This window comes from Bubalus kerabau, chromosome 2 (assembly GCF_029407905.1).
Source record: "Bubalus kerabau isolate K-KA32 ecotype Philippines breed swamp buffalo chromosome 2, PCC_UOA_SB_1v2, whole genome shotgun sequence".
Classification (NCBI taxonomy): Eukaryota; Metazoa; Chordata; class Mammalia; order Artiodactyla; family Bovidae; genus Bubalus; species Bubalus kerabau.
In genome coordinates this window covers 191108505-191162342 of record NC_073625.1, presented here as the reverse complement: position 1 = coordinate 191162342, position 53838 = coordinate 191108505, and the positions used below count along the sequence as shown (strand labels likewise).

The 53838-nt window shown below is 53.5% G+C and overlaps 1 protein-coding gene across 2 annotated transcripts; it reads left to right on the top strand.

Annotated features, from left to right (window-relative positions):
• The first annotated feature begins 20174 nt into the window (after nucleotides 1–20174).
• Nucleotides 20175–50874, top strand: ITGB2 (integrin subunit beta 2). Of its 2 annotated transcripts, XM_055569828.1 has the most exons (16): nucleotides 20175–20305; nucleotides 32856–32919; nucleotides 33256–33344; nucleotides 38137–38317; nucleotides 39310–39480; nucleotides 39640–39881; nucleotides 40742–40897; nucleotides 41850–41945; nucleotides 43764–43853; nucleotides 44563–44703; nucleotides 46139–46326; nucleotides 46413–46657; nucleotides 46834–47053; nucleotides 47237–47439; nucleotides 49344–49510; nucleotides 49697–50874. In XM_055569828.1, the coding sequence occupies exons 2-16, from the start codon at nucleotides 32859–32861 to the stop codon at nucleotides 49757–49759; spliced, it is 2313 nt and encodes a 770-aa protein (XP_055425803.1). In that variant the 5' UTR covers nucleotides 20175–20305; nucleotides 32856–32858; the 3' UTR covers nucleotides 49760–50874. The 2 variants fall into 2 exon arrangements, with proteins under 2 accessions (XP_055425803.1, XP_055425802.1); XM_055569827.1 differs by lacking the exon at nucleotides 20175–20305 and having other exon boundaries at nucleotides 31964–32919.
• The last annotated feature ends 2964 nt before the right edge of the window (nucleotides 50875–53838 follow it).

The window sequence follows — 53838 nt, the reverse complement described above, 5'->3', positions numbered from 1 at the left end:
TAAGGAGTGAAAGTGAAAAAGTGTTAGTTGCTCAGTCATGTCCAACTCTTTACGATTCCATGGACTGCAGCCCGCCAGGCTCCTCTGTCCATGGAATTCTCCAGGCAAGAATACTGGGCTGAGTAGCCGTTCCCTCCTCCAGGGGATCTTTCTGACCCAGAGGTCTGAGCCAGGGATCGAACCCAAATCTCCCACATTACAAGCAGATTCTTTACCATCTGAGCCACCAGGGAAGCCCTGATCTAAGGAAGACACAGAGTAATGACTGTTGGGTACACTTAGGGCCATGGTGCATGCAGACACCACGCTAATCCAGCTGGCATCCAGGAATGACCTCCTGGCAGCTAGTGCCAAGACACTGGGAGACGCATTCCAGGAGCAGCTCTGTTCTATGGGTCCCAGCATCACTGGACCTGATCATCAACACTTGGATCCTCTGCATCCAATCAGGCTTGTTTCCTGAGCCATCTAGGCAGGGAGGCCCGGGCTTGGCCCCTGGACTAGAGGCCTGCTCCTTTGCCTGACTCCCAGTGGCTGGGCCCCTGGCCAGCTCCAGAGGCCCGCAAGGCAGCCTGCACTTCAGGTTTGCTTTTTGCGCTTTCTGTGCAGTCCGTGCTTACTCAATTAAAGAAAAAGACTGTCCAGCTGCTGCAAAATGGATATGTTAGTTTTTAATCCTGGGGCCCCTTCCCTCTCTGCCTTCATCTTCCTGGGTAACGAGGTCACATCCCAATACCCTGACACTTTCATTGCAGCCTCCACCTCTCTCTGGGTCTCCACCTGAAACTGAGGGAATCTTAAAGCGGACTTCTTGGTTCCCATCCCAACCTGCCCCACCACCCTGCAGTGCATCCCCCTTCAGAAGAAATGGCACTGGCACTCACAAAGCCACCCAAACCCCAAACCAGGGTGCCACCTTGGCTTACATGTCGCCTTGCTTGCATGCAGTCCCCCTGTCACATCCAACCCAGCAGCCCCCTTATTAACCCCCCAGGCTCCACCCCCACTGGGCTTCTGCCCTGGCCGCCTCACTGGAGCCTCTTGCCCTCTCCCTCCACCCCTGGCCAGGATGGAGCCCCTTCAGCTTTACAGCAGCCCCTGCCTCCCCAGGGGTCGCAGCCATAGTCACCCTAGAGAGCCTACCCCCGGCTTTGCCCTTCCCGGGCCGCTCCCCTCTCTCAGCAGCTCCTCTGTTCCCTCTGAGGGCCTCCCAGCGGGACCTCGCGGTCTTGATGGTCCCTCGACAGACCCTGCGCCTCGTGCTGGCGGCGCTAGTTAATTCTTCTGTCGCGCGAGGGCGCCCACGGCCCGCGTGGGTTTCTGCAGAGGAGTTGGGGCGCGGAGGGCGCAGATGCGGAGATGCTGGGGGTGGGGGGATGGATGGATCCCAGCGCGGGCCCTTCCTCGGCCCCAGAACGCCTTTAGCCTCCGCAGGACGCGGTCCTCCGAGCGGGTCCAGGGGTCCCACGCAGTCGTGGAAGGATGGCTTCCGGGAAAGCCTCGGGGCAAACACCCCGCAGTCCATCCTTGTCCACCCAGTCCTTCGGGGCCCGCCGCAAGGACTTCCTGATGATCTCCAGCCCCTAGCTCTGCCCTCGGGTTTCCCAAACCCCACCGGGCTGCGCGTGAGAGCGGACGGCGACCTGCGAACAGTCGGGCTGCAGATGCCAGGCTCTGACCCGCTGCCCCTCCCAGCGCCCAGCTCCCTGCGGCGTGGGCGCCGCCCTGGCCAGCGATCTTGCTGGGATGTGGAGCCCGAGGGCCCAATACATCCGGACGCTGCCTGGCCAGTGCCCTGTCCCTACGCGTCTCCACATGCCCCGTGTCAGGACCCCCGTCCTGGGTGGTCCTGCTGCACCAGCTCCCCGAGTGAATCCAGATAAGCCTGTCTTAGCCCTGCTCAGCCCCGGGATACGTCCTCTCTGCCCCCTCCCCGGCCACACTGCTCTCCGCTCAGCCCCCGCCTGGCCTCTCCTCCTCCGAGAGGAGGCCCGGTTCACGCGCCCCCGGGGAGTTGGCCAGTTTCGGAGGTGACCTGAGCAAGCTAGGAGCCTGTCTCCCCATCACTACACTGAGTTGCTGTAGGGGTTCTTTGAGGCCGACAGGTAAAGCACCAGGAAGCACCTGCGGGCGGCCTGGGCTCAGATTTCAGAGGCCGCGAGCCGGTGCGCAGTGCACGCGGTGGAGCGTGAGGCTCAGGGTCTGATTGTCCGCACCCGGCAGGTCGCCCCGCGGCAGGTGGAGGCTCCGCGTGCGAGCCTGGGGACGCCTGAGCCAGGCGGGGGCAAAGAAAAGAAAAGTCGCGACTGCAGACCTTCCTGCAGACCTTCCAGTCCCGCCCCGAGGACCCCCTAAGGAAGGGGTTCCGGAAGGAGGCTCCAGGGTCCCGGGGCTTGCGGCTGAGACCCGCCCAGGCTGCGGAGGAGTGGCTTCCCCCACTGGCTACAGACTGCTAGACTGAGGCCGGCATTGGAGTTGAAAACGGTCGGTTTGGGTCTTTGTGGGGCCATTTGTCGTCTGAGCGTCCCTGAAAGAGGACGAATCCCTCTTGGCCGGGGCCCCACCGGTGCGCCTCCGCGGGCGGCCACCGCGGGGCTAGAGGGTTCCGCCCGTCCACGCCCAGCAACGCGACAGGAAGGTCTAATGCAAACTATGGGGGTGGTGGAGTTGCTGCACTGAGAAACTCTTGGGGTAAAATAGTGCGCCCTAAATGTAGTCGCCGGGGTGATCGGAAGGAAGTGGAGAGGGAGGGGCGAGAGGATGAGGCGGGCAGTAGGTTTCCCACCTGACTCCGCGGGGGCCCTGGCCCGTCGCATTCCTGGCCGGTCGCCCGCCAGCCCCTGCTTCCAGCTAGGCTCATTTTCCTGCTTCCAGCCCTCCCGCAGCTAGGAAGAGAGCCCGCTGATGGGGGAGCGGGTGGGTCCCTTGTTTCTGTTTTTACGTTTCATTATCTTGATTTATAGTTGCATGCTTTTCTGATTATAAAATTAATACATGGCTCTCATAGACAATTTGGAGAATACAGAAATCCATTTCTAAGGTGAAAACCCCTTTAATCCCATTTCCCAGAGGTGCCCCATAGTGTCCAGGCACCTGCAGCCTCTTTCCTCTCCTGCCCCCACCCACGCAGGTAATGCAGCCTTAGTCAATAGGAATTTTAATAATGGCTGTATGGCATCACCGACTCGATGGATGTGAGTTTGAGTGAGGGAGTTGGTGATGGACAGGGAGGCCTGGCGTGCTGCAATTCATGGGTCACAAAGAGTTGGACACGACTGAGCGACTGAACTGAACTGAAGGGATTATATCTCCCTGGTACCCAGCCAGCACGTAGCCCAGGGTCGGCTGGCTGGCGTCAGCCAGGCCGGCCTCCCACCCACGTGATTCCTAGGGTCACTCCCTGCGGGGCGGTGCCACACCCAGATCTAGGCAAATGTTCCTTCCCTGCTTGCCCTCTGCCTCACCCCAGCAGTGGCCGCCTTCTGGGTGTCACGCTCTCCCCTCCTCCTCTCTGCCCTACCTCCCTCAGCAGCCTGGCTGGGCTGCAACTTAGCCTTGGCCCTGACCTCGACCTGGCCTTGGTCCTGACCTTGCCCAGCCTCCATGTTACTAGGTTCTGCTGAGAGCCTCCTGCACTTCATCCCTGCTTCCTGAGAGGGGGACCCCCACCCTCATTTTACAGATAGAAAAGGGCACCTTCGAGGAACTGGCCTAAGACCCTGGAGCTACTTGCCCTGGGAGGGAGAGGTATACCTAGTCCTCCACCCCAGCCCCCCACCCTGAGCCCCCCACTGCTCAGTCACCCTGCGCCTCTGGGTGCCAGCAGCAAGGCTGACCCATGGAGCCCATGCAGCTAGTTCCTTGAGCAAGAAAACATAAGCGGGAGAAGTCAGAACGCAGACTCCGCCCTCCCCCCACCACCACCCTGAGCTGCAGGGGCTTCCCAGTGATGGAGGATGTGAGATCTTTCTGGAGAGGTCCTGCTGGGCCAAGAGGCTGCCACTGGGCTGGCACCTAGAACCAGAGGGGAGGGAGGAGGAGGGAGAGAGGAGGAGGAGGGAGCAGGTGTGCAGAGGGAGCACATGGCCACTTCATGGAAGATGCCCGCAAGGGTGCCAGGGGAGCCCAATGGGCCAGGCACAGCAACACCCACCTTCGGGGTTCAGTGGGAACTGGGGAGCCAGTGAGGTGCTGCAGTGGAGAAAGAGCTGTGTGTGTACTCAGTCATGTCCGACTCCTTGTGACCCCATGGACAGTAGCCCGCCAGGCTCCTCTGTCCGTGGAATTCTACAGGCAAGAAGAATACTGGAGAGGGTTGCTGATTCCTCCTCCAGGGTATCTTCCTGACCCAGGGATCAAACCCTTGTTTCCTGTGACTCCTGCATTGGCGGGTGGATTCTTTACCACTAGTGCACCCTGGGAGGCTCTGGGTGGAAGAGGAGGAGTCTTGAAATGACAAGGAAAGCCAAGAGAGGTTTCCAAGACAGAAATGACCCTTAGGGTCTGCTTCAGCATTGGGTGGTCTCAGGCTCTGTTCCCACCTCTCCTTCCTCCCCAGTGCCTAGCACCTTCCCAAGCAGGCCAGCATGGCATGGGGCTCAGGGTCCCATTTGGGCTTGTCCCTCCTGCTGATGACCTGCCACTTGTGTTACACAGACACCCGGCCCCACACTGAGTCTGATCCAGTGGATTGGACATGCACCCACTGCATTTCCAACAGGCACCCAGGTGCTCCTTCCCCCGCCCCTCGCCCCGGTGTCCTCACTCCCAGAGAACTGCTGGTCTCTAGTGAGTTCTGGGAACCCCAATCCAAAGACTGGCCCTCTGCCCATTTTTAAACCCAGTTGCTTCTTCACAGCATGATGGGCTGTGGCTGTCACACCACAGGTCACATGGCCAGCCAGGCCAAAAATAGGTGCTATATGCTCTTCCCCAGGAAAGTTTGCCCCTTGCCACCCTCCAGACCCACTGCACTTCCTCTGTGACCATGTGGCTCGCAGCCCCACGCTGGGTGACAGCACTGTGATCAGTGTTCTCATTGGTGGGCAAGGGTCTGGCTTCAAGTCCGAGTCCCAGGCCACACACCCAAGCCATTGCCCTTCACCTCTGCACAACCAATGCGACACCTGCCTCTAAAGTGCCACCTGGGGCCAGAGGAAGGGACAGCTCCTGACCAGTTAGGAACACAGCAAGGACAAGGGGTCCACAGGCCAGCAGGGTTTAGGTGGGACCCTTCAGGATGGAATGTGTGGGTGGGCGGGGCGGTGGACTCATAGCCAACCATGCAGGTGCGACAATATAGATGACTACAAGGATGTGGCAGGTAATCGGATGTGGCTGAAGCCTGGGATCCCCGCGGTGGAGAATGGGTTGAAAGTGGGCTTTTACGAACCTTCCCAGGGATCCTGGCAGGGAGCAGGGAGAGAATTCTTCAGATGTTCCCCCGAAATCTCACAAACCCACCATCTCCTGGGGGTGGGCAGGAACCAGTGGTGCCATATTCCCGCACCGCCCCCCGCACCCCAGGAAGGCCTCCGTTGCCACGCTTTCCTCTGCCTCCTCCTTAATACATTCTCTCAGCTCATGGAGCCAGGTTCACCTTTGCACCGCATTTCTGGGAGGGAAGGAGTAGAGAATCTGATTCCTTTTATTACATGAAAAGAAACCAACGCAAAGAAGTTAAATTGTTCTCCCAAGCTCAACATTAGGAAGTAGAAGCAGGAAATTTAATGAGAAATTGCTCTGTAAATCTAGATATAGACCCTCCCCTCAAAAAAAATCTGTAATGTTTTCAAAAGCTCCATGAGTGGGACATCCCTGGTGGTCCAGTGGTTAAGAATCCACTTGCCATTGCAGCGGATGCAAGTTCAAGCCTTGGTCCTCGAAGATTCCACACATGCTGCAGGACAACTAAGTCTGCATGCCACAACTCCTGACCCTGCGTGCTGCAACTCCTGAAGCCCCTGCAACCGAGAGCCCGTGCTCTGCAACAAGAGAAGCCACCTCAAGGAGAAGCCCAAGTACCGCAGTAACAAAGAGGATCCCCCACTTGTGGCAACTAGAGAAAGCCCACGCATAGCAACAAAGACCCAGCACAGCCAAAAATAAATTAACTAACTTAAAAAATAATAATTAATTAATTAATTAAAAAAAAAAAAAGAAGAATCTGCCTGCAAGTGCAGGGGACACGGGTTTGATTCCTGGTCCGGGAAGATCTCCCATACCAAGGGGCAACTAAGCCTGTGCAGCACAGCTACTGAAGCCCATGTGCCTAGAGCTCGGGAGCCGCAATTAAAGAAGCTCACATGCCCTACAGCCCGTGCTCTACAGCAAGAGAAGGCACTGCACTGAGAAGCCCAAGTACAGCAACTAGAGAGTAGCCTCTGCTCGTGGCGACTAGAGAAAAGCCCACACAGCAACAAAGACCCAGCACAGCCAGAAGTTATTTAATTAAGATTTTATTTGGGGTGCCTCCAAAATCACTGCAGATGGTGACTGCAGCCATGAAATTAAAAGACGCTTACTCCTTGGAAGCAAAGTTATGACCAACCTAGATAGCATATTGAAAAGCAGAGACATTACTCTGCCAACAAAGGTCCATCTAGTCAAGGCTATGGTTTTTCCTGTGGTCATGTATGGATGTGAGAGTTGGACTGTGAAGAAAGCTGAGCACCAAAGAATTGATGCTTTTGAACTGTGGTGTTGGAGAAGACTCTTGAGAGTCCCTTGGACTGCAAGGAGATCCAACCAGTCCATTCTGAAGGAGATCAGCCCTGGGATTTCTTTGGAAGGAATGATGCTAAAGCTGAAACTCCAGTACTTTGGCTACCTCATGCGAAGAATTGACTCATTGGAAAAGATGCTGGGAGGGATTGGGGGCAAGAGGAGAAGGGGACGACAAAGGATGAGATGGCTGGATGGCATCACTGACTCGATGGACGTGAGTCTGAGTGAACTCTGGGAGTTGGTGATGGACAGGGAGGCCTGGCTTGCTGCAATTCATGGGGTCGCAAAGAGTCGGACACAATTGAGTAACTGAACTGAACTGAAGTTTCAAAAAAAAAAAAAAAAGCTACATGAGGGCTGGGACCTCGTCTCATTCTTCTCTTTATGATTTAATCTTTACATTTACTGGGCACCTGCTGTGTTCCAGGCCCACTGAAGGACTCTTTCCCATGTCCTCACTTATGCTCACAACCTGGGGCAGAGGGAGATTGTAGGAAACCAAGGCCCAGAGAAAAAACATGGCGAGGGGCCTGAGCTTCCATCACTAATGGCCCAGCTGTTAGACCCCAAGCACAAGGGCTGCCCTAGCCTCGGCCTCCAGGCCCGCAGCTGGGCCCCCAGGACAGGAGGAGCCCAAACAACGAATGTGGGAACTGAGCTGCTCCATCCAGGATGGAAGACACAAAACCTGCTTAGATGGAGGCAACCCAGACTTTCCATGGGCATGCATCCACAAAGATGTTCTCAAATGAAAACACAAACTGAACAGGAAACGGCGATGTGACAAGTCCCAGGATGGAGAGGAATGACCCAGGGGACTGGGTTAGGATTTGATGCCCTCCCCCGACCCGTGGGTGCCCCACAGATCAGCCCGGCCTTTGTGCTGAGGGGAGCGGTGTGGGAAAGCACTGTGCCCTTCCTGTTCTGGTAGAGGAGGTGATAGTGCCTCACACCCCCGCCCACCCCTCGCCTCTGGCTGGAGCTGTTATCACAGTTTTATTTTTAACCTGGCTCAGGGCTTCCCTTCTTCTGACTGTGTAAATGTGCACTGCTGAGCCAAGTGCACTCATGATAATTGCATTTTCATCTTGGCACAGCTTTCTGGTTTTCCCTCAAGTTGATAGTTGCTTACGTTTCTGCTGGCTCAGTCTCCTCTGAACTTGGAGCCAAGTCTTCCTCTGTCCACCAGGGACTCTTCTCAGTGTGACCTTCCACACCGTCAAACCTGTCAGTTCATCTCTGTGCTTTGAGGAGGGTCCAGCAACCCCTGCCCAGGCCAGCCCCCACCCCAGCCTCCCTGGGGTGCTCAGACACCCTCCTTTCAGGCATGCCAGGGAAAGAGAGAGTCACCTCTTCAACTTCCTCCCATGAACAGAGAAAGCTACAAGGAGGAAGGCAAGGAGAAAGGGCCCTCTGTTTAGATATGGGAAGTAGGGCCTGCGGTGCTGTGGCCAGTGTTCAAGTCCCCGCCTCTCAGACCTCTTCTCCTTTCTAGGTTCACTTGGCTATCCTACCGCACACACATGGCCTGGATTAGGCTGGGCATCTCCATCACTCTGGCTGGGTGACGTCTGCCTGTTGGTGTGGATTTGTGGGGATTCAAAGGAGCAGGAATTGTTTAGAGCACCTGCATGGCCAGTTCTATTTCCTGCTCTGCTCCCCCAACCCCCAGTGGCGTGTGCCTGCTCCACCCGCCCCTCCACAGCTGCCTCTGCCAGTGCCTCCCACCCCCGCCTCCCCACAAAAGAGCAGCAGCTGAGTCAACACTCAGTAGGAAGTTACTGGTGGGAAGAAATTAAAAAAGAAAAAAAGCAAAGATGGGGGGAAGGGTTGGAGAAGACGATTTGGAGTGGAGGAGGAGGTGGGGGAACTTGCAGGCCAGTTGGGAGGGGGTTGGCAGAGGGAGGCAAGATGGTGGCCCTGCCTGCCAGGAGCTGGGGACCAGGGAGGGCTGGGGAAGAGCTGCCGGCAGCCTCACTGTTCACTTAAATGCCCACTCGTCACATGGGGCGAGTTCTCAAGGGACTATATTCTGCCTTCTGGGTGCTGGGTGCAGGCTCTTTCTTTCTCCAGGTCTCATGCCTCCTCGTCCACCCCACGGGCACAGCCTCATGGGCTGCAGTGTCTGACGCCAGCTGCCCCGCCACGGGAACCTCTGCACAGTGAGCCAGGAGCCCTTCTCATGGTGCTCCATCATTGAATATTTCTTAACCTGCACACTGTCTCAAAGGAGCCCGCTTCTCGTGCTCTCGGGGAGTGTGTTGTGGGGACGTGAGTGGGTGGGAAGGAGGCTGGGGCACCCAGGCTGATGTTCAGGACCTCAAGGGGAAGGCATCTCTCCCTTCTTTCTATACTCACCTGGCTGCCTCCTGCCCGCCCACCTCCAGGCCTGGAACACTGGGGGTCCCCTCATCCTGCTTTATGTCACCATGACGTGCTTGCCTTCTCACAGGCCCTGATGTTCTGAGCGCACGGCCATGCACCTTCTGTGCTTAGAGTCCGGCCCCAGCCCTGGAGTCCTCAATGAGCACCTGATAAAATAAAGTCAACTATCTGGAAGGTGAAGGCGAAAATGCCTGCAGATGGGCTTTCTTAGCTGACCTAGGGGAGAAGATTATTCTCAGACTCCTGCTGCAGAAGCTTACTTGTCCGTGGCTTCGGTTTTCCTTGCGGTGCAAAGCCCTGTCCCTCTTGGTTGCTCCCCACCAAAGCCAGTGATGTCCTCTGCTCCACGTTGTCAGAGCTCCCTGTCTGCCTTCTTGCTGCCAGCCGTTCAACCACTTCAATCCCCTGGCACGGATGTGCCCAGGGTTTGCTAAGGCCACATCCCTGGAAGATGGGATTTCATGACACTTCATACGAATGCTGCTGCATGAAGACACAGACCCTCCAGTCACCCTGTGGGCGTCAGGCTGGGGTGCTACACACCAAACCGGGTGCGTGTTATACACCTAGACACAGGATGCTGCACCCCATTTCCTCTTTGTCTTTCAGATCCTTCCCTGTGATGGTTGGAGAGCGGTTCTCACTGCAGTTTTGATGTTAACCTCCCCTGCGCACACTGAGTCTCTATCTGGCCTTATGTGTTTCCTCCTGGCTTTCTTCACTTGGCACGATGCTTGTGAATCATTCATGCCATTGGGTCTCTAATGGATACGTTTACTGCTATGAATTTCCCTCTACACGTTGCTTTAGCTGCATCCTACAAACACAATATGTTGTGCCTCGTTTCATTCCATCCGAAATGTTTTCTAATTTCCCTTGAGGCTTCTGTTGATCCATGGATTATTTAGAAGTGCATCATTTCTTCCGAGAGTGCCCTGTGTCTTTCTGTTGCTTGCTTTCTGGTTCAATTCCAATTAGCAATGCCATACAGCTGGAGAACATACCCCACATGATTCCAGTTCTCTTAAATGTGTTCTGCTTTGCTCCGTGGCCCTGGACACAGCCTTCCTTGGTGGCCGTGTTGTGGACATCTCCTACTGCTCTGGATGAAATGTCCTTTGGGTCCTGATGGTCAGTGGTGTTTTTTAGGTCTTCTGCGTACTTGCTGATCTTGTGTCTACTTTTTAAAAAAATTGATTACTGGGAGAGGAGTAATGAAGCCTCCTCTTATAATCATCTATTTCTCCTTTTATTTCTTTCAAATTTTGCTTCCTGTATTAATATTTTGACATTCTGTCATTAGATGTACACACATTTTACAACTGTTGTAGTGTCTTGTTTAATAGACCCTTTCGTCAAGTCAGGACCCGCCATGCACCTGGTAATGTGGATTGATGTGAAGTGTACTTTGCTTGACATTCACACAGTCATTCTAATTTTCTTTTTATTAGTGCATGGTATATCTTCCCCATCCATCTTCTATTAACCTACCTATACTATCATATTTAAAGTGTGTTTCTCTATTAAATTTAGAATGGATAAAAAATAAGGTCCTAATGTATAGCACAGGGAACTATATGCAATATCCTATGATAAATCATAATGGTAAAGAATATATTAAAAAGAATATATGTGTGTATAACCGAGTCACTTTGCTGTACAGCAGACATTGGCACAACACTGTAAATCAACTATATACTTCAATAAAAAAAATTAATAAAGTGTGTTTCTTACAGGCAGCATATAGTTGGGCCACATTTTTAGAAACTCCATGTGCCAGTATCTGTCTTGCAACTGGTGTATTTAGACCGTTTACATGATGTAATTATTAACATCATTGGATTTAGGTGTTGTTCAAATCTTCATTTTCTGTTTGCTCTTTGGTTTTCACTTTTCTGTTCAACTTTGCTGCATTCCTTTATTGTATCAGGGTTTTGAGTATTACATTCTAATTTATTAGTTGGCTTTTAACTACATCTTTTTATATAGGTTTTTCAGCAGTTGCTCCGGGGATTACAATATATATACTAAACACCTCATTGTCTACTTGAAGTGGCCACTCTACCATTTCAAGTGAAATGAAATGTAATGTTAAAACTGTGTTCCTCACTGGTCTCCTTTTATGATGTAGTTGTGTCTATTTTTCATCTGCGTGCACACTCAGTCACTAATCAAGTCACAAGTCTTTGTGACCCCATGGACTGTAGCCCACCAGGCTCCTGTCCATGGAGTTCTCCAGGCAAGAATACTGGAGTAAGTTGCCATTTCCTTCTCCAGAGGGGATCTTCCCAACCCAGAGACTGAACCTGCGTCTCCTGCATTGCAGGCAGATTCTTTACCTCTGCACTTCCAGGGAAGTCCATTTTAACATCCATGTACATTGAAAACCCCACCAGACAATGTCATCATTATTACCATCAACATATTGTAAAGACATGAAGAGGGGAAATAGATTCAAGGGATTATATCTGATAGAGTGCCTGAAGAACTGTGGAAGGAAGTTCATAACATTGTACAGGAGGCAATGATCAAAACCATTCCCAAGATGAAGAAATGCAAAAAGGCAAAGTGGTTGTCTGAGGAGGCCTTACAAATAGCTGAGAAAAGAAGAGAAGTGAAAGGCAAAGGAGAAAAGGAAAGATACCCATCTGAATGCAGAGTTCCAAAGGCTAGCAAGGAAAGATAAGAAAGCCATCCTCAGTTATCAATGCAAGGAAACAGGAAAACAACAGAATGGGAAAGACTAGAGATCTCTTGAAGAAAATTAGAGATACCAAGGGAACATTTCATGCAAAGATGGGCTCAATAAAGGACAGAAACAGTATGGACCTAACAGAAGCAGAAGATATTAAGAAGAGGTGGCAAGAATACACAGAAGAACTATGCAAAAAAGCTCTTCATGACACAGATAACCACAACGGTATGATCACTCACCTGGAGCCAGACATCCTGGAGTGTGAAGTCAAGTGGGCCTTAGGAAGCATCACTACAAACAAAGCTAGTGGAGGTGATGGAAAGCCAGCTGAGCTATTTTAAATCCTAAAAGATGATGCTGTGAAAGTGCTACACTCAATATGCCAGCAAATTTGGAAAACTCAGCAGTGGCCACAGGACTAGAAAAGGTCAGTTTCATTCCAATCCAAAGAAAGGCAATGCCAAAGAATGATCAAACTACAGCACAACTGCATTCATCTCACACACTAGCAAAGTAATGCTCAAAATTCTCCAAGCTAGGCTTCAACAGTATGTGAACCGAGAACTTCCAGATGTTCAAGCTGGATTTTAAAAAGGCAGAGGAACCAGAGATCAAATTGCCAATATCCGTTGGATCATAGAAAACCAGTCCATTCTAAAGGAGATGAGTCCTGGGTGTTCATTGGAAGGACTGATGCTGAAGCTGAAGTTCCTTGGCCATTTGATGTGAAGAAATGACTCACTGGAAAAGACCCTGATGCTGGAAAAGATTGAGGGCCAGAGGGAAGGGGATGACAGAGGATGAGATGGTTGGATGGCAGCACCAACTCAATGGACATGAGTTTGAGGAAGCTCTGGGAGTTGGTGATGGACAGGGAAGCCTGGCATGCTGCTTCCCATGGGGTCGCAGAATCGGACGTGACTGAGTGACTGAACTGAACTGAAGAGGGGAAATACCGTACATGTTTACCAGCTATTTACTGGGTCTGTTGTTTTTTCCTTCATTTCTAGGTTTCCCAGTTTTCCTCTGATATCATTTCCTCCTGAAATCTTAAGGTTTCTCTTAGAGCTTGTCTGCTGAGCGCTAGTTTCCCTACTTTTATCAGAGGATGTGTTTGTTTCCCCTTCGCCGGTGGGAACAGAATTCAGAGCTGAGGGAAAGGACTTCTTTCCTTTCAGAGATTTGTACAGGTTGTTCCATTGTCTTCTGGCATCCATGGACTCTGGCGGGAAATCTGCTGTTATTCCAGTGATTGCTTCTCTACATGTGATGCGTCATTTCACTCTGGCTGCTTTCGGGACATTTTTCTCTGTCTTTGGTTTTCAGCAGTCTGAGTAGGGTGTGTGTAGGCTTGATTTTCTTCAGCTTTATCCTGTTAGGGGTTTGCTAAGTTTCTTTAATCTGTAAATGTATATTTTTTTGGAGAAGGCAATGGCACCCCACTCCAGTACTCTTGCCTGGAAAATCCCATGGGCGGAGGAGCCTGGTAGGCTGCAGTCCATGGGGTCGCTAAGAGTCGGACACGACTGAGTGACTTCACTTTCACTTTTCACTTTCATGCATTGGAGAAGGAAATGGCAACCCACTCAAGTGCTCTTGCCTGGAGAATCCCAGGGACGGGGGAGCCTGGTGGGCTGCCGTCTATGGGGTTGCGCAGAGTCGGACACGACTGAAGTGACTTAGCAGCAGCAGTAGCAGTAGTATATTTTTTCATCAAATTTGGGGCATTTTTCAGCCATTATTTTTTCAAATACTTTTTCTGGGCCAGCCCTTTACTCCTCTCACCCTGGGGCTTCAGTGACACAAGTGTTAGGTCTCTTGATATTATTCCACAGGTCCCCAGGCTCTCTTCATTTGTTGTCAATCTTTTCTTCTCTCTGTCATTAATATTGGATAATTTCTACTGGTCCCCAAGTTCACTCACTCTGCTGTCTTCACTACCCTCCTAATAAGCCCACTCAATGAATTGTTTAAAATCTATAATCATATTTTTAACACCATTTGTTTCTTTTATATTGCTGCTGAAGTTTTTATATTTCTGCATTTGTTTCAAGATGTGTTTTTTACATAATAGAGCATATTTTAAGTTATTGATTTAAATGCTTTACGTGATAATTTCAACATTTGGATCATCTCAGAGTTGGCACCTAGTATTTTTTTTTTTCCTCTTACAATTTGGTCAGATTGTCTTTGTTGTTATTGTTGTTTGGGAACTTTTGGATTATGTTTTAAACATTTTGGACATTGTTTAATGATCCTCTCAAAATCTTCTCCAGTGTTCTCCAACATTGCTCTTCCCTGAACCCTGCCCCCGCCCCACCCATCAGCCTGGTTGGGTTAGACCACAAGTTCAGATCTGCCTCCTGTGGGATGTGGTTCCAATGTGAGTTTACTTTTCAGACTCTCTGCAGTGCTGTTTGAATCCACTTCTCATCTGCACCCCCTGGTCCAGTTTTCAACCTTGACAGTGGTCTGTCTACACCATGATTCAACTCTCAAAGGCTTTGACTTGCTCTTTTGGGTCATTTCCATACATTCCCAGCCCAGAGTTGAGTCTGGAACTTCATGTGAAGCTTTATGTGTTCTCCTTCTTGATCTTCTTATTAATTTCTCCCAAGCTGTCCAGCTTCCTGAGGCTTCCTTTCCTGTCCTCTGGCTACAAAGCAAGAGCGTCAGCCTCCTGCACTGGTGTGCCTCCTGCTTTCTCTGACTGGGTCGCCTGTGGGTCAAAGTGACCAGAGCTTCCGCTGCTGTAGCTGCTGCTGCCACTACCACCGTGCTGGGACTGCAGCATTGGGACAGGAATCTGCCTCTAGGGCAAGACTAGGAGAATGAAACAGGGCACCTCTTTCACTCTGTCTGTCTTTCAAGGCATTGCTCCTCCCAGTCCACTGACCAGAAAGGAAGGGTTCTCTTGGCCATGCTTCCTGTCTCTCCTGGGGTTCAAGCTACCTTGAATCTCACCCGTGGGTGTAGGAGACATCTGCAATGAAAGCAGACTTTCATCAGGTTTTGATTTCTTCCCCTAGTCTGTCTGGAAAGTTGCTCCATTTTATTCTGTGTAATATTTTCAGCTGTGGTCACTGTAGAGATGGAGTGGGGTGGGCTTACTCTGTCTCAGCTGGGACTGGAAGCTACTGGCCCTTTTTTTCTTATTCTTAATCTAAATTCATTTTTTACAGCTGCATTAAGACAGAGCTTGCAAGCCAATACCACTCATATTAAGTGTACGATTTAATGATGATGAATTTTAGCCGGATTTTTAAATTTATTCGGTCACCACCACAGTCCATTTTTAAAGTATTTCCCTTACCCCCAAAAGATCTCCATGCCCATTTGCAGTCACTCCCTGTTAATTCCTTTTAAAAAAAAAAAAAAGAAAAATTATTTGGAAACTTCCCTGGTGGTCCAGTAGTTAAGATTCCATTTTTCAATGCAGGAGGGTGAGGATTCAATCCTGGTTGGGGAACAAAGGTCCCAGTATGGCCAAAACTATAAAAATAATAAATAAAATTTTTGTTTTAAAAATGCTCATTAAAAAAGAAAATAAATTATTTTGAACTATAGAAAAGTGTGGAGATCAGCATAAACAACACCCATATACCCACCATCCAACTTTATCAAATCTTAATATTTTGCTTTACTTTGCCCAGAAGTTTTCTTCTTCATAAAACTTTAAAACACAAAACTAAAGCCCTCTGCATCCATCTCCCAGGACCACTGCCTTCTCACCTGCAGAGGTAGCCGCTGCCCTGGATGTGGGTTCCTGAGTGTGTGGGTGCTTTTCCTGGGATCATATCAAATGTGCATGGTGTAGTAGGAAGCCTTCTTCTGCAGTTTGTTTTTAAATATAACCTCAGTGTTATGGTGTTGGGCATCTCGTTTGGACACAGACAGCTCCAGATCCATACTTTAATTGCTTCCTCTTGTGCATGAAAGGCCACCAGTTATCTTTTTATTCCATTTTGGGTTTGGCTCCAGTTTGGGAGTGCTGGGTTTTTCTTTACTGCTATTCTTCGCTTCGGGCTTCCCTAGTGGCTCAGACAGTAGAGAATCTGCCTGCAGGGCAAGAGACCAGGTCTCCATCTCTGGATCAGGAAGATCCCCTGGAAAAGGGAATGGCTACCCACTCCAGTATTCTTGCCTGGAGAATTCCACGGACAGAGTAGTCTAGGGTCACAAAGTGTCAGACACAACTGAGTAACTAATATACACACACCCTTCTTTGCTTGTCATCTACTTTTATTAGACTGAATTTGGCCTCCTTATGATTTCTGTGCTTTGGAACAAATGGAAATTTCCTTTGTGGCTTAATAAATGATCTGCTTGTTACTTCCCTCCCTTTTTAACTTTACTGCATACAAGTTAAAAATAAAGGGTTGTGCGCGTGTGCTAAGTTGCTTCAGTCATGTCCAACTCTTTGCAACAGTAGCCCACCACACTCCTCTGTCCGTGGGATTCTCCAGCAGTAATACTGGAGTGAGTTGCCATGCCTGCCTCTGGGGATTATATTCCTCAAGTTCTCCGTAGACCTAATTTTCTTTGGGATCTATTCATTTCTGAGAGAGGCATATTAAGATGTTTGCTATGTTTGTGGTTGTATCTGTTCACTTATGTATTTGTCAGTTTTTATTTTTCATGTATTGTGATTTTGTTTAGTATATATTTAGGATGGCTGAACTTTCTTTGTGGATTGGAACTTTCATTATGTACATCTTTATTCATTTAATGTGTTTTTTTTGCATTTAATTCTATCTTTTAATATTATCTCTATATTTATCTTTAGTATTTTGTTATGTGATATGTATGTTTTCCAATTCTTTATTTTCAGCCTTCAATGTCACTTTTAACAATTTAATAGGTAACATTTTTTCCTTCTAATTATGGTAAAATACATAACATCAATTTAGCCATCTTTACCATTTTTAAGTGTAAAGTTCACTATTATTAAGTATATTCACATTGTCATGCAACTAAACTCTGGAACTTTTTCATTTTGCAAAACTGAACCTCTACCCCCATTAGACAACTTTATGCTTCTTTTTAGAATCAAAAATTTTTACTACAGAAAATTTTACACATATACAAATAGACCAGACAGTTTAATGAACCCATGTGTCCTCAGCATCTGCTTCAACAACAATCAATTCCCGGCTAATCTTGTCTTATACATCTCTGCCCACTATCTCCCTGGTGGGCTTTCCTGGTGGCCCAGAGGTTAAAGCATCTGCCTCCAATGCAGGAGACCGGGGCTCGATCCCTGGGTCGGGAAGACCCCCTGGAGAAGGAAATGGCTACCCACTCCAGTATTCTTGCCTGGAGAATCCCATGGACAGAGAAGCCTGATAGGCTACAGTCCACGGGGTCACAAAGAGTCAGACACAACTGAGCAACTTCACTTTCACTTTCCACTCTCTCCCACCTACCCCACCCCTGATTGTTTGGAAGCAAACCCGAAACATCCTGTGCAAATATCTTAACTTGGGACTCTAAAAGGTGATGATTCTTTAAGATAATCACGGAACCTTTAACACGCCTAAAGCTGTTGACAGGAGTTTGTGAATGTCCTGCGGTCCAGGCGTGGTAAGCGGCTCCTGTCTCTCCAGTCTCCTGTCTTGGGGTTCCCACACCTACTCTTCTCTCATGCAACCTGCTCTTGGTCCTGGGGGCTTCTCTCCAGCCTCGATGGTGCTCACTCATCCCTGCCACGCCCACTAGCCCAGCCCTCTGTCCTCCTTGTTCCCAAGCAAAGGGATAAAGTGTTGATGAGATTGGGGTTCAAGAGTAAACATTGTTACTTTTATTTTATTTCAGTTCAGTTAAGTTCTGTCGCTCAGTTGTGTCCAACTCTTTGTGACCCTATGGACTGCAGCACGCCAGGCCTCCCTGTCCATCACCAACTCCCGGAGTTTACCCAAACTCATGTCCATTGAGTCAGTGATGCCATCCAACTATCTCATCCTCTGTCGTCCCCTTCTCCTCCTGTCTTCAATCTTTCCCAGCATCAGGGTCTTTTCCAATGAGTCAGTTCTTGGCATCAGGTGGCCAAAGTATTGGAGTTTCAGCTTCAACATCAATTATTTTATTTACTTTATGATTATCTTAATGTCTGTTGCTACATGTGCCAAGGCCTAGGGCAGCAGGTGACACGTCTGTGAGTGGCAGGGGTGTCTCTGTGACTGGCATGCCTCTGTGGGGTCACTGCCAGGGACAGTCACTGCTGCATCTCAATCTCTGCTTCCTTTTTTGTCGTATTTTCTGAAATAGTTCCATAAAGAGGAAGTTCCATTTATAGAAGACATCTAATTGGAACTTGTTCTTTTTTTCAAAAAAAGTCACCAAGACTTTATTTGAAGAGGGAGAGATTGGCGTGTTCACAGGTGCTGCAACCCTGGAACTCTGGGTTCTCTGGAATTTTTGAAACCATTCCTGAAGTCTTACTGTGTGCTTTTAGTTGACAATCCTTTCTTGTTGTTCTATTGCTCCTGCCTTAAAAAATTTTTTTTCTCATATTTCCTTCTTCTTCAGCTGTGTACTTCCTATTTCTGTTCTTTTTAAAAAATATTTACTTACTTATTTTATTGACTTTTGGCCACCCTGGGTCTTTGTTGCTGCTCATGGGCTTTCTCTGGTGGTGGCGTGCAGGCTTCCCACTGCAGTGGGTCCTCTTGTTGTGGAGCACAGGCTCCAGGGTGCACAGGCTCCGTAGTTGTGGCGCTCAGGCTTAATTGCTCCACAGCATATGGGATCTTAGTTCCCCAAGCAGGAATCGAACCCATGTCCCCTGCATTGGCAGGCAGGTTATTAAGCATTGGACCACCAGGGAAGACCTACCTATTTCTCTTCTTTAGAAGAGTTTTAATAGTTACCACATGTAAAATTAAATGTTTCCTATCTGAGCACCAAAAAATCGATGCTTTCAAATTGTGATGCTGGAGAAGAGTCTTGAAAGTCCCTTGGACAGCAAGGAGATCAAACCAGTCAATCCTAAAGGAAATCAACTCTGGATATTCATTGGAAGGACTGATGTTGAAGCTGAAGCTCCAGTACTTTGGCCACCTGATGTGAAGAGCTGACGCATTGGAAAAGACCCTGATGCTGGGAAAGACTGGGGGCAGGAGAAGTGGGTGACGGAGGATGAGACGGTTGGATGGCATCACTGACTCAATAGATGTGAGTTTGAGCAAACTCCAGGAGATGGTGAAGGACAGGGAAGCCTGTTGTGCTACAGTCCGTGGGGTCGCAAAGAGTCGGACATGACTTATCAACTGAACAACAAGTCACCATGTATTATTAAAATTAAATATTAAATTAAAATATTAAAATTTAATTTAACTATTAAATGTTTCCTATCATTAGTTTAAAATCAACAGTTACTTAGGCTTAACAATTTTTACTTATTTCTTTGGTTACTGTTGCCCCCACACCCATCCTTGGATTCCTCTTGGATTTCTTCATCTATCTGTCTTTGAGATTGCATCTTCCAAACAGAGTTAAGGGTAGTTTATGTATGTGAGACTGGGTTCATCTGAAGACTCTGCTTTCTGTTTCTTTGAGGATGTAATCAGTCTGTGTCTCCTCTTCTCCTCTCTTCCTCCTCATCCTCATCCTCCCCTTCCTCCTGTGTGCTGCCTCTGTCTCTCTGTCTCTCTCTATCTCTGTCTCTCAGTCTCTGTCTCTCTCCATCTCTGTCTCTCTGAATTTGTACTGTTTTCTGTCATTAATGTTCTGTGATAACATCATACGTTACCCAGTTTGGGGACCTTTTTCCTTCCTCCCAAGCCAAGCAGCAGCCCCTTCATCTGGATTCTCTCTCTCTCTCTCTTAGATCTGGAGCTTTTCCCCTGTTGGTTGAGTCTCTCCCCTCTTGTTCTCTCTTGGAGCTCCTCTGCCCTCTGCCCTGTTCCTTTGTCCCCCCAGTTGATCCCACAGCCTGCTCACTGATTTGCTCTCCACCTTCTCGTTCTGCCCTTCGGGCCCTATGATGCTTTTCCATTTCTGTGATACAAGTTTGGAACCTCTGTGCCTGTCTGCTTCTTCTTTGATGGGTGTGCTCGGTCTGCAGGCTGTCCCTTCCAGGGGTGCAAATTCCTGGGCACTGCCCTCCAGGTTTCCCCATCCCCTGAGGGCACAGGCGGTGCTGCCAGGGGCCCTGCTCCTGCTCCATCCGCTCCCACCCTGTTCTGCTTCCCGCCCTGAGCATGTGTAATGGATGGTGTGTCTGTGTGCATGTTGTTCCTCTGACAGCCCCCAGGCTGGAGCTGTGTAGGCAGAGGGGCCGGGGCTGGATGACGGGCCCCATGTGGTGCAATCAAGCACATGTAACTACTTCCTCCAAGTTGCTGACTTAGAACAGGAAGCACCGCGCCTTCACCCGTGGGGTCTCCAGTGGCCAGTGTCTTCCCAGACCCGCGAAGCACCAGCCTGGTGAAGAGCAGAGCTGAAGCCCCTTCCAGTCCAGCTGGGACACCCCTGCCGAGGTCTCCAGGGCATCCAGGGGTGAGTGGACAGAGGCTCCTCTGTGTCCGGGCTAGCTTCTCTGAAGGGGAACTGCTCAGTCTTGAGGCCCTGGCTGCTGTCTTTCCCGAGGGAAGCAGCTCCGAGGAGCCCAGGCTGCGAGGGCCCTGGTGGCCCTGGTCGTCCACTCCAGGCCCCTTGAGCTGAGACCCCGCAAGGGGAAGCGCTGAGCCCACTGCTGCAGAGCTACTGGCTGCTGGGAGGCATGTAACCAAGGAGATGGGACCAGCATGGCGGAAGGATGCGCTCAGACCTCAGCCTCGGTCCCGCTGTGGGAGTCTCTCAACAAGGCCCAGGCATTTGCTGAGCCCCTGATCTGGGGGCCACGAGGCCCCGCAGAGCCAGAAGGAGGCTGGAGGCAGGCCAGGCCCCTCTCGGGGGTACGGGGTCCGTGCGGCCGGGCTCTGCAAGAGGGTTCCCGGGCCTCCCCCTCCTCCCCCTGCCCCATGCCCTCCTCTTCCTGCCCTGGTCTGTCCCCATCCTCTCTTCATGCTTCCACAGTTGGCCGGGCAGGTCTGTCCTCCAGCGAGCCCCTGTGTGTGTGTGTGTGTGTGTGGTGCCTCTGAGTATGTATGTGTCTGTGTGTGTCTGTGTGTCCATGGTGCATTTTGTGTCTGTGTGTGTTTGTGTCTGTGTGTGTGTCTGTGTGCATGTGGTATCTCTGAGTGTATGTGTCTCTGTGCATATGTGTGTGTCCACAGTGCTTTGTGTGTGCCTGTCTGTGTGTGTATCCAGGTGCATTGTGTGTGTGTCTGTGTGTGTTTGTGTCTCTGTGTGTGTCTGTGTCTGTCTATGTGTGTGTGTCCGTGGTGCATTGTGTGTGTGTGTCTGTGTATGTTTGTATCTCTGTGTGTTTATATCTGTGTGTCTATGTGTGTATGTATGTCCACCATGCATTGTGTGTTTGTGTCTGGGTGTCCATGGTGCATTGCGTGTCTATGTGTTTGTCCATGGTACATTGTGTGTGTGTGTGTCTGTGTATGTTTGTATCTGTGTGTGTGTGTTTGTGTCTGTGTCTTTGTGTGTCTGTGTCTGTGTGACTGTGTGTCTGGGTGTCCATGGTACATTGTGTGTGTGTGTGTGTGTCTGTGTGTCTGTGTGTGTTTGTGTCCATGGTGCGTTGTGTTGAAGGCAGGTCTGCTTCTTCTCTCAGGGTCCAGAGGCTCATGAGTTCTGGTCTAATGATGTGAAAATGCGGGGAGACAGTTAAAGCTTTAGGCGGTCATTGGGTGTGTGACCTAAATCTCCCGCAACCAGGCCCTTGGAGGCCTGTCCCCCTGGGAGTAGGGGGACAAGGGTCCAAGGACCCAGATGAGTTCAGGGAGAGGGGACTCTTGGCTGCCCTGGGATTTGTCCCGACGGGAGTAAATTGAGATATTTCCTGGGGGCTCGGCTGGCCAGGCAGCCAGACTCAGCCCCGCCGGCCTTGGGTTTCTCAGCTGAAATCCGCATGGACGTGCCTGCCCACAGCTGTCAGCTTGGACCAAGCCAGTGCAGCCCTGGGGCAGATCACAGTCAGCTCCTGGAGGTTTCTGAGGGGAGATACCCCAGGTAGTCGGGGGCCCCTCAGAAGCTCAGCAGAGGGGGTGCCGCTGTCCAGGGGATGGGAGAGGCCCGCCCACACACTGGCCGAATGGGTGGGGCCAGGCTGGCTGCTCAGCCTCCGTCTGTGAAATGGGCTAGTAGTTTGCACTCCAGCTGATGGTCTAATCGACTTGTGATTCAAAAACCACTTCCCTGGGAGGTGGCGATGTGGGCCTGTGGGCAAGGCTGGCCTTGTGTCCATAGGGCCCCACAAGTTCAGCTCAGGCCACGCCTGGCTGGTTACTGGACTGTGGAGAGTTCTTCACCCCGTGGGTGGGGCAGCGTGGAGCCCGAGGCGGCCCCATGTGACTCTGGCCCCCTGGTCTGGAAGGCATGTGGGGGTGGGGCCCGGTAGCCTGCACACCTGTCACTGTGCGTGTGTCCCTCAGTCCCTCTGGAGCCGACATCACGGGGGCAGCTACCAGGCGCTAGTGACTAAGCCCCTGGGGGTGGTGGGGCCAGCTGAGAATGCCAGTTCTGGGAACAGTGAAGTCCCAGTGACACCGCAGGTAGGCGGGGCTGCGATGCTAATGTGGCCCCTGTCCATTTCCCTTTTCCCCAAACAAGACCTAAAATGGGCTGTGGGTTCTGTCGTCATCTCACCCAATCCCACCTGAGCCAGGAGCTGAGGTCTGAAGGAGGCGCCTCCCAAACCCCCTGCACCTACTGAGCAAGTGGCCGACAGGGTGGGGGGCCAAGCCCCATGGGCCCTGGGATGCCAAGACCCACCTGTCCCAGCCGTGCTGCCACCTGTCACCCCCCTGGCCTCTGGGGCCTGTCCCTGGACATGGGGTCATGGTCAGGCTGATGAAGTCCATGTCCAGCTACCGCAGTGGGCAGGGAAGCTGGGCTGTTCAGAAAGAGCCATGTCCCCCGCCTTCCCCTCCCCCACCTCCCCTACCTTCCCCCACTCACCCCCTGACCCTGGGCAGGCCAGACCATGCAGAGGGCAGCCCTAGGGCAGGCCTGGGGTTTCCAGTCGCTCCCACCACTGGTGAGTGGGCATCTTGGTGATGCAGCAGGTGCAGTTAAGTCCCCAAGCTGCCAATCTGTGACCCGGGCAGGCCTTCCTGCTTATTCCAGGGTCCCCCCCAATAGCTAGGGGTGTCCAAGCTGCTCACCATCCCAGCAGTTGAGCAGCAGGGCTAGGGGTGCCAGGGAGCCAGCAGATTCAAGCTTCCATGTGAGCCCTGGCACGATCCCTGTTTAGCATGGCACCCCATGAGGCCAGGCCTGCAGCTGTGCACATGGACTCGGGGCTGGGGTGCCACCACCGCAGGGCTCTGCTGGGGGCAGAGAGATGTGGGAGCCAGGCACCCTTGCCGCTTCTGAAACACACAGAGCAGGAAGGCACAGCTGTGCCCACCTACCTGGAGGTGCTGTCAAAAAATGCCAGCAGCTTTCCCTGAACCTGACGTGCTTCTCCTGGGAGCTATGAAGTGTGGGCTCCCCAGAGAGACAGAGCCAACAGGACATGTGCACGTGTGTGTGTGTGTGTGTGTGTGTGTAAACATGTGCACGTGTTTGCATGTGTTTGTACAGAGAGGTTGGTTTGGTGGAGCTGACCTGTGAAACTATGGAGGCTGGCAGACCGCAAGTCTGCAGGACAGGCTGGAGAACCTGCAGAGAACTGATGCTACAGCTGGAGTTCCAGGCTGTCCAGAGGCAGAGGTCTCTCCTCCTGGGGGACACCATCTTTCCTTTAAGGCCTTCAACTGATTGGATGAGGCCCAACCACAGCATTGAGGGCATTCTGCTTTACCCAGAGTCCACTGATTCAATGTTGACTCTGTCTAAGAGACATCTTTGCAGCACATTCAGGGAAGAGTTTGAGCAGACATCTGGGTCCCTTGGGCCTGTGTACTTGGCACATGAGACTCACGCTCACAGCACCCCTGGCTCTCTGTGACCGGGAGGAAACCGAGGTCCAGAAGGGGAAGTCACTGTGACCTGTCCACAGTCACTTGGCACTGGGCATAGACTTAAGCATATCAACCCTGGGGTCAGGTTGATGGGGGCCCCAGTCCTGGCCTCTGTCCTGGCTGTGGGGCTTAGGGACCCTCAGAGCCACCATCCCTACCCCTGGGAGAATTGGAGCAGGTCTGGCCCCCCACCCCTAGGAATGGGAGCAGGTCTGGTTCCCCACCCCTGGGAATGGGGAGCAGGTCTGGTCCCCTACCCCTGGGGAGCAGGTCTGGTTCCCCCACCTCTGGGAATGGGGAGCAGGTCTGGTCCCCTACCCCTGGGAATAGGGAGCAGGTCTGGCCCCCCACCCCCAGGAATGGGAGAAGGTCTGGTTCCCCTACCTCTGGGAATGGGGAGCAGGTCTGGTCCCCTACCCCTGGGAATGGGGAGCAGGTCTGGTTCCCCCACCTCTGAGAATGGGGAGCAGGTCTGGCCTCCCCACGCCAGGGAGCTGCTGACAAATTGAGGTTGTGGGTGTCAGAGGCAGCCAGGCCCACAGGGAGGCTGCTGTGGGCATCACCCAGCCCTGGTCCTCTGGGACCTGGGGTCCTGAGTGGCTGTCCAGGCAGGGACCACGCCTGCTGCCTGAGGCTCCCCGTGAAGACTGGCCGTGCCTGCCGTGGTCAGGTCGCTGTGGCCAGGCCTTCACAGCCTCCGCCCTCTGCCCAGGGGTCACCACAGAGCCCACAGTGTGGGGTCAGATTCCTGGGTGCTCAGATCTGGCCAGTCTGCAATGCAGAGACCTTCACACCCACGTGGCCTGATTCCACCACTCTGGAAGCTTCCAGGGGAGGGTCGTCCGGGGGAGTTGTGCCCTGGGCTATAGCTAGGAGTAGCTGGAAGTGTTCCCTGGCTGGATGAGGAGTAAGTCAGGGACTGAGGCCAGCTTCCTTGATGGGCGAGACCTCAGCAGGGCCAGGGCTCCTGCCTGAGGGGCCTCCCCAAGCATGGGGCACGCGTCCCGAGGGCGGGGACACACAGAACGGCAGCCCAGCAGGACCAGTGCTTCCACCCATCTGTGGTTTTACTTTGTAAACATGTTTATTCGTGTATGGTTACAAAAGACGAAAAGTAAATGCTTTATAATTAGTTGCAAGTTGGAACCATTCAACAGTGTTCTGGAGGCCCTTGTTGAATATCTAGTGACGAAAATCCACCAATTTATTTTTTTTTAACATTTATTTTTATTTTGCAGTGCCAGTTCTTAGTTGCGGCAAGCAAACTCTTAGTTGTGGCCTGTGGGATCTAGTTCGCTGACCAGGGATTGAACCCAGGCCCCCTGCACTGGGAGCACAGAGTCTTAGCCACTGGACCACCAGGGAAGTCCCCAGTTCATTTTATAAACAGCATGGATGTGGCTGTGTGTTGGCTTTGCAGTGGTGAGAGTTTCAGGGTGATGGGAGTTTGGGGGAGGGACAGGGGTGTGGCACACCACAAGGGCTTGGCAGAAGTCAAAATCCTAGGATCGAGAACAGTGCCAGAGACCAGACAGGTAGCACTTGTTCTGAGAATGAGTGAATGAGTGACCGAGTTGGGAGCCGGCGTCCCAGCAGAGAGTCACTTGCCCTCAGTCTGGGGACTGAGGACTGCCCTCTGTCCTCACTGGGGACAGAAAAACTGACCACTTTGGGAATCCAGAGCTATTTTAAAGCAATGCATCGACTACCACAGAATTGAAATTTTCTTAAATGTATGAATTTTTAAAAAATCAGTTTATATGTTTATTGTAGCAGTTTGAAAAATACAAACGGGGATAATGAGTAAAATTGAAAACACTTACAATGCTGCCATCCAGCAGAAACGGCCTAGTTTGGTTATTGTTCACTTACTTTTTTTTCACACAGCAACATTTTATTGGAAAAATTGAGCTGGACTCACCGTTCACACATTTTCACGCTGTGTAGGTTCCACTCGTGAGCATCACAGTTGTTAAAAACAGTGTCCAGCTTGATAACTAGACCAGGAATCTAGGTACTTTGATTAGAATACCTGATTATCATCCAGAGCAGCCTTTTCAAATGTTTGAGAACAAGTTTCATCTCTTCTCTTCTGCATTTTGTGTTTACAACAGACTTTTCTATGGGGGAATTTGCCTTTTTGCTTTTATTCCTGAGATTTCCTTAGACACAAAAATTACCATTCACCTTCTGCATGAGACAAATACTGAATGTTTTCATCCACTCAATTTTTTATCTACAAACTTTGTTTTTAGAGTCAGTCTTCTTTTTTATTTAATTTATTGAAGTGTAGTTGATTCACACTGATGTGGGTGCACAGAAAATTGATTCTGTATATATATATATACATTCTTTTCCAGTTTCTTTTCTATTCTGCGTGTGTGCGGGCGTGCTAAGTTGCTTCAGTCATGTCCAACCCTGTGCGACCCTATGGACCTTAGCTTGCCAGGCTTCTCTGTCCGTGGGATTCTCCAGGCAACAATACTGGAGAGGGTTGCCATTTCCTTCTCCTTCCCATTATAGGTTATAAGTTATTTCAGACATTGAATATGGTTCCCTTCCCTGTTCTCTACAGTAGGTCCTTCTTATTTATCTATTTTATATATAGTAGTGTGTAAATGTTCGGAGAAGGCAATGGCACCCCACTCCAGTACTCTTGCCTGGAAAATCCCATGGATGGAGGAGCCTGCGACTTCACTTTCACTTTTCACTTTCATGCATTGGAGCAGGAAATGGAAACCCACTCCAGTGTTCTTGCTTGGAGAATCCCAGGGACAGCGGAGCCTGGTGGGCTGCCGTCTATGGGGTCACAGAGAGTCGGACATGACTGAAGTGACTTAGCAGCAGCAGCAGTGTGTAAATGTTAATCCCAAACTCCTAATTTATCCTTTCCCACCCTCTCCCCTTTGGTAACCAGAAGTTTGTTTTCTATGTCTGTGAATATGTTTCTGTTTTGTAAATTAATTCATTTGTACCAATTTTCAGATTCTACATATAAGTGATATGATATGGTTTCATATCATTTGTCTGTCTTTCTTTTTTTGACTTACTTCACTCAAATGACAATCTCTAGGTCTGTCCATATTGCTGCAAATGGCATTATATCGTTCTTTTTACAGCTGAGTAATGTTGTTCAGTCACTCAGTCGGGTCTGATTCTTTCTGACCCCATGGACTGCAGCACAACAGGCTTCCCTGTCCTTCACCATCTCCCGGAGCTTGCTCAAACTCATGTTCATTGAGTCAGTGATGCCATCCAACCATTTCATCCTCTGTCATCCCCTTCTCCTCCTGCCTTCTATCTTTCTCAGCTTCAGGGTCTTTCCTAATGAGTCAATTCTTCGGGTTAGATGGCCAAAGTATTGTAGCTTCAGTTTCAGCATCAGTCCTTCCAATGAATATTCAGGCTTGACTTCCTTTAGGATTGACTAGCTGGATCTCCTTGCAGTCCAAGGGACTCTCAAGAGTCTTCTCCAACACCACAGTTCAAAAGCAGCATTTCCTCAGCTCTCAGCCTTCTTGATGGTCCAACTCTCACATGCATACATGACCACTGGAAAAACCATAGCTTTGACCATATGGACCTTTGTTGGCAAAGTAATGTCTCTGCTTTTTAATATGCTGTCTAGGTTGGTCATAGTTTTTCTTCCAAGGAGCAAGTGTCTTTTAATTTCATGGCTGCAGTCACCATCTGCAGTGATTTTGGAGCCCAAGAAAATAAAGTCTGTCACTATTTCTATTGTTGCCCCATCTATATGCCATGAAGTGATGGGACTGGATACCATGATCTTAGTTTTTTGAATGTTTTTTTAAGCCAGCTTTTTCACTCTCTTCTTTCACCTTTGTCAAGAGGCTCTTTAGTTCTTCTTTGATTTCTGCCATAAGGGTGATATCATCTGCATATCTGAGGTTATTGACATTTCTCCAGGCAAACTTTTCTCCTGGCTGAGTAATATTCCATCATATATATGTACCAAATCTTCTTTGTCCATTCCTCTATTGATGGACATTCAGGTCGCTTCCATGTCCTGGCTACTGTAAACAGCACTGCAATAAACAACTGGGATGTGTCTTTTCAAATCAGGGTTTTCGTCTCAGAGTCTATCTTCTAACAGCTTCTCCCTTAGTTTTTATGCTCAGCATCCTTACTCTGAAATACGCAGTCTCTCATTCCTTTAATCATTTCATTTCCTGCACCTGGGTTGACCTGGCCCGTGATGTGAAGGGGGCGCATCTCCCCAGGAACGTGCTCTGCCCTGCATCTTCCAAGGCCAGAGTCCTGCTGCTCACTTCTCTCTCCTGGCCATTGGTCTGAGGGCCAGGGTGGCACCAACTCTGTCCCAAAGCTTCTAGATGAGTTTCAGAGGCCACTGCCCAGCTGGCAGCCACCTTGCCCCTTCCCTTTCTAAGCTCCCTGGCACCTGCCACACACACTGTCTTCCAGATGAGACCTACTGGATTGCTTTTTCCAAAGAAACGGGTTTCGGTGTATTTATCAATTTCAGCTTTTGTGTTTGTTTTCAGATTCTCCAGCTTCTTCTATTGTCTGTTTCCCCCCTCCCTCACCTTACTTCCTGAGCCCTTGGCTCTTTCTCTCGCCTCGAGCTCTCTGTCCTGCAGGTGTGTATCATCACTCCTTTTCATCGGCACAAAGCCACCCAGGCCCTTGGGCTTCTGTCTCTGCAGGGACAGAGGTTTTCACCGTGTTGATCAGTGAGCACTGTGCGCTCTCCTTTCTGACATGTCTGTAAACATTAAACCTGATTTCCTCTTGAACTCAAGCGATATTGAGCAGAGCGCCTTAAAGGTTCCAATTAGCAAGTGTGTGTGGGGGCATCAATTTTTTTTTCCATTTGGCCAGAAACTATGGCCCTGAAAATTTCTGCCATGGACAGTGAATTGAGCAGTGGTGAGCATGTATGGTGGGTTTTCATGGGCCTGAGAATGTGTGGGTTTGGAGAATCGGTGGGTGGTTTCCTCCTCTTCCCTGGTCTGTCAGAAACTCTAAGTCCTGGAGTGGAGGTGGGGGTTCCAGCCTCTGTTGCAATCTGCTTCTGTCCAATTCTTTCTTGTCTTTACATAAAGTAGACACAACTACATCTTAACTTTGTCTTTTGGTTTTAAAGGTTGATACCTGTTTAAAGGTTGATGTAAACACTTTTTCTACATGAAAGAGGCTTGAATCCTCACCTCCCAGGGTGAATTCTGGACCCTGCCTTCTCCCCTTGTAACCTCCCCAGGGCGCTTCTGTTCCTTGTCACTTACTGGCCATACCTCTGGGTTTATGGCAGGCTCTGATGGCAGTCAGAGGGGCCTCATCTAGGGGTCTGCACTTTGGCAGAGACTTTGTCTTTGACAGGAAGCTGATCTGACATCAGCTCGCCCTGCCTCGGATGTGGGCCTCCCACTGCCTCTTGCTCAAACTTTTCTCCCTTTGTTGATGTTTCCTCTTTTTCTTGTCTTTTACCAAATATGAACTATGGGGTTTTGTGGCGTGTGTGGGGTTTGAAAGGAATAGATTCAGTTTTTCTTTTGAGTCTCAGTCCCTGAAGCTCAGAGCTCTGTCCACTGTGAAGGGTAATCCTCAGGGCGCCCGGGGTCTCCAGATGAACCACTTCCTGTGGTTGCACTCAGTTGCACCAGCGCCCCCCTGCTGGGCAAGGTCAAGCTCAAGGGTGACTCTGATGCAAAATCCTTGCCAGTGGCAGTGGGTTGTGGGGTGGTGGTGGGGTGGGAGTGGCCTTGGGTTTCTGAACCTGCCTGGACTTGGGGTTTTGCACCTTGATCTTTGGAGCTGCCCTTTGATCTGAGGAGCGTGCAGTGCAGCCTGCAGGCTGGCACGTCATCAGGGAGGCACCACACCACCTGGGCTCGGGTAGCCGGCTGGAGCCCCTCCTCCTTGCTCTTGGACCAGCTGTCCCAGCTGAGTCAGTGCCCCAAGTACATGAGGGCTCTTCAAGCTGGTCCAGGCCCGCGAGTCCCTCCAGGCACACAGAGAGCTGAGGCAGAGCGTGTTACTGGGGGACCCGGACTGACACTGACCTGAGCCGTCGGCACCCAGAGGGGTCTCGGTCTGCAAAGCCCCGCAATGCTGATTTCAGGCATCAAGGCTCCGGTAGCCAGTCCTGGCCGTGGGGCACGGGTGCTGTGACCTCTGCCTGCAGCTGAGCACAGGGCTGGCTGCAGGCCCTGCCTCTGCTCCCGGCTGGCCGCCCTCAGCTCCCAGAGCTGCCATGTGTCCAGGTGTCCTGTCCCTGAGGGGCTGTGGACACCGGGGCCAGGCTAGAGCCTTTGGCAGAGGATGTCCCAATGCTTGAGTGAGGAAGCGAGTGGGGACGACACTTGTGGGGACAGACCCCCCCCCCCAACTAGCTTCCTGCGGTCAAGGGAAGGACCTGCGGCCTGTGGGTTGTCTTGCCTAACCGAGGTGCACTCCCTTCCCTCCAGGTGGCAGGGGCTCCAGGGGCACCACTCCAGCTGTGATTGGCTCCCCTCCTCTCTCCCCGCCCTCGCCATCCCCCCTGTGTGGGAGGGGCTCCAGCTGTGAGCAGCTCAGGGTCCGCAGCCTGGTGCTGAGGGGCCTTAGCTTCCATAGGCCAGGATGGGGTTACCTGCCAGCTGACCCTTTGGGGTTCTGTCTGTGGCCACAGGAGCAAGCATGGAGAGCTGGGGTTATAGCCCCCCTACTAGGCCACATGCATGGTTGGGGCACTTGGGGTGGGGGCTCCCCCTCCTCTACTTGGAGCCACTTCTGGCTCAGATGTGGAGTGCTCTCCTGAGGCCGCCCTGATCTGGCAGTGCCCTGGTCAGCTGAGGTCACGGGCACACACTGGCCCCACAGGCCACCCGGCTGTGAAACCTGAAGGGACTGGGAGAACTCTGGGGCAACTCCAGGCTTTCACAAATGGGTGGGCATGCAGTGAACTGAAACTTCTTCCTAGCTCCACTCTGAGACCCTGGAGGCCAGAGCAGGGCGTGAGTTCTGCTTTTGACCTGAACAGGAAGGATCACAGTTCCATTTTGACACTTCTAGCTCCTGATTGTAAATTTGGCAGGGACCAGGGAGCAAGGTCCCTCCGAAAAGACAGCAGGGTGAGGCTGGGTGGAACTCAAAAGGACTGGGAATTCCCAGGGGCACCCTGGGGTCCTCCTCCACCCAGAGCCCCTGGTACACATGCAGAGGTTATGCGAGAGCAGAGGCTCGGGCACAACCCACCCCACGGGCACCCAGAACCCACAGGCCACAGCAGGGGCCACAACAGGGGCCACAGCAGGGGCCACGTGGCCCGCCACACAAGCACACCTTGGGCCGGAGCCTCTGCGGACCCAGATCTGGGACCCCGAGGCCCCCGCGCTGGCCAACACCATCAGCAGTGCACTGGGCAAGGTATTCAGGGCGAGCTTGTTCCTCTTGGCTTGATCTTGGTTTCTGATAAAACACACCCACTTCCTGTCCGCTGCCTCTGGTTTGCTGGCTTCTCAGCACTCTCTCCACTCTCTTGGTATCAGATTAAAAGGCCGCAGCCCTACAGGTTTCTCAGACCTGGGGGCTCATGTGCCCAGGAAGCCCTGCCATCCCTCCTGGAAGCTGAGCTGGAGGAAGTCTGTCACTTTGGTCCGGACCTGGGTCCCTGGGGCACTTCCAGGGAGGGGGTGGGCAGCAACTCCCCGAGGGCGCAGCAGGCAGTGGGTTTGAAGGTGCTGCCTCCACCTCCAAGACGCAGTGCCAGAGCCAGCATACCAGCCTCCCACCCCGCCCCGCCACAGTGCCTGGGGAGCATCAGGACCAGTCAGTGATGACCCAACGCCCAGTCCAGCCTCACTCCAGGTGCTGGGTTTCTAAGGACAGCAGGTGCGGAATAAGAAAAACACAATAGCGGTGGCCTGCAGCTGGTGGCTGCAGGTAAGGCAGGTGCCGGCTCTGCAGGGCTGTGCACTGGCCACTAGCCCAAGCTCCAGTGCCCGGTGCAGAGTGAGGCCAGGCAAACCGAAACACCTTGGAGCAGCGAAACGCTTACTGCAGGGCCGAGCAAAGAGACTGTGGCTCAGGCCCCACCCCCAAATCCCCGAGCTCCTCGAAGATTTAGACAAAGCATTTTTAAAGCCAAAAGGGGGGAGGGGGCTTAGCAGAGTATGCGATCAGTTTGTGTCCAGCTCTCTGATTGGTTGATGATGAGGTAATAGGGCAGGATCACAGGGGTTAACATTATCAGTCTTCAGGATCCAGTAGGTCCCGGGGCCGTGTGTTCATGGTCATCATTCAATCAGCTCCTTCTGTTTGGTGGGGATTTTAGCTTCTGTAAAACAACCTAGGAAATGTATCTCAGAGACTGTTATCTAGGTACTTAAGGGAGAAACTAAAGCTTCTGTGACTGCCACATGGCTGAATTACTGTTTAAATTCTTACCAGTTCTCCCGGCCCAACTGCTGCTGTTACTACACATTCACATCCTTTGATCATTAATTCTCCAGCCAGGCCTGGGAGACCACAGCTTTTCTGTAAACAAGAGGCAGGCAGAGGATGGGGTGGGCAGGGCCTGTCCAGTCACACCTCCTCGCCCTGGGGGCAGGCGTCCATCAGGCAGCCAGCACAATCCTGGTCCTGCCTCCTGCCAGGAGGCCTGGGCACACCGAGTCTCTGCTCCAAGCTCAGCTCAAATCGCTGAGGACTCAGGGCCACAAAGGTGATACAGGGCCCTGACCCAGAGCATGCCACCCCTCAGGCACACCTGTGGGGTGTGTGTGTGTGTCTGTGTGTGTGTGTGTGTGTGTGTGTCACTGGCAGGAAGCCCACTCCCTGCTCACCCTTGGAGGTCAAGATGGCTCAGCGGAGTGGAGCACGTGACCAGCTCAGGCCTCCACCCCTTCTGGTCACAAAGCCTGGGTGAGGGGGTCGGGGAGACTGACCTGTGTGGGCCCCACCCCACCGCTGAGCAGTCCTCAGCAGCAGGGACGGGGCCTCCCAACTCTGTGTCTCCAGGCCCAGAGTCGGGTCTGAGGCTGTGTCACTGCCCCTTCCCTCCTCAGGACATGCTGCGCCAGCGCCCCCAGCGGGCGCTGCTCCTAGCGGGCCTGCTCGCCCTCCAGTCCGGTAAGTCCCACGGGGGCGGCTCCTCCCGGGAAGAGCGGGACCCACCCTTGCACCCTCCTGGGTGGGGCCTTAGGAAGGGCCCTGCTCTGCCCTCCCCTGCCCCTCTACTTGGGGCTGACCTGGGCCCCACCCTCCTGAAGACAGCATCCCGTTGGCCCTGGTTTCCTCCCTGCTTCCTGATCCTCCCATTGGCCCTCGTTCTCCACCACCCTTGCCTGCGGGCTTGGTCATCCATTCACAGCCCCCAGCCCCTCATTGCTGCCCTTGGAAGGCCCGCCATCTCTGGGAGAGGGGGGTCGACCAGTGCCAGCTTACCAGCCCGTGTCTCTCTCCCAGTCCTGTCCCAGGAGTGCACCAAGTACAAGGTCAGCACCTGCCGGGACTGCATCGAGTCCGGCCCCGGCTGCGCCTGGTGCCAGAAACTGGTAAGAGCCTCGCTGAATGGTGTCAGCCACCCTGAGGGTCCTCTCACCCAGCCTGCCCTTCCCTTCTTCCCTCCTCCTGGGCTGGAGCCCCTTCTCTGCCTCTGAAACTGCCGGCCCCCAGAAGCACCATCACTCTGCTTCCCAGTGGGGCAGGAGCAGGCCAGGGACGCAGCGTTGTCAGAGAGGCAGACAGACAGGCAGACACAGTGGTGTCCCCAGGCAGCCTGGCAGAGGCAGATCTGAGTGAAACTTCTGGGTCGGGCCAGGTGCAGCTCGTTGGGCCCTGGAGGCAGGAGCCCTGGGCCAGACAAGGGAGAGATATGTGTGGGAGGAGCTGCTGCAGCCCTGGCTCCCCGCTAGCCATTCGCTCCCAGAACCGGGAGGAGTGGGGAAGCTCCCTACTGGGTCCTGAACTCTCTGCTCTCCTTACTTCATGTTTTACTTGCAAGACCCTCTGGGGAAAAAGGCAAAGGCCCAGGACAGCCAGGATGTAGGGGAGCTCCACCTCCTCCTTCGGAGGACCCCTTCCCTGGGGACTCCCGAGATCCTGACCATTCTCTCCCCCTGGAGATCCCTGAGGTTCAGACACTGCAGGTCTGTTTGGAAACACATGCGTGCACACACATTATTATTTTTTCTCAATTGTTTGAGAGTAGATTGCAGACACGAGCCCCTTTGTCCCTTAAGGTTTCTAGGGACTTTCTCAAAAACAAGGTATTTACTTACAAAACCACAATGCATTTATCAAAGCCTGGAAATTTAACACAGTACTTTACTCTGATCAAATTTACACAGCTCGGGGCTTCGCTGGTGGCCCAGTGGTTAAGAGTCCACCTGCCAATGCAGGGGACACAGTTCAATCCCTGGTCTGGGAAAATCCCACAGGCCGTGGAGCAACGAAGCCCGTGACCACAGTTACTGAAGCCCATGCCCAGCAAAGGCCCAGTGCAGCCAAAATAATAAATAAGTAAAATAAATAAAAAGACAAATTTACACACCTTGTACAAATTTTGCCAATTGTTCCAATAATGTCTTCGCTATCATCCCTGCCTCACTGGTCAATATTATAATCCAGGATTGCACATTGCATTCGAATGTCTCTTTATCTCCTCAAACCTGGAACTTTCCTCAGATTTCTTTGTCTTTCACATCCTTGACATTTCTCAAGAGTTCAGAACAGCAGTTCTGCAGAATGTCCCTCGTGTGGGTTTGTCTGGCGTTCCCTCTGACACAGCCTGGGGTGGGCCTTTCAGCAGGAACCCCCAGGGCTTCGGCTGTCATTCTGTCCTAGTACGGGCGATGACAGCCTAGACCACTCAGCTGAGGGAATCGTCTGCCAGACTCTCCACTGTGATGCCAGTATTTCCCCTTTGCAATTAGTAAGTAATTTGTGGGGAGATGCTCTGAAGCCAGGAAGCACTCTGCTTCCCTTGTAGCCTACACCCACTCACTCTAGTGTTCATCGGTTGATGGGAGCCTGAATCAGTTATCACTGGGATGGTTGCAGAATGGTGACATTCCTGTTCATGACTCCCTCCAATGGCTCCTAATGTAAGAGGAATATTTCCTTCCTGCACTCTCCCTCTCTCTTTCTCATCGGTGTGGACCCATAGATGTTTCTGTTACTCCGTAGCTTATAAGGTATCACTTTCACTTTGTCATTTTGAAGCTCAAATTGTTCCCCATTTGGCCATGGGAGCCCTGGGGCTAGCCCTGTGCCCGACTAGCACACCCCAGCATCACTTCCTGAGCTCTCTCTCTGGGATCAGCAGGCGCTCCTGGCCCCTTGGCACTTGCCTGGCCACCACCAGAGGGTTCCTGGTTCCCTTCATGAGAAGCCAGGCTCCCAACATCCACAATACATTTCCACATTTCCTCCTTCTTTGACTCCGGGGAAGTGGTTACAGAGTTGCTACCCACAGCACTGCAGGGAGGAGATGGGTGTGGTCTGCGTGCTCTTCTGCTGGCATGCAGTCACAGTCCAGCTTGCAAAGCCCCTCCTCAGAGTGGGTTTCTCCCTTCCCTCCTGTGAGCTTCTCGTTTGCATCTGAAATGCAGTTAGGCTAAATTGCTTCTGAGCAGATTCCATTTTAGGGATTTTTTTCCCTCCCCATTCCTGTTAATTTTACTTCCCTAACACTTGAAGTGGGCTTCCCAGGGTGACTCAGTGGTAAAGAATCTGCCTGCCAACACAGGAGATGCAAGAGATGCAGGTTCCATCCCTGGATCAAGATCCCCTGGAGGAGGAAATGGCAACCCACTCCAGTATTCTTACCTAGAGAACCCCATGGACAGAAAAGCCTGGCGGGCTACAGCCCATAAGGTCGCAAAGAGTCAGACTCGGCTGAGACACTAAGCAGCTCGCAGGCACGCAGCAATAAAATCTTTAATAGGGTTTCAAAAGTGAAGCCAGTACAGAGGCAGCTCAGGAAGCACCACCCCCCTAGTGACCACGCCCCTTTAGCCTGGCCCTGCCCCCTGAGCTCTCTGGCCTCCTTGTTGGTTGTTCAGGGGCTCGGCCATGTCTGACTCTGTGACCCCATGAACTGCAGCACAACAGGCTTCCCTGTCCTTCACCATCTCCCAGAGCTTGCTCAAACTCATGTCCATTGAGTCTGTGAGGCCATTCAACCATTTCATCCTCTGTTGTCCCCTTCTCCTCCTGCCTTCAATCTTTCCCTGCACAAGGGTCTTTTCTAATGAGTCAGCTCTTTGCATCAGGTGGCCAAAATATTGGAGCTTCAGCATCAGTCCTTCCAATGAATATTCAGGCTTGATTTCCTTTAGGATTGACTGGTTTGATCTCCTTGCAGTCCAAGGGACTCTCAAGAGTCTTCTCCAGTATCATAGTTCAAAAGCATCAATTCTTCAGCTCTCAGCCTTCTTGATGGTCCAACTCTCACATCCATACATGACTACTGGGAAAACCATAACTTTGACTATACACAACTTTGTCAGCAAAGTAATGTCTCTGTTTTTTAATATGCTGTCTAGGTTGGTCATAGCTTTTATTCTAAGGAGCAAGTGTCTTTTAATTTCATGGCTGCAGTTACCATCTGCAGTGATTTTGGAGTCCAAGAAAATAAAGACTGTCACTGTTTCCCCATCTATTTGCCATGAAATGATGGGACTGGATGCTATGATCTTAGTTTTCTGAATGTTGAGTTTTAAGCCAACTTTTTCACTCTCCTCTTTCACCTTCATCAAGAGGCTCTTTAGTTCTTCTTCACTTTCTGCCATAAGGGTGGTGTCATCTGCATATCTGAGGTTATTGATATTTCTCCCAGCAATCTTGATTCCAGCTTGTGCTTCCTCCAGCCTGGCATTTCGCATGATGTATTCTGCATATAAGTTAAATAAGCAGGGTGACAATATACAGCCTTGACGTATTCCTTTTCCAATTTGTAACTAGTCTGTTGTTCCATGACTGGTCCTAACTGTTGCTTCTTGACCTGCATACAAACTTCGTAGGAGGCAGGTAAGGTGGCCTGGTATTCTCATCTCTTTAAGAATTTTCCATAGTTTGTTGTGATCCATAGAGTCAAAGGCTTTAGTGTAGTCAATGAAGCAAAAGTAGATGTTTTTCTGGAACTCTCTTGCTTTTTCTATGATCCAAGGTATGTTCACAATTTGATCTCTGGTTCCTCTGCCTTTTTTAAATCCAGCTTGAAGATCTGGAAGTTCTCAGTTCATGTACTGTTGAAGCATAACTTGGAGGATTTGTAGCATTACTTTGCTAGTGTGTGCTGCTGCTGCTGCTGCTGCTAAGTCGCTTCAGTCGTGTCCGACTCTGTGCGACCCCATAGACAGCAGCCACCAGGCTCCCCCGTCCCTGGGATTCTCCAGGCAAGAACACTGGAGTGGGTTGCCATTTCCTTCTCCAATGCATGAAAGTGAAAAGTGAAAGTGAGGTCGCTCAGTCGTGTCCGACCCTTAGCAACCCTGTGGACTGCAGCCTACCAGGCTCCTCCATCCATGGGAGTTTCCAGGCAAGAGCACTGGAGTGGGGTGCCATTGCCTTCTCCCTGCTAGCATGTGAGATGAGTGCAGTTGTGCGGTAGTTTGAACAGTCATTGGCATTGCCTTTTGGGATTGGAATAAAAACTGACCTTCTCCAGTTCTGTGGCCACTGCTGAGTTTTCCAAATTTGCCAGCATGTTGAGTGCCTCCTCTCAGGGCTGTCTGGTTGTTATCCCCTAGTCTCCCTCTGTGGGAGGAAGCCAGACCCACCGATGCGGCCCCTTGGCTCTCCCTGCTGCAGCGACATCCAGGGGGCCTTCATGGGGGCAGAGTGGTCATGAGGAAAGTGCCCTGGACCCAGGACCCCCACGCTGCCCCCTGTCTTTTCCTTCTGATCTACTTGGCCCAGAGCCCTGGCCTCTATTCCGGGTTTCCGGGGTGCCTGGGCATTCACTGGTAGGCCAAGAGGGGCACCTGCGTTCCCTCAGGAGAGAGCCACTCCCTGCCAGCAAGCACTGCTGAGGAAGGGGTTGAAAACCTGGGCCAGTTGCTCGATGGGCCCTGGAGGGTACCCATGGGTCCGCCTGGAGCTGAGATGCTGGCCCTGAGCTGCTTCCACTGCTGGAGGCTGTGGGGAGAAGCCCGCTGGTGCCAGGCTCTCCTGCGACCCCGAGCCTTGTGAAGAGGCTGCCCAGCTCCCCCCATCCCCGCCCCACCCCGCAGGGACCTCTTCCTGAACAGTGGAGCAAATGAGGGGGTCAGCCTGGCACAGCACCCACAGTGTGGGCTCCCATATTTCCTCTGTGCTACCCCTGACCCCTGCCTCCCCCAGAACTTCACAGGGCAAGGGGAGCCCGACTCCCTTCGCTGTGACACACGGGCGGAGCTGCTGTCAAAGGGCTGCCCAGCTGATGACATCATGGAACCCAAGAGCCTTGCTGAGACCCGGGACAGCCAGGCGGGCAGACAGAAGCAGCTGTCCCCACAGGAAGTGACGCTCTACCTGAGACCAGGTAGGCTTGGCTGGCTAGGGGTGGGCCAGCCCTAATGGCGTGTGTATCCATGTGTCCCTGCCCCAGGAGGATGTCCCCAATGCCCCATCTGCAGCTGGTGCCTAGTCTCGCTTTTAGCGCTGAGTTCTACGTCCTAAAAAAAGGGAGAATAAACCATCTGGAAAACACTCCTGTATCCCTGTCTAAGAAGATGAGGTATTATTTGGCTGAGTGAAGGCTCTCATAAGGCCTGTAAGCTAGGAACCCAAGTAAACCTTTGAATCAATGTTGCCCACCTGACTCGACCACAGACCCAGGTTTAGGACACAGCTCTCTGCTAGCATTCCAAGAAACATCCTTCAGGAAGGTGGCTTGGTGGAACAGCAGGGGGTTCTGGTGGACGGCCCTGGGCAGGGCTGGGGCAGCCACATGGGGGAGCTGATGCTGGAAGGCGGGCTGGCAGAGGGGACTTGATGGTCATGGCTTTGTCGAGCACCAGCTGTGTGCCAGGCACCTACCTGAGAGCTGGGGACACAGGCTATCTGTATTGACAAGGAAAGAAGTCATTACAATGCAGGCGGTGACTAAGATGACGAGGAGCAGAAACCAGGGCAGCTGTGAGTGAGGAAGTGGGGGGGGGGGGTGTCCCCAGGATGGCCAGGGAGCCCTTTTGGGCCCTGGCAGGTTTGCTTAGCGGCTGGTGGTAGAGAAGGCCTTACCAGGGAGACCCAGAGAGATCCAGGTAGAACTGAATCTCAACAGTGCTGGATAAACAATGACCACATCTTATATCTTCTTGTATCCAGCATGTCTTGTATCCAGATGGTCTTCTATGTCAGAACGTGCGCTTTGCCTGAAATTGGGGTCTGAATAGGCGTCCTGCGTCTTATCCACCAGCCTCAGAGAATGGGGGAGTCCTGAGGGTTCTGAGGCCTGCAGAGGCATCAGTGCCCCCAAAACCTCCCACCCCCAGACCAGGTGGTACACCTTGACTCTCTCCCAAATCCTGGCAGGTCAGGCAGCTGCATTCAACGTGACCTTCCGGAGGGCCAAGGGCTACCCCATCGACCTGTACTACCTGATGGACCTCTCCTACTCCATGGTGGACGACCTCATCAATGTCAAGAAGCTGGGGGGTGACCTGCTCCGGGCCCTCAACGACATCACCGAGTCGGGCCGCATTGGTGAGGCAGCTACTCCATTTTCCCCTGAACCCCCAAGCCCCGGTCCCAGGCACCTCTGCACCTCTGCACCCCGAGGGCAGGACGCCAGGCCCCTCCCCACGTGCCGGGCCTTCCTACCCCGCTCTGGTAAGAGGCTCATGGCCCCTCACTGTCCCCCAGGTTTCGGGTCCTTCGTGGACAAGACGGTGCTCCCATTCGTCAACACGCACCCCGAGAAGCTGCGGAACCCCTGCCCCAACAAGGAGAAGGAGTGCCAGCCCCCGTTCGCCTTCAGGCACGTGTTGAAGCTCACCGACAACTCCAAACAGTTCGAGACAGAAGTCGGGAAGCAGCTGATCTCGGGGAACCTGGACGCCCCTGAGGGTGGGCTGGATGCCATGATGCAGGTGGCCGCGTGCCCGGTGAGGCTCTGTCCTGAGCAAACCTTCTGAAGCCCAAATACGAGGAAATGACCCTGGAAAGCAAGACCCCTTTGCCGCCCGATCCTGGCAGTCCCCCTACTTCCAGAGCCCCTCAGAGAATAAGGGCATCCTGGCCAGGCTCGCCCACGGTTATGTGGTTTCGGTGTCAGTGCCGGCCACCCCCCGGCCACTGCTGACCCCTCCCCACGTGGTCCTGTCCCGCGCTGTATCTGTGACGTCAGTGTTGCAGCGCGTCGATCCCATTTAGCCACGCAGTCCTGTCGCCTTCACAGATGGGATCCCAGCCCTCCAGGTGCTCTGGTCCCTGGGCACACCGCCCTGCCTCATAGACCCAGACTTTCACGTCTGTGTGATTATCATGGTTCATGACGCGTGTTGCTGACGTGCCCGCCTCCATCACCCCCTCACCCCAGTGTCCATGGCCGTTTTCCTGTGTTGGCAGTGCTTTTCCACTGAGATAAACATTTCTAAGTATTTTTTCTTCTTTGGGAGCATCTCCTTAGGAGGTGCTCCCAGATCTGAGCTGACTGGGCATGGAGGATGCAGTGTTCAGATGTGAATGTGCATTCCTATCCCCTCGGTGTCCCACACCCGCCCAGGCATCAGGGAGGCTGTCACCCTGCAGACACTTCTCGGGTTCCCCTGAGCGCTGGGATCTGCAGCAGACACAGGACCCTGAGTCGAGCAGCTGGGACCTTCTGTGGTCCCCGTGCTCCCTAGAAAACCCAGGTGTTGGGGGCACACAAGGCCCCCATAGCAAGCTCAGCCTCGGCTCCTGCAGTCTGTGGGGGCCCCACTGGGGAAACTGAGGCAGGTCACCCCCACCGTCTCTTTGTCAGGAGGAAATCGGCTGGCGCAATGTCACCAGGCTGCTGGTGTTTGCCACAGACGATGGGTTCCACTTTGCGGGCGATGGAAAGCTGGGTGCCATCCTCACCCCCAATGACGGCCGCTGCCACCTGGAAGACAACCTGTACAAAAGCAGCAACGAATTTGTGAGTGCAGTGTCCTGGGGTGGGAGGTGGGAGGGTGTGGGTCTGCCCCAGGGGAGCAGGGATGCAGGCTCACTCCCAGCCTGGGGTCCAGAGGGGCAAGAAGGGGCCCTCGCTCCCAGGGAGGTGCTTTCATGGCACCGAGAGGGTAGAATTTCCTGGTCTGCTGGCATTGTAATCCCTGGAGCTGCAGAGGATTTCAGAGGTGGGACCCTTGGGGCCCTCCACCTGCAGCCTGCAGACTTGAGGCGGGAGGTGGTGGAGGCAGCTCTCAGGGGCCCACCGACTGGGACAGGATGAATGTGACATCTGAGGTTCCTGTGAGCTTCTGTCTGAAATTGTACATGAGACAGCTATGAAAATAGGCACCACTGCGCTGTTCCCCACTGGCTGAGCGGATGAAGAATCCACCTGCAAGGCAGGAGACACAAGAGACACGGGTTCGATCCTTGGGTTAGGAAGATCCCCTGGAGGAGGAAATTGCAACCCACTCTGGTATTCTTGCCGGGAGAATCCCATGGACAGAGAAGCCTGGCGGCCTACAGTCTATGGGGTCACACAGAGTTGGACACGACTGAGTGACTAAGCGCATGCTGGCATGCAGCGTCTGTGATCTCGGCCCTACAGCTCAGACACAGCGAAGTGCTGCTCACTCATCTCCACGCTGAGGGTCTGTGAGCCGATACTTGTCACTGGGCTTCTTTTTTGGTGCATTGATCAAGAAGCACACCACAACTTTTAATATTTTATTGAGTGTATTTCAGTATTGTCCATTTCCCTACTAATCCCACTCTCTTACATGTTTGCAAACATCGCTGGGAACAGCCGCATCACAGCACAAGCAGGGTGGAGCCTCTGCACTCTGGGCAGTCACTTCTGCCTGTAGGAGCTGATGGGTGGCCTGGATGGCTTGTCCCCAGCCTCAGGGCCATCTGACCGGGGGTCTCCTCTCTAGGACTACCCATCGGTGGGCCAGCTGGCACACAAACTGGCAGAAAGCAACATCCAGCCCATCTTTGCGGTAACCAAGAAGATGGTGAAAACGTACGAGGTAAGTGGGCTTGAGCAGCCTGGCAGGACAAGGTGTTGCAGCTGAAGAGTGACAAAATCTGGGGTGATCAGACTGAGTGCTGCTTCTGCATTGGGTGTGCTGGCCGAGGCCATGTGGGCGGCCCCAGGCAGTGAGCCCTGTGGAGGAGGAGCTGACAGGTCCCTGTGGCTCAGTGATCGTGGTTTTGCTACAACATAGCAAACCCTTTGAGTCTGCAGTGGTTTTGCTACAACATAGCAAACCCTTTCAGTCTGCAGGTCCCATTCTTCTCATCAGGAGAAGTTCCTTGTTTTGTGTCCAAGTACATTTGCACATCAGCACTTCTCCCCTCTGCCGGTCACTGAAGGGCTGTTTTACTTGCTGTCTTGTGTTTTCGTCTGCTGGGCTCAGCGTGGTGGCCTCTGGATGTGATGGGCTGGGGGCGCCTCCTGGCCCCTCTCCTCACCTAAGTCCCAGGCTCCTTCCTCTTGCCTGTGACCTGCTGTGCCTGTGTGGGACACTTGCAGGCCCGACGGTGGGACCAGCCTCACCCGCCGTCAGCATTCGGGGCCCCACCTCGGGCACAGGATGCAGGGGACACCGAGGGAGGAGGGATAAGTGGCCAGGGGTGGGTGATGGGAGCTGGCCAAGCCACAGGGCTGATGGCTGGGTGCAGCTGAGAGACCACTGCCCCACAAGTTGCCTGAGCACCGGCAGGTCAGGACCTCCAGTCACCATGTCCCCAACCGTATTACCGGATGCAACAATCTCTCCTCACCGAGTGGCAGCATGGGTCCCAGCACACTTGTGTCCCAGAAGGCAGTGTGGTGAGAGGGCAGGAGCTGGAGATGGAATACATGGACCCCGGACCCTGCTCTCCAACAGCAAGGGCAAGGCCCCGGGCAGTCACAGGCCTCGCTGAGTCTCAGCTTCCTGACCCCCATTCCTGGGGCTCCTGGGGGGTTCTAGGAGGCCCAGGGTCTGTGTGGACGGTTTACGCAGGACCCTCCTCAGTACATGTTTCTGCTCTGAGTGGAGAGCAGGTGGCTGGGAGGACTTCCCGAGCCCCAGCGGGGTCCTGAGCTAGGAGCTAGGAGCATCACCCGCTTGGTGATGGAGGCCCAAGGTGGGTGGCCAGGTTGTGATGGTCCTTGTGAGCCACAAATGGAGGGGACTGGACTCCATTCCAGGGCATCACAGCAGGGTTGGGGGCACAGACATGGCCCAGCCCTCTGCTCCGCAAGATAAACCGATGGTGTAATTTCCTGTGAAAGATAAGCTAAGCGGGAGAGAGGTGGCGGCAGAGGGCACAGATGGCCCTGGAGGCTGGCCCCAGAGGCTGGCCCCAGGCTTGCCTGCATGACCCGGTGCTCCGGCCTGCCTACGCAGAGGTGTACCTGGACTGGATGTGGCCCTGCCTGCCAGAGTCAACTGGCACGCTGTTGTTTAACGCAGCCATTGTTGAAATTATGTCAGCTCATTCACACGCTCGGCACACGTCGCTTCCTGACTTCATGCCACATTTTACAATGACCTGTGCCCTTGGTTTGTTTGTGCCTGTCACATCTGCGAGGTGGGGCGGGCCCCTAGCTGTGGCACGTCTTCCCAGCTCTGCTTTCAGTGACCAGCTTGAAATAACCAGGGGGAAGTAGTTTTACCAAGCAAATGTCTGCCCACACAACACTGACCATGTACACAAGAATAAGTCGAGTGGGGGGTTGTCTGGGCCATCTCACCAGCAAGAAGGAAACCCTCAGGGGTGTTACAGAACTGGGTGGACACTGAGGAGTCTTCAGCCCCATGGTTCTGGCCACGACCACCTGTGTTCTGCCCTGACAGAAGCTGACAGAGATCATCCCCAAGTCTGCAGTCGGGGAGCTGTCTGAAGATTCCAAGAACGTGGTGGAGCTTATCAAGAATGCCTACAATGTGAGTCCCCTGGGCAGTCAGCGAAGATGGGGTCCCCAGCGCAGGTCAACAGGACGGTGATCTGATGCGGAGAGCCCCGGCCTTGTCTGGGCCACCCTCGGGCGCCTCCCCTGGGGAGCAATGTCCTCCCTGGTTAATGGCGCGGTAGGTGCCACCCCAGGCCCTCCTGCACTTGGCTGGAACATGAGCGTTAAGCCCTCTTACAGCCGCAGGGCCTGAGGGCCTCACGGGCTCAGCTCGCTGGGCACACCAGGAAGCGCTGGTGGCTCTGGGAGAAGTCGGAGCCCCGTGGGGGAGCTCCGTCTGCTGCTCCTGCCCTGTTGGAGCCCTAAGCCCCAGCAGGCCCTCCCAAACTCCAGATGCTGTCCAGGAGGGGCTGTCTCACCTCTCTGTGTCTACCTCTGTGTCTCTCTGTTTTTCTCTCTCTGTGTCTGTCTCTCTCTCATTCACTTAAACAGTTTTTCCAGCTCCTGCCCTGTGCCAGGCACTGGGGTTTCAGTGGTGAGTGGACAGTTGAGCTCCTGTTCTCATGGGGCTGGGACCTGTCTCCACGTCCGTACCCTCCCCTGGCCTGTCTTGAGGGGCATGACATGGGTAACCTGGCACCCACAGAGCTCTCCATGGATGTGTGGTGGGTGGCGGGGGAGGTGAGAGGCATGCCAGCCATGGCCTGGAAGATGAGTCTGATGGCACCACTGTATCCCCACAGAAACTGTCCTCCAGAGTCTTCCTGGATCACAGCACCCTCCCTGACACCCTGAAAGTCACCTACGACTCCTTCTGCAGTAACAGGGTATCGCAGGTGGACCAGCCCAGAGGGGACTGCGACGGCGTTCAGATCAACGTCCCGGTGAGGCTCCCTCCCAGCCTCTGGAAGGGGCTCCTCTTGGACAGCAAGAGGGTGTGCCCTGGCCAACAGCCTACCAGGGATGAGCTAGGAGGTTGGGCCTGTCCACCTCCGGTGCAGTTCCTTCCCTTTAAAATCCACAAACGCTGTGGCCTGATGTGGACAGACCCCAGCGCCCCCTGGTGGCAGATGCTGGGCATAGCACCACACGCCTAAAATGGGCATTCCTTCCCCTCTGGGCATCTGCTTTGGTTTGATTTTCCTGATTTTTGTGGTTTTGTTTATTGTTATTATTGTTATGAATTTATTTATTTGGCTGCGTCAGGTCTTCGTTGTGGCACGTGGGCTCTCCAGTTGTGGTGAGCAGGCTTAGTTGCCCCTTGGCACGTGGGATCTTATTTCCCCAACCTGGGATGGAACCCAAGTCCCCTGCATTGGAAGGCAGATTCTCAACCCCTGGACCACCAGGGAAGTCCCTGTTTTTTGACAAAGACATTAAAGCAGGGGCCACACAGATGAATACAAGCAGGCAGGGAGTTATTTCTCTAATAGTTTAAATTTGTCGTGACCAGGAATGATTCAACGTTTCCTTTCACCAGCTGTGAATTAATATTCAGCAAAATACTTGCTTTTATTTCTGAATGACATTGAAATTCTTTCAAATATGTGACTTACTAAATGCATGTGAATTTTGACTGAAATCTCTGCCCCTCTTCATGGGGGATCCATATCCGAATGTACTCAGTGTTGACTGCCTGATTCCTCCCTGATGTTTCCGCTCTGTCTTCATGTACTGGGCGGAGACTCACTTACGTTGACTGGCAGTGAGGCTGAGCAGGTGCTCCCTGAAGCTCCCTGCGGGCTGAGCAGCAGAGCAGTGTGGGTCAGGGGGGACTCTGTGCTGCCAGCTCAGTTCTTCTGGGGCATTCAGGCTCAAGATACACCCTCACAGGCAGAATCTAGGACTTCCTATGGTATTCTGACATCTTAGCCTCCGGGCTTCAGGACAAAATACCTGGAGAAAATATACATCATTTATTAATACGAAGTCACTTTAAAATCCCTTTAAGAGATGCATGATTTAAAGAATTCTAAAGACACCTCCGCGCAAGTCCAGGCCACCTGAGGATGGTGGGTGGGGGGAGCTGGGTGGGGGTGCATGTTCCATCATCTCTGAGTTTCCAGCTCTCATCTTCTTCTCCCTCATCTCCCTTCCTGAGCCCTGGAGCCACCTGGAATGTCCCTGTCCTTCCCCTCTCCCACCTCGATCCACTCCCTCCCTGGCCCAACAGAGGCAGCACCCTGTCAGCCTGGTAGCAGAGGGTGGTGGCCCTTCCCCTTCTAGGCTGTGCCCTTGTTCATGCTGCCCAGAGGAGATCAGAGCAGGGTCATGACCCTGGAGTCCCATGCTCACCTGAGCTCTACGTTCCCATGACAGATCACCTTCCAGGTGAAGGTCACAGCCACCGAGTGCATCCAGCAGCAGTCCTTCACCATCCGGGCGCTGGGCTTCACGGACACGGTGACCGTGCGGGTCCTCCCCCAGTGCGAGTGCCAATGCCGGGACGCCAGCAGGGACGGCAGCATCTGCGGCGGCAGAGGCTCGATGGAGTGCGGCGTCTGCAAGTGAGGCCGCCGCCCCGCCCCGCCCCCGGCGCAGGCGCCCTGAAGCAGGGTGCGCTCCGGAGGGCTCTGACCCCGCATTCCCGCAGGTGTGACGCCGGCTACATCGGGAAGAACTGCGAGTGCCAGACGCAGGGCCGGAGCAGCCAGGAGCTGGAGGGCAGCTGCCGCAAGGACAATAGCTCCATCATCTGCTCGGGGCTGGGGGACTGCATCTGCGGGCAGTGCGTGTGCCACACGAGCGACGTGCCCAACAAGAAGATCTACGGCCAGTTCTGCGAGTGCGACAACGTCAACTGCGAACGCTACGATGGCCAAGTCTGCGGGGGCGAAAGTGAGTGCTGGGGAGCCGCGGGACAGACCCTCGGCCGCATGTGGCCGGGGGCTTTGGCCAGGGCGGGGCTCGGGAGGGACTGAGTCCGAGGCGGCCTTGTCTTCCAGGGCGGGGATGGGGTCCGGCGAGGTCGAGGGCTGGGGCGGGACTGAGTCCGCGGCCGCGCTGTCTTCCAGAGAGGGGGCTCTGCTTCTGCGGCACCTGCAGGTGCGACGAGCAGTATGAGGGCTCGGCGTGCCAGTGCCTCAAGTCCACTCAGGGCTGCCTCAACCTGGACGGCGTCGAGTGCAGCGGCCGCGGCCGATGCCGCTGCAACGTGTGCCAGTGCGACGCCGGCTACCAGCCGCCCCTGTGCAGCGAGTGCCCGGGCTGCCCCGTGCCCTGCGCGGGCTTCGCGTGAGTGTCCGCCGCCCCGCCGGGCTCGCACCTCCTTGTGGGTGGGGAGAACCACTGCCCGGCCCCGCGCGCAGGGCGGGGGCGCGGGCGGCCCGTCCTCCCCAGAAGGCCCTGCACAGACCCGCCGCTCCCGGCGGCCACTCCTCCCAACCCCGCCGGTGCTCACGCCCCGCCTCCCCGCAGCCCCTGCACCGAGTGCCTGAAGTTCGACAAGGGCCCCTTCGCCAAGAACTGCAGCGCAGCGTGCGGGCAGACGAAGCTGCTGTCCAGCCCGGTGCCCGGCCGCAAGTGCAAGGAGCGCGACTCCGAGGGCTGCTGGATGACCTACACCCTGGTGCAGCGCGACGGGCGGGACAGATACGACGTGCACGTGGACGACATGCTCGGTGAGCCCGGGCGGGGGGGTGTCGGGAAGGGTCCCCGCCGCGCACCCGCTCCCCACCCCCGGGCCCAGCATCTCTCAGCCCGCCCCCGCCGCACCCCACCATACCCGGCCCCCACCTCATCTCTCAGCCCGCCCCCGCCGCACCCCCACCATACCCCGCCCCCACCTCGTCTCTCAGCCCGCCCCCGCCGCACCCCACCATACCCCGCCCCCACCTCATCTCTCAGCCCGCCCCCGCCGCACCCCACCATACCCCGCCCCCACCTCGTCTCTCAGCCCGCCCCAGTCGTTGTGGGCGGTGGGCTGTCCCACAGTAGAGCTTCCCCAAGCTGAGCGCGTCTGGAGAGCGGGTCCTGAGAGCCAGGCAGAGGGGATCCTGGGGACCTCCAGACCCAAGTCCAGCCCTTGCCCTGGAGGGGCCCGCAGAGCTGCTGCTCTCTTCCCCAGATGCCCACTACCCGCCAGTCACCCGGCTCTGCCGAGGACCCAGAGACCAGCGCAGTCTTCATAGGTCCCCCCATGACACAGTCTGGGGACATATGAGCAGGTTCTGAGGGGCAAAGACTCCAGCGGGGCCTGTCTCTGAGCTCAGAGGTCAGAAGGTATCTCTAAGTAGGACAGTTGCAGATAGTTGGAGAAGGTTGCAGGTGCCGGGATGGGCACTTACTGGAGCCCTGAGAGTCCAGGGGAGCCTTAGGTCTTTTCCCAGACATAAAAGGAGGCTGCCAACAGCTTTCAGAGGAGCTTTCAGAAGCCGGACACACACCTGGGAAGGGCCACTGCCCGGCCCAGGCACTGAGCAGGGCTGGGTTGGGGCCCTGGGGGTGGCATGGACAGAGCCTGCTCTGGAATGTAACTCTGGGCAGGATCGAAAGGGACAGGTGATGAGTGGGGGCAGAGGGTGGGTCAGTTTCAAGGAGGTACATTGAGTGATGATGACATTTTGAGATGGAGGGACTTAGAACAACAGACCCCTGAGGGAATGAGTGTAAGGCTTGGAGCAGCAGCACCCAGAGCCATCTGGACACCAGATCTGAGTACCCCACCCTTCCCACTCAGAGAGGCTGAGGGTATGGGCACAGGCTTCTAGGCCAGCCTCCAGGGTGACCGCAGCAGACATGTGACAGCTGTCCACCCAGGTTCTTGCAAGACTGGAATCTGCTCCTGCTCCCCCTCCCCAGGAAAGGACCCCCAGGAAGGCATGTGGGGCCCAGTCCCTTGTGTATCCCCGGGGCTGCAGAGCCCAGCCTGCTGGGGTGGGTGGCTCTCCCTGGGTTTTCAGAGCAGATGTGCCGTCAGGTCTGGTTTGGGGCAGCTGTGGCTAAAGTGTTCAGTCTCTAAGGACACGAGGCTCCCTGGAAAGGCCAGGGTGATGAACGAGGGAGCACCGCAGACTCCGGTGCCCTCAGCCAAGCAGACAGGGAGGGGCTCACACCGAGTGCGGTGCCTTTGTCGGCAGCCAAAGTGAGCATGCGGCAGTCCAGAGACCCCCACCTGAGCTCAGCAGGAGGCTGGGTGCAGCCCCCTTGGGCACTGGGACCCCGCCTCCCATTCCCAAGGCTGCTGCTGTGAGTCTCCCCGGGAATGCTTGCATGAGGAGAGTCCCCACTAAACTCTGATACAGTGTGGTCCTGGTGGGAGGCCAGAATTTGGCCCTGGTTACTGGCAACCCTGGCCCCCCTTTCCTTCTCTGTAAACAAGGGCCCTCTAGACTTCATTGGGAACCGCGGAGCCTGGCCTTGTGCTCAGCTCTGGGCTCTCCTGGTCTGGGGGCCGGGGCCGGGGCTGGTTTGCTCACTACCTGCCACAGAGATCTGGCAGTGGGACCTCGACTCCGTGCGGGGACGGGGCCGACACCTGGGGCCTGGGAGCCGGGGCAGGCTTGACACCACATCTGTGCCCTAGAGTGTGTGAAGGGCCCCAACATCGCTGCCATCGTGGGGGGCACCGTGGGGGGAGTCGTGCTCGTCGGCATCCTCCTGCTGGTCATCTGGAAGGCCCTGACACACCTGAGCGACCTCAGGGAGTACCATCGCTTTGAGAAGGAGAAGCTCAAGTCCCAGTGGAACAACGTGAGTGGCCTCAGGGTCCCTGCGAAGGCCCACCTCCTACCCTCCAAGCCAAGGCGTCCCCACGGGCGTGTGCGCCTGCCCCACTCCCACCCCTGAACCTCGTCCACCCCCAGTGGACACTGTTGTGGCCCAGAGCCCAGCACCTTCCTCCCTGTGCTGACAAGCCACATTTGCTTTTCTCACCAGGATAACCCTCTTTTCAAGAGTGCCACCACGACAGTCATGAACCCTAAGTTTGCCGAGAGTTAGGGGTGCCTGGTGAAGACAAGGCCTTCTGCACCACCCAGATGGGAACACCCCCTCGCCACGTCCCCTCCAGCAGGCTGGCCGTGACCCCGCTGCCTCATGGACATGGCTGATGATGCTTGACAACTTCACCGTTAACCAAAAATGTACTGCTTTTCTTGCCCCAGAATGATGGGCATGGCCAGGTTATTCTATGGGCTCATGGTAAGGGCCAGCCTCCCCCTTCTGATGTGAATGACTTTTGATAGCAAATCAGAGAAGGAATTGCCTACATTTTGTATGGTTACACACAGGGCCTTTGTAAAAATTAGCACAGCAGTCTGATGAAGAATTATTTATGTGTGAACTTCTCAGGGTATGAAGTTACATCCCCTTGGTTATGCTGCCCCCAATCAATAAAAAAAAATCAATAAAATCTTCCTGTGCAGAAGCTTTCATGGGAGCCAGGCTCTGCTCCTCCACCACTGCACTCTGAGGGTCCGCGTGGCCTCTGGGCCAGGGCATGAGGTTCTCTTTTTCTCCTTCCTCACCTGTGGCCAATGCAAGCCTCTCTCTGTCCCTACCTGGGTCTCCCTCATAAGCTGCTTTGAGAAGGAGCAGGACCCCCCCCCAAGGGGGTCCCATTGTGGAGCCTGAGTAGGGCCAAGGCAAGATGGGAAAGTGGGCGTCTGTCCCCCTCTCTGCTGTCTACATCTGCTCTCGGCTAATGATGGGACAGAGTTTGAGTGTGTTTCTCATGGGCTGTTTTCTAGAGTGACCTGGAGGTCACGTTGACCCGGTGTGTGATGACAGCAGAGGGAAGGTCCCACCGTGATCACCGAGACCTGTGTGTATCTGCCAGTCTCAGTACGCTTGGTATGGGTCAGGGTCCAGGTGTGGCCAGTGAGAGCCCATGAGGATGGGGCAGTCCTTGGATCCCCAAGGAAAGGGCTGTACTCCCATAAGCTAATATTTTCTGGGACTTCTCTGATTGTGGAGTTGGGAGTCTGCCTGCCAGCACAGGGGACACGGGTTCCTTCCCTGCTCCAGGAAGATCCCACATGCCAAAGGGCAGCTGAGCCCGTGCACCGTAACTACTGAAGCCCGGGTACCCTAGAGCCTCTGCAACAAGAGAAGCAGGCTCACTGCAGAGAGAGAGCAGCCCCTGCTCAGGGCAACCAGAGAAAGCCCTTGGGCAGCAACAATGACCCAGCACAGCCAAAAATGAAAAAGAAAAACAACAAAAAAATACATCCTCTGAAACTCGGCTGGTGCTGGCTTTCTTCATGTTACACAGACCTAAGAGAGGCAGACAGATGTTGAGTATGGAGTGCGTGTTTGTGAATATATATTCAAATGCATAGACATAGTTTCAGATGATATTTGCCCTTATTTTTCCCTAAAATATATAATTCTTTATTAAAACCCCAGCATAATGCTTTGTTAAAAAGAACATCAGTTCATTCAAACAGCACTTATGAAGTTCTGCCTTTGCCAGTCACTGCAGAGAAGATTGGGCAAAGGAGAGACGCTCACTGCCTTCACGGAGGTACACGCAGGGTAGCCTCCCTGCCGGTATGAAATGATAAAGGATGCACGCTGAGACAGAAGGGCATGCGGTCCAGAACTGAGTTCAGTCACTCACTCGTGTCCAACTCTTCGCAACCGCATGGTCTGCAGCATGCCAGTCTTTCCTGTCCTTCACCATCTCTCAGAGCTTGCTTAAACTCACTGTCCGTTGAGTAGGTGATGCCATCCAACCGTCTCGTCCTCTGTCGTCCCCTTCTGCTGCTGCTAAGTCGCTTCAGTCGTGTCCGACTCTGTGAGACCCCATAGACGGCAGCCCACCAGGCTCCGCAGTCCCTGGGATTCTCCAGGCAAGAACACTGGAGTGGGTCGTCCCCTTCTCCTGCTTTCAATCTTTCCCAGCGTCAGGGTCTTTTCTAATGAGCAAGAAAAAAGAAATAAAAGTGCCCACGTCGCCCACCAGGTGGCACTAGAGGGAGGTTGCCTGTGCGGGCGCCTCAGTAGACAAGGAGTCGATCCCTGAGTCCGGAAGATCCGCTGCAGGAGGAAACGGCAACCCACTCCAGTATTCTTGCCTGGAGAATCCGTTGGATGGAGGAAACTGGCGGACTACAGTCCATGAGGTTGCATAGAGTTGCACGCGACTGAGCACACACGCACATTTCGCCCACTAGGCTTCTGCCGCTAGTAATCTGCACTGCTGCCTGTTCTCCTGCAGGGGGAGCTCCCCCTCCTACCTAGGGCCTCTGCCGCCTCACCATCCGGCCGCCAATCACAGAACGTGGCCGAGGGCCCAGGCACGCTCCCACCTCGAAGCCTTCGCTCCAGCGCCCGGGCGTCTCTCCTTCCTACCCTGTTCATAAGTACGCGGGCTTGACACAGAGCAGCCCAAGGTCAACCTTCTACCACCTTCGTGGTGCCGCATCCTTCCTCGCCCAGGAGAACCGGGCGCTGGTTTTCCAAAATGTTAAAACCCAATAGAACAACATGGACTCTCTTCCAGACAACGCTGGGTCGCAGGTCATCCCTGCTCCCCACCTGGTTTATGTGGGTGGCTCTGCGTGTGCCTGGTCTTGACCTTACCTTCCCTGCCACCCTGGCAGGCGAGCCCCTCCTCACACTTGGTTTGCACACTGAGGGGCCCCACTCCAGCCCTGAGGCCCTGCAGACGCCCCCAACCCCACCCCCACCCCCCAGTGTCAGACAGGCAAGTCCGTCTGGCATCTCCCCCAAGCGGCTCCTTCCTCTGGGGCCCCCCTGGGTGGGGTCCCCCTGCCCTTGCTGCGCATTGGCATCTACACAGACAGGCAGTCGTGATATTATTCCCTGTCTCACAACAAGGTGCAGTCCTCTCCACGCCCTGACCCCTTGGTCCCCAAGTTCAGTTCAGTTCAGTCGCTCAGTCGTGTCTGACTCTTTGCGACCCCATGAATCACAGCACGCCAGGCCTCCCTGTCCATCACCAACTCCCAGAGTTCACCCAGACTCACGTCCATGGAGTCGGTGATGCCATCCAGCCATCTCATCCTCTGTCGTCCCCTTCTTCTCCTGCCCCCAATCCCTCCCAGCATCAGAGTCTTTTCCAATGAGTCAACTCTTCGCATGAGGTGGCCAAAGTATTGGAGTTTCGGCTTTAGCATCATTCCTTCAAAAGAAATCCCAGGGCTGATCTCCTTCAGAATGGACTGGTTGGATCTCCTTGCAATCCAAGGGACTCAAGAGTCTTCTCCAACACCACAGTTCAAAAGCATCAATTCTTCGGCGCTCAGCTTTCTTCATAGTCCAACTCTCACATCCATACATGACCGCTGGAAAAACCATAGCCTTGACTAGACGGACCTTTGTTGGCAGAGTAATGTCTCTGCTTTTCAATATGCTATCTAGGTTGGTTATGACTTTTCTTCCAAGGAGTAAGCATCTTTTAATTTCATGGCTGCAGTCATCATCTGCAGTGATTTTGGAGCCCCCCAGATAAAGTCTGACACTGTTTCCACTGTTTCCCCATCTATTTCCCATGAAGTGATGGGACCAGATGCCATGATCTTCATTTTCTGAATGTTGAGCTTTAAGCCAACTTTTTCACTCTCCTTTTTCACTTTCATCAAGAGGCTTTTTAGTTCCTCTTCACTTTCTGCCATAAGGGTGGTGTCCCTTATGGGTATTTGGTCCCCAAACCTCCAGCTAAACCTCCTCCTGGCAGCACAAGCCTGTGGACCAGAAAAAAACAGCTGGAGCCTCACCCTCCAGATCCTGTAGTGTTCTCCTTCACTCTCTGCTTTAAACACAGGTTTAGAGACTCAGATAGGGTCACAATCCTACCTCGCTTATACAAGCAACTCCACGGATGTGAGAGGATAACAGGCAGGAAGGCCAGGGGTCTCCAAACCGAGGAAACAGCCTGCAAGTGTCAGACATTTTTATCTCTCTTAAGCGGCAGGAGGAAACAAACTAGCAATATTTTTTTCTTCTCTATACAAATTTAAAAGGAGGTTTCTCTCAAAATACTGTGTTGCCATAATGACACCTGGTTTCACCTGAAGTTAACTATTCTCAAACCTTGAGATAACCAATGCATT

Bases quoted from the DNA above. Each gene is read 5' to 3' on its own strand.
- ITGB2 (XM_055569827.1), top strand. From the start codon at position 32,538: ATGCCACCCCTCAGGCACACCTGTGGGGTGTGTGTGTGTGTCTGTGTG. The intron at 32,920-33,255 runs GTAAGTCCCACG...TCTCTCTCCCAG, and splicing joins CCTGCTCGCCCTCCAGTCCG to TCCTGTCCCAGGAGTGCACC. The intron at 38,318-39,309 runs GTAGGCTTGGCT...AAATCCTGGCAG, and splicing joins GACGCTCTACCTGAGACCAG to GTCAGGCAGCTGCATTCAAC.